The sequence below is a fragment of the Carcharhinus amblyrhynchos genome, chromosome 20 (assembly GCF_965287045.1).
Source record: "Carcharhinus amblyrhynchos chromosome 20, sCarAmb.v2.hapA, whole genome shotgun sequence".
Taxonomy (NCBI): domain Eukaryota; kingdom Metazoa; phylum Chordata; class Chondrichthyes; order Carcharhiniformes; family Carcharhinidae; genus Carcharhinus; species Carcharhinus amblyrhynchos.
The window spans coordinates 232,181-301,222 of NC_137343.1; the positions used below are offsets into that span (position 1 = coordinate 232,181).

Sequence of the window (69,042 nt, forward strand, 5' to 3'; positions counted from 1 at the left end):
GCAGTGAGTAGTTATTAAACATGGTGGGACTGGTGGTCTGAAGTGCATTTGTTTCAATGCAAAGAATATAACAGGTAAGACAGATGAATCTAGAGCTTGGATTAGTACTTGGAACTATAATGTTGTTGCTGTTACAGACACTTGGTTGAAAGAGGGACAGGTTTGGCAGCTAAACTTTCCAGGATTTAGATGCTTCAGACAGGAAGGGGGGATGTAAAAGGGATGGGGGAGTTGCATTACTTTGTTACAAGTCAGTTTGGATATTCAAAGATATTCTGTGAAGCTCGACATTGAATTTGGCCAAGATGAGCCAAACTGACTCATGAGTCACTCCAACTGACCCATGAGGAGCTTTCATCAAAAACAAAGTTTCATTAAGAATGTTGCTGACATTTACACTAAGACTGTTAGCAAGAACTTTTAACAATTACAAACAAGAATCACAACAATCATGATAATGTGTAACTCTTAAGGAAATATCTGTAATATCTGAATCAGAGGGGAACCAATATCCTGGGGGGTAAATTTGCTAAGGCTATGCAGGGAGGTTTAAACTGATTCAGAGGGGGGGTGGGATCCTGAGTAGAGGGGGTTGAAAGTGACGGGGGCATAGATGGGGACTGCAATGCACGGCATCGTGGGGCTGGGGCGGAGCAGGGTTTGAAATGCGTATACTTTAATGCGAGGAGTATTCGCAATAAAGTGGATGAACTTGCAGCGTGGATCAGTACCTGGGACTTTGATGTGGCCATTTCAGAGACATGGATAGAGCAGGGGCAGGAATGGTTGTTGCAGGTCCCGGGGTTCAAATGCTTTAGTCGGAGTAGAGAAGGAGGTAGAAGGGGGGGAGGGGTAGCATTATTGGTCAAGGACTGTATCACAGTGTCAGAGAGGAAGTTTGATGAGGACTTGTCTGTTGAGGTAGTATGGGCGGAGATTAGAAATAGGAGAGGAGAGGTCACCCTGTTGGGAGTCTTTTATAGACCTCCTAAAAGTTCTAGAGAGGTTGAGGAAAGGATTGCGGAGACGATCCTGGTTAGGAGTGAAAGTAATAGGGTAATTGTTATGGGGGACTTTAACTTTGCTAATATTGATTGGAATTGCTATAGCTCTAGCTCGTTAGAGGGGTCAGTTTTTGTACAAAGCATGCAGGAGGGTTTTTTGAGTCAGTATGTAGATAAGCCAACTAGAGGTGAGGCTATATTGGATTTGGTGCTGGGAAATGAACCAGACCAGGTGCTAGACTTGGAAGTTGGTGTGCATTTTGGTGATAGTGACCACAATTCGGTTACGTTCACCTTAGTGATGGAAAGGGATAGGCATGAACCTCGGGCCAGTAGTTTTAGCTGGGGGAAGGGTAATTATGAGGCTATTAGGAGAGAATTAGGAAGCATAGGTTGGACTAGGAGATTACAGGGACTGGGAACGTCTGAAATGTGGAGTTTTTTTCAAGGAGTAGCTACTGCGAGTCCGTGATAGGTATGTCCCTGTCAGGCAAGGAGGAATTGGTAGGGCTAGGGAACCGTGGTGCACTAAAAAAGTTGATTCGTTGGTTAAAAGGAAAAAGGAGGCTTATGTTCGGATGAGACGTGAGGGCTCGGGTAGTGCACTAGAAAACTTTAGATTGGCCAGGAGGGAGTTGAAGAGTGAGTTAAGAAGGGCTAAAAGAGGACATGAGAAGACTTTGGCTGATAGGATTAAGGAGAATCCTAAGGCGTTCTATAGGTATGTCAAGAACAGAAGGTTGGTTAGGGCAAGATTAGGGCCAGTTATAGACAGCAGAGGGAAGTTATGTGTGGAACCGGAAGAGATTGGAGAGGCATTGAACCAATATTTCTCTTCGGTGTTCACGCAGGGGGACAAGAATATAGCTGAGGAGGACACTGGGTTGCAGGGGAGTAGAATAGACAGTATTACAGTTGATAAGGAGGATGTGCTGGATATTCTTGAGGGATTGAAAATAGATAAGTCCCCTGGTCTGGATGGGATTTACCCTAGGATTCTCTGGGAGGCAAGAGAAGTGATTGCAGAGCCTCTGGCTCTGATCTTCAGGTCGTCGTTGGCCTCTGGTATAGTACCGGAAGATTGGAGGATAGCGAATGTTGTCCCATTGTTTAAGAAGGGGAACAGAGACTTCCCCGGGAATTATAGACCGGTGAGTCTCACTTCTGTTGTGGGCAAGGTTTTAGAAAAAATTATTAGGGATAGGATTTATAGTTATTTGGAGAGTAATGAATTGATTGGAGATAGTCAGCATGGTTTTGTAGCGGGTAGGTCGTGCCTTACGAACCTTATTGAGTTTTTTGAAAAAGTGACCAAAGAGGTGGATGGGGGTAAGGCAGTTGACGTGGTATATATGGATTTTAGTAAGGCGTTTGATAAGGTTCACCATGGTAGGCTTCTGCAGAAAATGCAGATGTATGGGATTGAGGGTAATCTAGGAAATTGGATCAGGAATTGGCTAGCAGATAGGAGACAGAGGGTGGTGGTTGATGGTAAATATTCGTCATGGAGTTCGGTTACGAGTGGTGTGCCTCAAGGATCTGTTTTGGGGCCACTGCTGTTTGTAATTTTTATTAATGATCTGGATGAGGGTATAGTTGGGTGGATTAGTAAATTTGCTGATGACACCAAAGTCGGAGGTGTGGTAGATTGTGAGGAAGGGTGTCATAGTTTGCAGGAAGACTTGGACAGGTTGCAGAGCTGGGCCGAGAGGTGGCGGATGGAGTTTAATGCGGAGAAGTGTGAGAACATAAGAAATAAGAAATAGGAGCAGGAGTAGGCCATCTAGCCCTTCGAGCCTGCCCCGCCATTCAATAAGATCATGGCTGATCTGTCACTGCTCAGTTCCACTTTCCCGCTTTCTCCCCATAACCCTTAATCCCCTCTCTTATCAAAAACCCATCAACCCACGTCTTAAAAATATTTAGCGAGGCAGCCTCCACCACTTCAACGGGCAGAGAATTCCAGAGATTCACCACCCTTTGAGTGAAGAAGTTCCTCCTCAACTCCGTTCTAAACCGCCCCCCTTTTATCTTGAGGCTGTGCCCCCTAGTCCTACTGTCTTTTTTGAGCGGGAAGAGTCTCTCCACCTCTATCCTATCCATCCCATTCATCATCTTATACGTCTCAATGAGAAATTCACTTTGGTAGGAATAACAGATGTGTTGAGTATAGGGCTAACGGGAGGACTTTGAATAGTGTGGATGAACAGAGGGATCTAGGTGTATGTGTACATAGATCCCTGAAAGTTGGGAATCAAGTAGATAGGGTTGTTAAGAAGGCATACGGTGTCTTGGCGTTTATTGGTAGGGGGATTGAATTTAGGAGTCGCAGCGTCATGTTGCGACTGTACACAACTCTGGTGCAGCCGCACTTGGAGTACTGTGTGTAGTTCTGGTCCCCACATTACAGGAAGGATGTGGAGGCTTTGGAGAGGGTGCAGAGGAGGTTTACCAGGATGTTGCCTGGTATGGAGGGGAGGTCCTATGAGGAGAGACTGAGGCATGTGGGGTTGTTTTCGCTGGAAAGAAGGCGGCTAAGAGGGGATCTTATTGAAACATATAAGATGATTAGAGGTTTAGATAGGGTGGACAGTGAAAGCCTTTTTCCTCGGATGGAGAAAGCTAGCACGAGGGGGCATGGCTTTAAATTAAGGGGGGGGTAGTTATAGGACGGATGTCAGGGGTAGGTTCTTTACCCAGAGGGTGGTGAGGGATTGGAATGCCCTGCCTGCTGCGGTTGTAAATGCACCTAGTTTGGGGGCGTTTAAGAGATCCGTGGATAGGTTTATGGACAAAAAGGGATTGGTTTAGGTTAGTGGGTCATTGTTTTTTAACTGGTCGGCGCAACATCGTGGGCCGAAGGGCCTGTTCTGCGCTGTAATGTTCTATGTTCTATGTATTCCAACCAAAGCCAACATCCAATACACAAACCCTCCAAATAAGCACGATCCAGCATAGGTTAATGACTCCTCGTTACCGGAATCCCACCTCCTGGGCTCGGTGCTGAAAATCCCTTGTGAAGAAACTCAGAAGCGGTTGTCATAGAATCTGTTTCCCAAAACAGCTTCTTTAAGGCAGAACTAAACAAAGAGAAAAAACAGGGAGAGAAAGTGAGATGCTTCTAAACTTGCTGCTCAACTGCTTCCCAAACACACACCCCTCAAAATGAAACTAAAAGCCCAAAGGAAAAACCTCTATCACTGACTGCCGCAGCTTAGCTCCATCTCCAATGACAACGCTGAAACTGGAAGTTGCATGATTTTTTTTTTAAAACTTTCTTAAAGAGACAGTCACACAACAACTGGTTAAGGAGAGTATCACAACTGTACTGAGGGAAGACACCTCACAGGGTTCAGGCAGCAAGACAATATGGGTGGAGCTCAGGAACAGGAAGGGTGCAGTCACAATCTTGGGGGGATTTACTATAGGTCACCTAACAGCCAGCAAGAGATAGAGAAGCAGATATGCAGACAGAGTAGCAGATATGCAGACAGAGTTTGGCAAAGTGTAAAAGTAACAAGGTTGTTGTAGTGGGTTATTTTAACTTCTCCTATATTGACTGGGGCTCACTGCTAAGGGCTTGGATGGGGCAGGTAGGGCTGGAGTGTCTAAGGAGGTTTCTTGAAACAGTATGTAAATAGCCCAATTCAGGAAGGAGCTATATTAGACCTGGTATTGAGCCCGGCCAGATGTTCGAGGTTTCAGTGGGAGGGCATTTCAAGAACAGTGATCTTAAAAGTTTTTAGGTGCTTGTGGATAAGGACAAGAGTGGTCCTTGGGCAAAGGTGTTAAATTGGGGTAAGACTTCAACAACATTAGGCAGGATCTGGAGAGTGTAGATTGGAGGAGGTTGTTTGAGGGTAAATCAACATCTGACATGTGGGAGTCTTTCAAATGTCAGTTGATTGGAATTTGGGACTGATATGTACCTGTTAGGATGAAGGATAAATGTGGCAAGTATCAGGAACTCTGGATAACGTGGGATATTATGAACCTTGTCAAAAAGATAAAAGAAGCGTTCGGAAGGTCTAAAAGATTGAGGACAGATGATGTCCTTGTAGATTACAAAGAAAGTAGGAAGGAACTTAAGGAAGAAGTTAGGAGGAGTAAAAATGGGTCAGGAAAAGTCCTGGGCAAACAGGAATAAGGAAAATCCTCAGGCATTTGATACTTATATAAGGAACAAGATGGTAGCCAGGGAAAGGGTTTGGTTCATTCAACGATAGTGGAGGGAATCTATGAATGGAACCAGAAGAAATGGGCGAGATACGAAATGAATATTTTGCCTCAGTATTCATCGAAGAGTGGGACTTGATGGATGAGGAGTTGAGGGTAGGGTGTGTAGATATTCTGGGCCATGTCGATATCAAAAAGGAGGAGTATTGGGCGTCTTAAAAAGCATTAAAGTAGGTGAGTCCCCAGGGTCTGATGGGCCTTTATCCCAGAATACGGAGGGTGGCACTGGCGGAAAATGTTGGGGCCTTGACAGAAATCTTGTATCCTCATTGGCTACATGTGAAGTTCCAGAGGTCTGAAGGATAGCCAATGTTGTTCCATTGTTGAAGAAGAGCAACAGGGATAATCCAGGAAATTATAGGCTGGTGAGCTTTATATTAGTGGTAGGGAAATTATTGGAAAAGATTCTTAGGGACAGAATATACTCACGTTTAGAAATAAATGGACTTATTAGTGATGGGCGGGAACGTTTTGTGAAGGGGAGATCATGCCTCACTAACTTAGAGTCATAGAGGTTTACAGCATGGAAACAGGCCCTTCGGCCCAACTTGTCCATGCTGCCCTTTTTTCAAAACTCCTAAGCTAATCCCAATTGCCTGCATTTGGCCTATAGCCCTCTATACCCATTGTACCCATGTAACTTTCTAAATGCTTTTTCAAAGACAAAATTGTACCCGCTTCTACTACTACCTCTGGCAACTTGTTCCAGACACTCACCACCCTCTGTGTGAAAAAATTGCCTCTTTGGACACTTTTGTATCTCTCCCCTCTCACCTTAAACCTATGCCCTCTAGTTTTAGACTCCCCTACCTTTGCAAAAATATATTGACTATCTAGCTGACCCGTGCCCCTCATTATTTTATAGACCTCGATAAGGTCACCCCGCAGCCTCCTATGCTCCAGAGAAAAAAGTCCCAGTCTATCCAGCCTCTCCTTATAACTCAAACCATCAAGTCCCGGTAGCATCCTAGTAAATCTTTTCCACACTCTTTCTAGTTTAATAATATCCTTTCTATAATAGGATGACCAGAACCCCACACAGTATTCCAAGTGTGGCCTTACCAATGTCTTGCACAATTTCAGCAAGACGTCCCAACTCTTGTATTCAATGTTCTGATCAATGGAACCAAGCATGCTGAATGCCGCCTTCACCACTCTGTCCACCTGTGACTCCACTTTCAAGGAGCTATGAACCTGTACCCCGAGATCTCTTTGTTTTGCAACTCTGCCCAGTGCCCTACCGTTAACTGAGTAAGTCCTGCCCTGGTTCAATCGACCAAAATGCATCACCTCACATTCACCTTAACTAAACTCCATCTGCCATTCATCAGCCCACTGGCCCAATTGATCAAGATCCCGTTGCAATTGGAGATAATTTTCTTCACTGTTCACTTTGCCACCAATCTTGGTGTCATCAGCAAACTTACTAACCATGCCTCCTATATTCTCATCCATATCATTAATATAAATGACAAATAACAGTGGACCCAGCACTGATCCCTCAGGCACACTGCTAGTCACAGGCCTCCAGTTTGAAAACCAACTCTCAGAACCCTCTGGCTTCTGTTAAGAATGATGTGGGTATTATTCTGTTAAGAAGCCAGTTTTTTTATCCATTTAGATACCTCACCCTGGATGCTGTGAGATTTAACCTTATGCAACAACCTACCATGCGGTACCTTGTCAAAGGCCTTGCTAAAGTCCATGTAGACAACATCAACTGCACTGCCCTCATCTACCTTCTTGGTTACCCCTTCAAAAAACTCAATCAAATTTGTGAGACATGATTTTCCACTCTCAAAGCCATGTTGACTGTCCCTAATCAGTCCTTGTGTCTCTAAATGCCTGTAGATCCTGTCTCTCAAAATAGTTTCTAACAATTTACCCACCACAGATGTGAGGCTCACTGGCCTGTAGTTCCCAGGCTTTTCCCTGCAGTTCTTTTTAAACAAAGGCACAACATTTGCCACTCTCCAATCTTCCCGCACCTCACCTGTGACTATCGATGATTCAAATATCTCGGCTAGGGGACCAACAATTTCCTCCCTAGCCTCCCACAATGCCCTGGCATACACTTCATCAGGTCCCAGGGATTTATTTATCTTGATGTGCTTTAAGACTTCCAGCGCCTCCTTCTCTGCAATATGTACACTCCTCAAGACATCACTGTTTATTTCGCAAAGTTCCCTAGCATCCACTGATGAGAAATATTCATTTAGGATCTCATCCATCTCTTATGGATCTGCACATAGGTGACCTTGATGATTCACAAGAGGCCCTACTCTCTCCCCTGTTACTCTTTTGCCCTTTATGTATTTGTAGAAGCTCTTTGGATTCTCCTTTGCCTTATCTGCCAAAACAATTTTGTGTCCCCTTTTTGCCCTCCTGATTTCTCTCTTAACTCTACTTCTACACTCCCTATACTCTTCAAGGGATTCATTTGATCCCAGCTGCCCATGCATGTCATGTGCCTCTTTCTACTTCTTGACCAGGGCCTCAATATCCCGAGTTATCCAGGGTTCCCGACTTCTGCCAGCCTTGCCCTTCACTCTAAGAGGAATGTGTTTACCCTGAACCCTGGTTAACACACTTTTGAAAGCCTCCCACTTACCAGATGTCCCTTTACCTTCCCACAGACTCCCCCAATTCACTTTTGAAAGTTCCTGCCCGATACCATCAAAATTGGCCTTGCCCCAATTTAGAATTTTAACTTTTGGGACAGACCTATCATTCTCCATAGCTATCTTAAAAATCAATAGAATTATGGTCACTGGTCCCAAAGTGATCTTTCACTAACATTTCTGTCACCTGCCCTTCCTCATTTCCCAAGAGATCAAGTTTTGCCCCCTCTCTAGGGCCATCCACATACTGAACAAGAAATTCCTCCTGAATACACTCAACAACTTTCCCTCCACCCAGCCCTCTAATATTATGGCTGTCCCAGTCAATGTTGGGGAAGTTAAAATCTCTGACTATTACCATCCTATTTTTCTTGGAGCTATCAGTAATCTCCTTACATATTTGCTCCTCAATTTCCTGCTGACTATTTGGGGCCTATAGTACAGCCCTATCAAAGTGATTTCCCCCTTCTTATTTCTCAGTTCTACCCAATATAGACTCAATGGCCGAAACCTCAAATATATCCCTTCTCTTGATCCAGTTTTTCGAGGAAGTGACAAAAATGATAGATGAGGGAAAGACAGTGCATGTTGTCTACATGGACTTCAGGAAAGCCTTTGACAAGCTCATGGTAGACTGGTACGAAAGGTGAAGTCACACGGGATCAGAGGAGAGCTTAAAAGAATGGGTACAGAACTGGCTTGGCCATAGAAGACAAAGGGTAGCAGTAGAGAGTGCTTTACTGAATGGAAGGCTATGGCTAGTGGTGTTCTACAGGGATCAGTGCTGGGACCTTTGCTGTTTGTCGTCTATATAAATGATTTGGAGGAAAATGTAGTTGGTCTGATTAGTATGTTCACAGATGAAACAAAAATTGGTGGTGTCGTGGTTCCCAGGTACACTGACTGCTGGCAGGATAGATCTGGAATTTTAAATATTTGCTTTAAATAAGAACAAAAAACAACATAATTTATATTAATTGCGTGTGTAACATAGCAGGTACATGGCATTCTGGAAGAATAGTGTATTAGGCAATGGTGGACAGGACTTAGCCGTTTGATCATGGATGATATTGATACAATAGATAGGGATGTCCTTGGTTCAAGAGATCAAGATTTGGGATTGGTTAGGGTGGAGATGAGGAGCAATGTGAGAAAGTGACCATCAGGAATGACCAACAGGACCCCTAACAGTAACCAGAATATATGATAAAGTAAACATAAGAACATAAGAAATAGGAGCAGGAGTAGGCCATCTAGCCCTTCGAGCCTGCCCCACCATTCAATAAGATCATGGCTGATCTGAAGTGGATCAGTTCCACTTTCCCGCTCTCTCCCCATAACCCTTAATTCCCTTGTCTGTCAAAAACCTATCTACCTGTGACTTAAATATATTTAGTGAGGTAGCCTCCACCACTTCAATGGGCAGAGAATTCCAGAGATTCACCACCCTTTGAGTGAAGAAGTTCCTCCTCAACTCAGTTCTAAACTGCCCGCCCCCCCTTATCTTGAGGCTGTGCCCTCTAGTCCTGCTATTCTTTCTAAGCGGGAAGAATCTCTCTACCTCTACCCTATCCATCCCCTTCATTATCTTATACGTCTCTGTAAGATCCCCCCTCATCCTTCTAAACTCCAACGAGTACAGACCCAGTCTATTTAGTCTCTCTTCATAGTCCAACCCCCTCATCTCTGGAATCAGCCTAGTGAACCTCCTCTGCACTCCCTCCAAGGCCAAAATATCCTTCTGCAAGTGCAGCGACCAAAACTGCACCAGAAGATATATTTCTGATAGAGGTAAGAAAATGAATCATGGATGATTTTGTTGTACATATTAACTGGAATAATCAAATGGTCTGCAATGATCTAGAATCATTGAATCACACAGTGCAGAAGAGGCCCTTCCACCCATCAACTCTGCACCAACACATGAAAAACACCTCAACTCCCACCTAATCCCATCTTCCAGCACGTGGCCAATAGCCCTGAATTTTAGAATGAGCCAAGAAAGGGCTCCTGGGTGACTTTGGGTTGGCATGAACAAAATGGGTGGAATACTGCGTCATTTCTAAGTTATAATCCCCACAGTAATGGGCTGAATCGTCAGGGTTTAAAACTGGAAATAAAATTGTTTCAATTCAGCAATTTGTTCCGGGCACATAATGCCAAGTTTCTGCAGATGTTCCAATTCATCCTCTACTTTGGTATGTAGGGCACAGGGAACTGGCCTTGAAGTATTTAGTTTGGGTCTCTGGATCCATGGTGATCTTGGCCCTAGTACCTCTAATCTCCCCACTCTCAGAACACTTTGGGATACTTCCCAATGACTTTGTATAAAATGCCAGCACCCATTTTTAAGATCTGTTGCTAATCCAGTTGAATTCTCTGAGGCCAGTCCCTTCCCAAAAGAACTTTGGAAACAAAAACAGGAAGGCAGATTACTACCTGAATGGCTGTAAATTGGGAGAGGGGAATGTGCAGCTGGATCTGGGTGCCCTTGTGCACCAGTCACTGAAGGCAAACAGCAGATGCAGCAGGTGGTAAAGAAGGCAAAAAGGGTATGTAGGCCTTCATTGTGAGAGGTTTCGAGTACAGGAGCAGGGATGTGTTGTTGCAATTATACACGGCCTTAGTGAGGACACACCTAAAGTATTGTGTGCAGTTTTAGTCTCCTTTTCTGAGGAAGGATGTTCTTGCTCTCGAGGGAGTGCAGCAAAGGTTTACCAGGTTGATTCCGGGGATGGCGGGACTGATGTATGAGGAGAGATTGATCAGGTTAGGATTGTTTTTGCTGGAGTTCAGATGAATGAGGGGGGAATCTCACAGAGACATATAAAATTCTAACAGGACTAGGCAGGGTAGATGCAGGGAGGATGTTCCCGATGGTGGGGGGGGAGTCCAGAATCAGGGGTCACAGTCTGAGGATTCAGGGTAGACCATTTAGGACGGAGGTGAAGAGTGGAGACCCTGTGGAATTCATTACCTCAGAAAGTAGTTGATGCCCAAACACTGAATGTATTCAAGAGGCAGCTGGATATAGCACTTGGGGTGAATGGGATCAAAGGTTATGGGGAAAAAGCAGGATTAGGCTACTGGGTTGGATGATCAGCCATAACTGTAATGAATGTTGGAGCAGGCTCGAAGGATCAAACGGCCTCCTCCTGCTCCTATCTTCTATGTTTCTAAGTTTAAAAGGCTGGGCCATGGTCCTTGCACCACTATCAGGGGGAATCAGACTGTCTGATGCCTGTGTGTAATTGGTGTACAGTTGTCCCAACAGTACATAAGGGCTCCCCAGTATAATGTGCCAACCTAGCCTTGATGTCCCATAGGCTTACAGGCAAGATGCCCAATCAGAGCTGCCAAAAGGTTTGCTCCCCAGTGTGGCTCCTGTCTAAGGAGTGGACATTCACCTGGAGTTTAATCCTGATTTGTGCCATTTTGGGTGTGGTGGTGCAATTTAGCTGCATCAATTCCCCACCCTTGGGCTGGTTCATTTATAAAGTCATGCCCTGATGTGGCTTCGCCCTTCAGCCTAGGCAGTTCGCACTTTGCCTGTTTTGATAGACTAGTAATGAACCAGACCAGGTGTTAGACTTGGAGGTAGGTGAGCACTTTGGTGATAGTGACCACAATTCGGTTATGTTTACCTTGGTGATGGAAAGGGATAGATATATGCCAAAGGGCAGAAGTTATAGCTGGGGGAAAGGTAATTATGAGGCTATTAGGTGAGATTTAGGATGCATAGGTTGGAGTAGGAAAGTGCAGGGGCTGGGAACAACTGAAATGTGGAGCTTATTCAAGGAGCAGCTACTGCGATAAATATGCACCTGTCAGGCAGGGAGGAAGTGGTCGAGTGAGGGAACCGTGGTGTACTAAAGAAGTTGAATCTCTGGTGATGAGGAAGAAGGAGGCTTATGTAAAAATGAAACATGAAGGATCAGTTAAGGCACTGGAGAATTACAAATTAGCCCGGAAGGAGCTAAAGAGAGTGTTAAGAAGAGCTATAGAAGAGGACATGAGAAGACTTTGGCAGATAGGATCAACTAGAACCCTAAAGCTTTCTATAGGTATGTCAAGGATAAAAGATTGGTTAGGGCAAGATTAGGGCCAGTCAGAGACAGTAGTGGGAAGCTGTGCGTGGAGCCTGAAGAGATAGGAGAGGCACTAAATGAGTATTTTTCGTCAGTATTCACGCAGGAAAAAGTCAATGTAGTTGAGGAGAATACTGAGATACAGGCTTTTAGACTAGACGGGATTGAGTTACTTAAGGAGGAGGTGTTAGCAATTCTTGAGAGTATGAAAATAGATAAGTCCCCTGGGCTGGATGGGATTTACCCTAGGATTCTCTGGGAGGCTAGGGAGGAGATTGCAGAGCCTTTGGCTTTGTTCTTCCTGTTGTCATTGGCTACAGGTATAGTGCTGGAAGACTGGAGGATAGCAAATGTTGTCCCCTTGTTCAAGAAGGGGAGTAGAGACCATCCTGGGAATTATAGACCGGTGAGCCTTACTTCTGTTGTTGGCAAAGTTTTGGAAAGGATTATAAGGGATAGGATTTGTAATCATCTAGAGAGAAATAAATTGATTAGGGATAGTCAACACGGTTTTGTGAAGGGTAGGTCGTGCCTCACAAACCTTATCGAGTTTTTTGAAAAGGTGACCAAAGAGGTGGATAAGGGTAAGGCAGTTGACGTGGTGTATATGGATTTTAGCAAAGCATTTGATAAGGTTCCCCATGGTATGCTACTGCAGAAAATGCAGATGCATGGGATTGAGGGTGATTTAGCAGGTTGGATCAGGAATTGGCTAGCTGATAGAAGACAGAGGGTGGTGGTTGATGGGAAATATTCAACCTGGAGTTCAGTTACAAGTGGTGTACCTCAAGGATCTGTTTTGGAGCCACTGCTGTTTGTCATTTTTATAAATGACCTAGATGAGGGTGTAGAAGGATGGGTTAGTAAATTTGCTGATGACACCAAAGTCGGAGGTGTGGTAGATTGTGAGGAAGGGTGTCATAGTTTGCAGGGAGACTTAGACAGGTTGCAGAACTGGGCCGAGAGGCGGTGGATGGAGTTTAATGCGGAGAAGTGTGAGGTAATTCACTTTGGTAGGAATAACAGACGTGTCGAGTATAGGGCCAACAGGAGGACTCTGAATAGTGTGGATGAACAGAGGGATCTAGGTGTATGTGTACATAGATCCCTGAAAGTTGGGAATCAAGTAGATAAGGTTGTTAAGAAGGCATATGGTGTCTTGGCGTTCATTGGTAGGGGGATTGAATTTAGGAGTCGCAGCGTCATGTTGCAACTGTACACAACTCTGGTGCGGCCACACTTGGAGTATTGTGTGCAGTTCTGGTCCCCACATTATAGGAAGGATGTGGAGGCTTTGGAGAGGGTGCAGAGGAGGTTTACCAGGATGTTGCCTGGTATGGAGGGGAGGTCCTATGAGGAGAGACTGAGGGATTTAGGGTTGTTTTCACTAGAAAGAAGGTGGCTAAGAGGGGATCTTATTGAAACATATAAGATGATTAGAGGTTTAGATAGGGTGGATAGTGATAGCCTTTTTCCTCGGATGGAGAAAGCTAGCACGAGGGGGCATGGCTTTAAATTAAGGGGAGGTAGTTATAGGACGGATGTCAGGGGTAGGTTCTTTATCCAGAGGGTGGTGAGGGATTGGAATGTCCTGCCTGCTGCAGTTGTAAATGCGCCTAGTTTGGGGGCGTTTAAGAGATCCGTGGATAGGTTTATGGATGAAAAGGGATTGGTTTAGGTTAGAGGGTCATTGTTTTTTAACTGGTCGGCGCAACATCGTGGGTCGAAGGGCCTGTTCTGCGCTGTAATGTTCTATGTTCTATAGATAAGCTGCAGAGCTGGGCCGAGAGGCGGCAAATGGAGTTTAATGCGGAAAAGTGTGAAGTGATTCACTTTGGTAAGAGTAACAGGAGTACAGAATATAGGGCTAATGGAAGGACTCTTGGTAGTGTCGACGAGCAGAGAGATCTCGGTGTACATGTGCATAGATCCCTGAAAGTTGGCACCCAGGTTGAGAAGGTTGTTAAGAAGGCGTACGGTCTGTTAGCTTTTATTGGCAGAGGGATTGCATTTCGGAGCCCTGAGGTCATGTTACAACTGTACAAAACTCTGATGCGGCCGCACTTGGAGTATTGCGTACAGTTCTGGTCGCCGCATTATAAGAAGGATGCAGAGGCATTGGGAAGGGTGCAGAGGAGGTTTACCAAAATGTTGCCTGGTATGGTGGGAAGGTCTTATGAGGAAAGGCTGAGGGACTTGAGGTTGTTTTCGTTAGAAAGAAGAAGGTTGAGAGGTGACCTAATTGAGGCATACAAGACAATCAGAGGGTTAGATAGAGTGGACAGTGAGAGCCTTTTTCCTCGGATGGTGATGGCTAACACGAAGGGACATAGCTTTAAATTAAGGGGTGGTAATTATAGGACGGATGTCAGAGGTAGGTTCTTTACTCAGAGGGTAGTTAGGACGTGGAATGCCCTGACTGCAGCAGTTGTGGACTCGCCAACTTTAGGGGTGTTCAAATGGTCAGTGGATAGGCATATGGATATTGGAGTAGTTTAGGTTAGAGGGTCATTAGATTGGTTCCACTGGTCGGCGCAACATTGAGGGCCGAAGGGCCTGTACTGCACTGTAATGTTCTATGTTCTAGTCTCAGGCAGACCCTATGACCTCAACTGCAACATGGATGTTTTCACTCCTCACTCTACTGTGCAGAGACTTCCCATCTGGTTCTGGGATCTTGTGGCCTTCAACTCCAATTGCCCTTTCTTGGAAGCAAATTGAGATATGAGTGTTATCCACTGGGAACTTGGTTCTGTGCTGAAGGGCGTTGCCCAAATTTAAGGATAGCACCATCTATGGACCCCTGAAACTTCTGGGCCCCTTTTCCTGCATTTTTATGGGAAAGGGCCAGTTCTATGGCTTTCTTTAGGTCCAGAGTTGGTTCAGTCAGTAACTTCCTTCGTGTAACCTCCTTTGTGTTGCAATATTTATAAATTCCACATACCTAACAAACACTTAACATTTCCAGAAGTGCTGACCCATTGTAAGAGGAATTTTCTGAGATGTCCCATTGGGGTGCCCTGTATTTAGTTGATCTCACTCAACCAATACATAGACTGTGAAAGTCAATGTATAGTTAAGGAATAAAAAGAAATTTATTTGCTAATGCATGCATCAGGAGAAAGACACAGTTGATGAGGGCTGACTGTCCTCTCTGAGCTAATATTGCATGGTAAAATTGTTATATTATTTTGAACATTTCAATATCCCAAATAGTCTCGTCAATCAGACTGGAACGTCCAATCACAATATTACATATTCACACCTTAGCCAATAGTGTTCCACCTAACAACAGGAATAGGAGATCATTAGCTCATTGGCTCTGTAGGTTCCTTCCCCGTAACCTAGGAGACCTAACCCACATCAATTCCAATAGCCAAGGCCACTGCTCGCAGCTGCGAATCTGACTTTTCCTTTGTCAGATTGCGAGACTGTTCCAGCCTCAATACTCATGTACTCCCTTACATACCTGGCTTATTAAACTTGCCTTTTGTATATCCAAAAACAGATAACAGAAGCTGCCTTTCTGCGCTCCATTGTATTAAAAGAATTTGGTCTGTCTATCACTGTGTTTCCCATCATGCTGCATTCAGGATGAAGTTGGCCAAGGTGCACGATACATATAGATTGAAAATACAATTTAACCTTATAATACTTGATTAATTTGCAGTTGTATAGTTTATAATACCTTGTATATATTTTTCCAGGCACATTGTGTATTCTCACTAAGGCACTTAATAATTAACTTAACGTAGGCTACTTATTATGGTAAAACTAAAATGAAGGACCTGATACTAGAATACTATACTACCTTCCATCAGTTCCTGCTTTGGGCCCTTGGCTATAGCCCAAGATAAGGCCACTAAATAGAAGTGTCCCAATGCTTATTCCTGTGTCCTGAAGGACGACTGGCTCTTCCGTATACTTGTTTGCTGAACTTCACTGCCATCACTAGTACCATCCCTTCTGTGGACTTGGACAACCTTGCACAGGCACACTTAACCACATTGACAAGCACCATCAATGCCAACATCACCAAAAAAAAATTGCAATCCCTGGAGGACTGATGCTCCCAAGAAGCCTTGGCAGCCTGAGAGCCAACCACCTAAGGTAAATGTTTAATTGTCTTTGAGTTTCTCCATCTCTTTCCTGATAATGATTAACCAGATTAGTTATGTTTTCTGAACTCTCTGGTATATCCATGCAACACCCTGATCCAGTCACTGCACAAGTTCTACCCCCTTCTGCAAAGACTTAATCCAATGCCAATCTGTGTTGAAGTGCCACAGTGTGTGCAGCTATCATCTCATCATTAACCTTAGCAAGGGCAGTTGCTGTATCATTAGCGACTTGTTCCAAAATGGAGCACAGAACCAAAATTTCACGCATCGCTTCAGCCATTCCATATTGGGGAAACAATATGCCAAAGAACTGTTCTGTTTCTGTAAAAGCTCGTCAGTGCCTTGGCAGGGGAGGGAGTTTAGGAGTGTGATATATGTATGGGATTACATATCAAGGTAACACAACCCCTTCCATTGACAGGGAGCTATGGATATGCCCTATCCTCACAAATTCAATATATACCATTGAGAGTTGGATAAGTGCTGCCCCCTCTGAAGCAATGTGAAATTTTGCAAGATTGGTCATTACTGGGTGGACTTAGGCATAGCCGGGTGGTTCAATCTACCATATGGTCACATTCATTCATGCCTAAGTTTTTCCCTTGGCCTTCCATGTTTCTAGCACAATATATCCCTTTTGGTTTTGGTGTTGGCTGTTTTAAAACTAAGTTAGAAGCTGTTCCTGAAGGTTATAGATAGGTGTATGTGTGTTTATATAACCTAACTTCCCTGCACAAGATTCACTGTTAAGAAATTATTTCCTTAGCCCTTGACTGATTTTCCCCCTCCTGTGTGCTAGAGATCTTCTGTGCATATATGGTGAGTTCGGTTGAGTTTCTGGTCAATGGTGACCCCAAGGATGTTGACAGTGAGGGATTCAGTTATGGTTACACCACTGAATATCAAGGTGGTTAGCGTGTCTCTTGTTGGTGATGGTCACTGCCTGGCATTTGTGCGGCATGAATGTTACTGTCACTTGTCAGCCCAAGCCTGGATATTGTCCAGATCTTGCTGCATTTGAACATGAACTGTTTCAGAATCTGAGTCATTGTGAATGGTGCTGAACATTGTGCAATCATCGGCGAACATCCCCACTCCTGACCTTATAACAAAGGAAAGGTCATTGATGAAACAGCTGAAGATTGTTGGGTCAGGACGCTAACCCTGAGGATTCCTGCAGAGATGTCCTGGAGCTGAGATGACTGACCCTCCATAATCATTTTCCTATGTATCAGGTATGACTCCAACCAGCGGAGTGTTTGTCCCCAGTACCCATTGGTTCCAGTTTGGCTCGGGCTCCTTGATATCACACTCAGTCGAATACAGCCCTGATGTCAGGGGCTGTCACTCACCTCTGGAATTCAGCTCTTTTGTCCGTGTTTGAGCCAAGGCTGTAATGAGGTTAGGAGCTGAGTGACCCTGGCGAAACCCAAACTGGGCGTCACTGAGCAGGTTATTGCTGGTTATTGCTTGAGAGAAATCTTTGTATCTTCACTGGCTACAAGAGAGGAAAAATGGATTACTGCAATACAGGATTGGGCTGCTTCATTTAATCGTGGGTGCCACCAGGTCCGGAGCAATATTCCACAAATTCTCTCCTTGCCAAGGTGTGTATCAAGCAATCAAGCAGTAAAGGTAACAATGCATCAGGCACACAAACTTGACTGGCTGGAGTAACCCAGAGGCCTGTTGACACAGAATGCGAACATCCATGCATCTTCCAAAGGTCTTGTTCGGAAGCAGGGGCATCCTCCTGTAAGAGCTGAATAGTGGCTATTTCTGGCATGCCCAGCGTGTTCAGAGGAGGTGAGTGGGGTTTACCGCCTGCTTTTTCATGGACGGCACAACCATAGCGCCAGAGGCAGCAGCAGCCCTGGCAGTATGATCAGCCAGGGCATTACCCTTAGTGAATGCAGACTTAACCGTCTCCATCAATGGTTGTCTTACATTATGAGAAAATGTTATGCCCATGAACCCCATTAAAACAGACCATGTGTGTAAGGAGTTTACACCCTCACTAACATCACAAAGAACCCCAAGTGGTCCTTTGTTTTTTTTTAAAGGAGGGAGTGTGCAGTGTGTATTACAGAATTTTGGGAGAAAGGAACTATGTTCTCTCAACTTACTAGGGAAATATAAATTAATTGGCAAGATGGAAAATTGATTAGAGAAAATCTAAGGTTATGCTAATAATCTGAGTAGTTTTTGTAAATCAGTGTGTTTGTGTAGTCTGACTGCTTGTCAAACGTAGGTGGTTGTTGTTGCATTAGATTGAGAACAGGAGTTTTTAAAGAAGGAGGGAATGTTTAAAAGAGGAACAAGTAAACCATTTGTGGAAATCATGTTATTCATAAATAAAATTAGTAAAGTAGACAGAATGATTCCTCTATAATTTGTTAAACTGGTAGAAAATCATTTGAATTATTTCAAATTTGTACTTTGGTTACATTGTGTTAATTGGGTCATAAAAGGCCATAGCATGTGTCTGCTAAAAGGAGAATCATGGAAAGCCGCTGCTGGTGGTGCTGGTGATGACGGGGATTAACTAGAGATGGACTATAAACCAGAGGAACGGCGGACGGAGCAGGTGGTGCCGGTGCTAATGGCACAGGTGGGCCAAAAGGAGCAGTTGGTAAAGGCTCCAATCATTGTCTTGGTCATCGGTGCTGAACAACATCGGCAAGCCAGATAACTCAGGAGGAACCTCGTGTTTCTTATGCTTTCTTTATTCGGCCTGTCTTTCTAATCCTTTTCTCTTATCTCCATCTTCCTTCTTTAACCTCTCTTGTTCTGCTCTATCTCTTTTCTGCTTCTCGTATTTTTCACATTCCCATTTCAAAATTTCCCAGGATTTGGGAAATTTACCCTCATTATCATATTCACTTATCCCCCTTCCACGTGCATTGTCCTCCCAACTGGCCAGTTTTGATTTCTCAGTTAGTTCATTAGCTTTCTTTCTCCAAAGGGACATTAATACTTTCCAATTATTTACCACATTTCGTTTCCAAATAGCCTCTTTGGCTTTAATACCCCTCCCCAGATCCCAGGTTCCCTCTAACGGCCAATTTTCATTTCCTAATTTTTTATTCAGGCAACCCGACAGTCAACTTAACTTTTTCTCCTCAGCCAGGTGCTGAAGACAGAGAGTGTATAAGGGGCTTCCATCCCCTGACTTATCAAGGGTCTGACCCATATTTTAGTTTAAATATAAGGTTACTTCAGAGAACTCGAACCTCAATTGTTACAGACCTAGGGACTCGAACCCTAAGGTTAACAGGGGAATTGAACCCCAGTTATCTTAACAAATAAACCTGGGGACTCAAACCACCAGCCACTCGGGGGACGCGAACCACCTGGTTTAGGACTAGTCAGTGTTCAAGGACGTAAGTCGTCTCCGAGTTCTGTCAATACAGGGCCTCGGGGGAACAAGGGGTCGAATGAGTATTAGTTCAGTGAGAGAGACCAAGGTTAATCTCACGTTACTGACACCCAGACGATCGCTTATTCAGTCCACCTCAGAGGACATCTGTATATGTTGGAGCCCTGCTCGCAGCACCAGTTGTTAAGTTTGTTTCTCGTGAGACTCTCCCATCCTTGATACAAAGGCAAACACCAACCATTGCCCAATTCAAAGCTTTTTATTTGTCCGACATATGTAGGCCGGCTAACCTTTACTACTTAACCGCCACTCAGAGCTGGAAGTCAGTTAGCTAAAAGCGCCCAGAGCAACAAGGCTGACGCCTTTTATACAGTTTACAATCCATCAGGTAGATGTGATTTCAAATAAGACTTAAGCACACATCACCCAATTCAGTCAAAAATGAGTAATTACAGGAATTGCTGCATAAGAAAGAACATCCTATTAAAGTACACATTTACTTCTTACAACCCCCACCAATCAGAACATACGGATAAGATCTTCAGAATATCCCATTTGTTAGTGCAAAAGAGAACACTATCACGTACTCAACTGGACTCACACTCCAGCCAGACTCAGCAAGCTGGAGCCTGTGGTTAACCTATTTTGTCAGTTTGCTCCTATGAGCTGTTTCCCTGCCATTCTTGCAAGCCCAATAGTTCACCTCGCCCTCTACAATGGACATTCACTCTTTAATATCTCAGGAGTCCTGCTGCCACTCTGCTCGGTGATCAATCTGGGCTGGAGGGAGACAGCGATCAGGGTGGGCTGGGGGAATTGGTCTCCTTGGGAGTCATAAGGGGCGTCTGCCGGGGTGAGGGGGGTGGGAGGATTGCAACTGTTGGGCGGGGTGGCCTGGGCATCTGGGTGCTCCAGTGTCGGGACAGGGCTGGCCTGGGGGCCCCAATCAGGTCATGGGGGGTGCTGGAGAGGCAGCACTGCGGGGGTCCCAGGCTGGCCAGCAATCAGGCTGGCCAACAAACAGGGAGACTGACCAGTGCACATGCGCAGAGCTCCAAAACTGTCAAACTCTGGTGTGAATAGGCCCCGCCCTCCCAGGGTTTTTAATGAGATTCACGATTGTGACATCTACAGCGCACAGAGTGCAGAGAACATAGAACATTACAGTGCTGTACAGGCCCTTCGGCCCTCGATGTTGCACCGACCTGTGAAAACCAATCTAAAGCCCATCTAACCTACACTATTCCAATATCATCCATATGTTTATCCAATGACCATTTAAATGCCCTTAATGTTGACAAGTCCACTACTGTTGCAGGCAGGGCATACTACGCCCAAAATTCAAGTCTGAATCTGCACTGAGACAACAGTCATGATCTAGAAACATTTCCCACCAATTCAGCACTTTTGAGAGAATCTCCCCCTTCAGTTACTGTTCAAATCCCTTGTGCTGCTCGTTTTGTCAGTGCCTTAATGTAGATGATTTTAAAAATCTCACTAATCTTATTACCCCACTTTAGATTGGAACACATTAGATACATTTGTTCAGGGTTATGCATTATATTGCTTATTTTGGTTTCTTGTTTAGAACTGATAAAAGTTCTTGATACTTGTCTTCCTATAAATATTAACAATATTCTTAAATAAACTTCGTTTGATAAAAGCTCCCGAGTGGATCATTTGAAACATACCTGAAGTGGAATATCTCATGCTGACCAATTAGAGATGACAGAAGTCACGTGGATGGATTTCTGTCCAATCAGAATCTGGGACAAATGAGTGAACACAGCCTTCAGGAGGCATTTGTTTTATCCAATTAGTCTGAGGATGGTGGTGATGCACAGTTTGATTTTTTAATTACTCATTGGTGGGACATGGGTGTCGCCAGCTGGCCAACATATATTAGTAGTAAAAAGTCTGACAACACCAGGTTTTAGTCCAACCTATTTATTTGATAATATACTCACAAACTTTCGGGGTTAGCCCCTTCGTCAGGTGAATGGAGAGTTCTGGCCTCAGACAGAGCATATAAAGCACAGACAGTTTAGAGATTACTGATTAGAATGCGAATCCTTACACCTAACCTGCTGTTCAAGACCTGAAGTGGCTGATAATGTGAGTGGAAGGAGCACTGATCACAGTTTAAAGAGATGTGTATTGTCTCCAGACAGTATAGTGAGTGAGGTTTTGCAAACCCAGGCAAGTCATGGGGGTTACAGATAGTGCGACATGAACCCAAGATCCCTGTTGAGACCGTCCTCATGTGTGCGGAACAGTCTCTGTTCAGCGACTCTGCGCTGTCGTGTGTCGTGAAGGCCGCCTTGGAGAATCTTACCCGAAGGTCAGAGGCTGAATGCCCGTGACCACTGAAGTGTTCGCCAACAGGAAGGGAACAGTCTTGCCTGGTGACTGTCGAGCGATGTTCATTCATCCGTTGTCGTAGCGTCTGCATGGTCTCCCCAATGTACCATGCTTCGGGACATCCTTTCTTGCAACATATCAGGTAGACAATGTTGGCCGAGTTGCAAGAGTATTGTCTACCTGATACGTTGCAAGAAAGGATGTCCCGAAGCATGGTACATTGGGGAGACCATGCAGACGCTACGACAACGGATGAATGAACATCGCTCAACAGTCACCAGGCAAGACTGTTCCCTTCCTGTTGGCGAACACTTCAGTGGTCACGGGCATTCAGCCTCTGACCTTCGGGTAAGCATTCTCCAAGGCGGCCTTCACGACACACGACAGCGCAGAGTCGCTGAACAGAGACTGATAGCCAAGTTCCGCACACATGAGGACGGTCTCGACAGGGATCTTGGGTTCATGTCGCACTATCTGTAACCCCCATGACTTGCCTGGGTTTGCAAAACCTCACTCACTATACTGTCTGGAGACAATACACATCTCTTTAAACTATGATCAGTGCTCCTTCCACTCACATTATCAGCCACTTCAGGTCTTGAACAGCAGGTTAGGTGTAAGGATTCGCATTCTAATCAGTAATCTCTAAACTGTCTGTGCTTTATATGCTCTGTCTGAGGCCAGAACTCTCCATTCACCTGACGAAGGGGCTAACCCCGAAAGCTTGTGAGTATATTATCAAATAAATAGGTTGGACTAAAACCTGGTGTTGTCAGACTTTTTACTGTGTTTACGCCAGTCCAACGCCGGCATACCCACATCATGACAACATATATTACCCATCCCCAGTTGCCCAAGGGCGATTCAGAGTCAACCACAATACTGTAGCTCTGGAGAAACATGTGGGCCAGGACAGATAAGAATGGCAGATTTCCTTCCCTGAATGACATTAGTGAAGCAAATGTGTTTTCAACAATTGACAATGGTTTCATGGCCATCAGTAGATTCTCAATTCCAGATTTTTTTATTGCATTCTAATTCCACTATCTTCTGTGGCAGGATTCAAATCTGGGTCCCCAGGAGATCAGCTGAGTTTCTGGATTAATAATCTAACTATAATATTATCAGGCCATCACCACCCCATGTGAGGAGAGAGACGGGAAACCCTGAAAGGAAAACCTCGGATTGGTTTTCCTTTCAGGGTTTATTGCTTCAACGATTTGGAGTAAAAGGAGATTTGAGCAAATTTTTTAACTGCTATCTGAACTGAGTCTGTGTCACACCGTAAATTGCTGTATTTGTGCAGGAGTTCAGGAGCTGCAACATGAAGCCCAACTCCATAACATACCAATCTAACCATATAGATCTAAATCCGAAATAATACATCCGGCTCCAGAGAGAGTAAACCATTAACACTGACCATAAAAGGATGAAATTGGCTGAGATAACAAACTGTAAAATGATGGATTTCCTTCGACTCACCATCTCTGGGTCTCTGGAACTCTCCCCATTGTTGTGAGCCCGGAGTCTCCTGCGGGCTCTGCTACTCACTAAAATGTGTCTGACAGTCAGACCATTAAGCAGCAGAATCAAGGCGAATGGGACACATGGGTTTAGGATGTTGTGGACGAACTCGAATATTGTCCAGAGCAAAGATGCCAAAACTTCTTGTGGATAATCACAAAACCAGGGGTTATTCTTCAGCCAATACAGATTCATGAACATAAAATACCAGAAAATATTCTTTAAACAGCTCAGCACTGCCACTGTTCCCAGAACCACAGTCGCTGTTTTATCACTGCAATATTTACTTTTCAGCTTGGGGCAGCAAATGGCCACAAATCGATCAAAGGTGAAAGTGACGGTGAACCAGACAGCACAGTCAGTGGCTGCATAAAGCAGGACGGCGTGGATATTACACAAGTGGATTGACAGCACAAAATCAAACTGGTCATCAAATACAATGGGAATGTGTCTCAATATCAGGTCGATGATAACAACCAACAGATCCCCCACTGACATGGCCACCAGGTAACAAGTGACACATTTGGACAGACCACAGTTTCTATTCTTCAGAGTCACAAATGTGATCATGTTCACTGTAAGGAAACGAAATAAAGAATAAAAATAAACATCAATCTGGAGAAGAGGTTACCTCTTTGACATGGTAATCAAACACACACACGCACATGCGCAGATACATACAGACATGCACACATACACAGACACACACATGCACACACAAACACACACACAGACACATACATCGACACCCACACACATACACATGCATGCACGAACACACACAAACACAAACACGCATGCACACACACAGGTTTGGGTGACACGGTGGCACAGTGGTTAGCACTGCTGCCTCACAGTGCCAGGAAACCAGGTTTGATTCTTGGCTTGGGTCACTATCTGTGTGGAGTTTGCACGTCTGCGTGGGTTTCCTCTGGGTGCTCCAGTTTCATTGAATCATGGAAGTTTACAGCATGGAAACAAGCCCTTCAGCTCAACTTTCCATGCTGCCCTTTTTTTAAAACTCCTAAATTAATCCCAATCAGCTGCATTTGGCCCATATCCCTCTATACCCATCTTACCCATGTAACTATTGAAATGCTTCTTACAAAATAAAATTGGACCCGCTTATACTACTGCCTCTGGCAGCTTGTTCCAGACATTCACTACACTCTGTGAGAAAAAATTGCCCCTCTGGACACTTTCGTATCTTTCCCCTCTCACCTTAAACCTATGCCATCGAGTTTTAGACTGCCCTATCTTTGGGAAAAGATATTGACTATCTACCTTGTCCATGCCTCTCATTATTTTAGAGACCTCTATAAGGTCACCCCTCAGCCTCCTATGCTCCAGAGAAAAAAGTCCCAGTCTATCCAGCCTCTCCTTATAACTCATAGAACATAAAACATTACAGCGCAGTACAGGCCCTTCAGCCCTCGATGTTGCACCGACCAGTGGAACCAATCTAATGACCCTCTAACCTAAACTATTCCAATGTTAACCATATGCCTATCCACTGACCATTTGAATGCCCTTAAAGTTGATGAGTCCACAACTGCTGCAGGCAGGGCATTCCACGCCCTTACTACCCTCTGAGTAAAGAACCTACCTCTGACATCTGTCCTATAATTACCACCCCTCAATTTAAAGCTATGTCCCCTCATGTTAGCCATCACCATCCGAGGAAAAAGGCTCTCACTGTCCACCCTATCTAACCCTCTGATCATCTTGTATGCCTCAATTAGGTCACCTCATAACCTTCTTCTCTCTAATAAAAATAACCTCAAGTCCCTCAGCCTTTCCTCATAAGACCTTCCCACCATACCAGGCATCATCCTGGTAAACCTCCTCTGCACCCTTTCCAATGCCTCCGCATCCTTCTTATAATGCGGCGACCAGAACTGTACGCAATACTCCAAGTGCGGCCACACCAGAGTTTTGTACAGTTGTAACATGACTTCACGGCTCCGAAATTCAATCCCTCTACCAATAAAAGCTAACACACCGTACGCCTTCGTAACAACCTTATCAACCTGGGTGCCAACTTTCAGGGATCTATGCACATGTACACCGGGATCTCTCTGCTCGTCGACACTACCAAGAGTCCTTCCATTAACCCTATATTCTGTACTCCTGTCACTCTTACCAAAGTGAATCACCTCACACTTTTCCACTTTAAACTCCATTTGCCACCTCTCGGCCCAGCTCTGCAGCTTATCTATGTCCCTCTGCAAACTGTAACATCCATCCTCACTGTCTACAACTCCTCCGACTTTGGTGTCGTTAGCAAATTTACTAATCCATTCTTCCACACCCTCATCTAGGTCACTTATAAAAATGACAAACAGCAGTGGCCCCAAAACAGATCCTTGAGGTACACCACTTGTAACTGAACTCCAGGTTGAATATTTCCCATCAACCACCACCCTCTGTCTTCTATCAGCTAGCCAATTCCTGATCCAAACTGCTAAATCACCCTCAATCCCATGCATCTGTATTTTCTGCAGTAGCCTGCCATGGGGAACCTTATCAAACACTTTGCTAAAATCCATATACACCACGTCAACTGCCTTACCCTTATCCACCTCTTTGGTCACCTTTTCAAAGAACTTGATAAGGTTTGTGAAGCATGACCTATCCTTCACAAAACCGTGCTGACTATCCCTAATCAATTTACTTCTCTCTAGATGATTATAAAACCTCTGATAATTCTTTCCAAAACTTTACCCACAACAGAAGTAAGGCTCACCGGTCTATAATTCCCAGGACGGTCTCTACTTCCCTTCTTGAATAAGGGGACAACATTTGCTATCCTCCAGTCTTCGAGCACTAAACCTGCAGCCAATGATGACATGAAGATCAAAGCCAAAGGGTCTGCAATCTCCTCCCTAGCCTCCCAGAGAATCCTAGGATAAATCCCATCCGGCCCAGGGGACTTATCTATTTTCATACTCTCAAGAATTGCCAACACCTCCTCCTTATGTACCTCAATCCCTTCTAGTCTAAAAGCCTGTATCTCAGTATCAATCCATCAAGTCCCGGTAGCATCCTAGTAAATTTCTTTCCATTCACAGTCTGAGCAACGTGCTGGTTAGGGTACATTGATCGTGCTAAATTCCCCCTCAGTATACCCGAACAGCCGCTGGAGTGTGGCAACTACGGGATTTTCACAGTAACTTCATTGCAGTGTTAATGAAAGCCGACTTGTGACATTAATAAATAAACTTTAAACTTAAAAAGTCTTTAAATTTTGAGACATAAAAACATAAACCAATAAGCAAACTGACACACAAGGACAAAAAAGAAATGCACTCATCTATATTCAAATACACACACACACGCACGCACACACGCACGCACGCACGCACACGCACGCACACGCACGCTTATATACACTCACACAAACACACACACACTCACACAAACACAAACACACACACTCACACTCACACACACACACACTCACACAAACACAAACACAAACACAAACACACACACTCACTCATAATATCATAAGAAATAGGAGCAGGAGTAGGCCGTCCAGCCCTTCGAGCCTGCCCCGCCATTCAATAAGATCATGGCTGATCTGAAGTGGATCAGTTCCACTTTCCCACTTTCTCCCCATAACCCTTAATTTCCTTGTCCGTCAAAAACCTATCTACCCGTGACTTAAATATATTCAGCGAGGTAGCCTCCACCACTTCAACGGGCAGAGAATTCCAGAGATTCACCACTCTTTGAGTGAAGAAGTTCCTCCTCAACTCCAATCTAAACTGCCCCCCCCTTACCTTGAGGCTGTGTCCTCTAGTCCTGCTATCCTTTCTAAGCAGGAAGAATCTCTCTACTTCTACCCTATCCACCCCCTTCATTATCTTATACGTCTCTATAAGATCCCCCCTCATCCTTCTAAATTCCAATGAGTACAGACCCAGTCTATTTAGTATCTCTTCATAGTCCAACCCCCTCATCTCCGGTATCAGCCTAGCGAACCTCCTCTGCACTCCCTCCAAGGCCAAAATATCCTTGCGCAAGTGCGGCGACCAAAACTGCACACAATACTCCAGCTGCGGCCTCACCAGTGCCCTGTACAGTTGCAGCAAGACCTCCCTACTTTTATATTCAATCCCCCTCGCTATAATGGCCAACATTCCATTCGCCTTCTTGATCACCTGCTGCACCTGCAGACTGGGTTTTTGCGACTCATGCACAAGGACCCCCAGGTCCCTCTGCACTGTAGCATGCTGCAGCTTTTCGCCCTTTAAGTAATAATCCCTCCTACTATTATTTCTGCCAAAGTGGATAACCTCACATTTGCTAACATTATACTCCATCTGCCAGGTCCTCTCCCACTCGCTCAGCCTATCCAGGTCCCTCTGCAGACTTTCCACACCTTCCACGCAATGTACAGGGCACTCTCAAAGTGACCAGCAGTGTGGCTGCACCATGTATGGATACAGATTTCCATAGCATGGGTACAAGAGGAGCTGTACTAGAGAACATTGCTGTCAGCGAGAGATATGGAGTGGGACTGGGGAAGAGGAGATAGTGTGGGGAGTGTATTTTCAGGCTCTGTATAAATGTGAACAGAGACATTTTGGGAATGGATGGAGATTAGGAGAATCAGTTGAATAAGGGAAGAAGAGACTGACCCGGTACCACAATAGAAGAAAAATGAGAAAATAAAATATCAAAAACACTGACATAGTGAAAAGTATTTTGTCAAGTTAATAATAACTCAATATAGAAACTCAACAGAAACAACAGCAGTAGCAACTGGGCAGAGGGAATTAATAATTGGACAGAGAGACTTACCAGGGAGACCAATAATAGCCAGGATTGGATAGTAATATCCTTGAATAATCCAGAGTACAGCTTCAATTGTCTTTGCTAAACTTATCGAGAAAAACCACGATGGAGTGAGATTGCAAAAACCCTCAGCAAAACTCCTGTTCATGATTGGAACATTCCAGGCCGCTATTCCCAGGTTCTGGTGTGCCTCAGGGATCTGTTTTGGGGCCACTGTTGTTTGTAATTTTTATTAATGATCTGGATGAGGGTATAGTTGGGTGGATTAGTAAATTTGCTGATGACACCAAAGTTGGAGGTGTGGTAGATTGTGAGGAAGGGTGTCATAGTCTGCAGGGAGACTTAGATAGGTTGCAGAGCTGGGCCGAGAGGTGGCGGATGGAATTTAATGCGGAGAAGTGTGAGGTAATTCACTTTGGTAGGAGCAACAGATGTGTCGAGTATAGGGCTAACGGGAGGACTTTGAACAGTGTGGATGAACAGAGGGATCTAGGTGTGTGTGTACATAGATCCCTGAAAGTTGGGAATCAAGTAGATAAGGTTGTTAAGAAGGCGTACGGTGTCTTGGCGTTTATTGGTAGGGGGATTGAATTTAGGAGTCGCAGTGTAATGTTGCAACTGTACACTACTCTAGTGCGGCCGCACTTGGAGTACTGTGTGCAGTTCTGGTCCCCGCATTACAAGAAGGATGTGGAGGCGTTGGAGAGGGTGCAGAGGAGGTTTACTAGGATGTTGCCTGGTATGGTGGGGAGGTCCTATGAGGAGAGACTGAGGGATTTAGGGTTGTTTTCGTTGGAAAGAAGGCGGCTAAGAGGGGATCTTATTGAAACATATAAGATGATTAGAGGTTTAGATAGGGTGGATAGTGATAGCCTTTTTCCTCGGATGGAGAAAGCTAGCACGAGGGGGCATGGCTTTAAATTAAGGGGGGGTAGCTACAGGACGGATGTCAGGGGTAGGTTCTTTACCCAGCGGGTGGTGAGGGATTGGAATGCCCTGCCTGCTGCACTTGTAAATGCGTCTAGTTTGGGGGCGTTTAAGAGATCTCTGGATAGGTTTATGGACGAAAAGGGATTGGTATAGGCTAGTGGGTCATTGTTTTTGTAACTGGTCGGCGCAACATCGTGGGCCGAAGGGCCTGTTCTGCGCTGTAATGTTCTATGTTCTATGTTCTATGATCCATGATTGGAACATTCCAGGCTATTATTCCCAGATTTGGATCTCTTCTCCCTCTCTCTGGACAGCCGCTGGTCTCTGTTAGTGATGGAGTTAACATTGCCTTGACTCTAAGGGATAACACATTGAATGGAATCCGTTATTAATAGAAGAGGGAAAACCTCCAGGGAGACTGCCGGATCCATGGAGACTGACATTAATCACAGGCACTGAACAAACAGCTCCAGTTAACCCCATTCAATCCAATACTTCTTACATCTCAATAAACTCAAATTTTTTTCTGTCTGGATAGGATTTATTGATGGTCATTGAAGGATGGAAAGATGGAAGTTCATTGAATTCTACTGTGTAGAAGGGGGCCATTGAGCTCATCGAGTCTGCACCGATCACAATCCCACCTGGGCCCTATCCCCATAAGAACATAAGAACATAAGAACATAAGAAATAGGAGCAGGAGTAGGCCATCTAGCCCTTCAAGCCTGCCCCGCCATTCAATAAGATCATGGCTGATCTGTTGTGGCTCAGTTCCACTTTCCCGCCCTCTCCCCATAACCCTTAATCCCCTCTCTTATCAAGAACCCATCAACCCGCTTCTTAAAAATATTTAGCGAGGCAGCCTCCACCACTTCAACGGGCAGAGAATTCCAGAGATTCACCACCCTTTGAGTGAAGAAGTTCCTCCTCAACTCCGTTCTAAACCGCCTCCCCTTTATCTTGAGGCTGTGCCCCCTAGTCCTACTGTCTTTTTTGAGCGGCAAGAGTCTCTCCACCTCTATCCTATCCATCCCATTCATCATCTTATACGTCTCAATGAGATCTCCCCTCATTCTTCTAAACTCTAACGAGTACAAGCCTAGTTTATTCAGCCTCTCCTCATAGCTCAATCCCCTCAACTCCGGTATCAGCCTAGTAAACCTCCTCTGCACTCCCTCCAGGGCCAAAATATCCTTGCGCAGGTGCGGCGCCCAAAACTGCACACAGTACTCCAGCTGCGGCCTCACCAATGCCCTATACAGCTGCAGCAAGACCTCCCTACTTTTATATTCAATCCCCCTCGCTATGAAGGCCAGCATCCCATTCGCCTTCCTGACCACCTGCTGCACCTGCAAGCTGGGTTTTTGCGACTCATGCACAAGGACCCCGAGGTCCCTCTGCACCACCCCACATATTTACCCTAGTTAGTCCCCCGATACAAAGGGGTAATTTAGCATGGCCAATCCAGCTAACCCACACATCTTTTCGGACTGTGGGAGGAAACCGGAGCACCCAGAGGAAACCCATGAAAACACGGGGGTGGGGGGGGGGGGGGGGGGGGAGGAGGTGCAAAGTTCACACAGTGACCCAAGCTAGGAATTGAACCTAGGCCCCTGCATCTGTGAGACAGCAGTGTTAACCACTGTGCCACCGCTTAAATAATGGAGGATCTGAACATAGTCTTTCAATCCTACTTGGATTTGGCACGGTGGCACAATGGTTAGCACTGCTGTCTCACAGCTCCAAGGAGCCGGGTTCAGTTCCGGCCATGGGTCTGTGTGGAGTCTGCACATTCTCCCCGTGTCTGTGTGGGTTTCCTTTGGGTGCTCCAGTTTCCTCACAAAGATGTGTGGGTTAGGTGGATTGGCCATGTTAAATTGCCCCTTAGCATGTCAGGATTAGGAGGGTAAATAGGTGTGGTTCAAGAGATAGGGCCGGGTGGGACAGTTGTCAGTGCAGCTTGATGGGCCAAATGGTCCTTCTGTACTGTAGGGATTCTATGATTTTATGGTCCCCCTGTGATCATTGTTGTGGATCTTTGTGAATATATTTTAAAATGCTTTTTCATCCATTCACAACAGCTGGTCTTTTAATGTCCAAAAGTCACAATGTAACATCAAAGGGTTTGCGCCAGTTTAGAAGTATGCTGTAATTGTCTGAGTTTTTGTGGTGTTTGCAGAACTTGTACTTAAACATAGTTTTAATTCTGCCTCGAATTTGCTCTTTTATGCTTCTGCTCCTCATCTTGCTGAGTGCTTTGAATAACTGCAGTGCAGTTCTGCAGAGTTCAGGGAGCTGGCTGAGTGATCACTGCTTATTGCTGAGATTGGGGACAAGCACTCAGGTGGGTCCAACTTTACTCATGAGTGCAGAAATCCCAAACGGAATGTGTACTTTGAGGGCTACAGTGGCAGATCATCTCTCAGTGGTGCAATGTTAGTCTGAGGAATCAGATGATCTCCTATGGGGCTGCTTAGAGTCAGTAGACTGGTCAATATTTTAAAACTGTGACCAACCTGAACGAGTACACCACTACAGTAACTGACTTCATTAGTAAGTGTGTAGAAGACTGTGTGTCCAAGAAGCAAATCTGCATTTCCCCAACCGGAAACCATGGATGGACAGGGATATCCACTACTTGCTGAAGTCCAGGTCTGAGGTGTTTCAGTCAGGCGATACAAGAAATCCAGATACGATCTAAGGAGATCCATCAAAGATGCCAAAAGACAGTACTGGACCAAGCTAGAGTCCCAGGCTAACCACACTGATGCCCACCAAGTATTGAAATCCAACAGTACAGAATGAGGCCATTTGGCCCATCAAGTCTGCACCAACCACAATCCCACCCAGGCCCTACCCCCATAACCCTATATATTTTACCCTCTAATCCCTCTAACCTACACATCTCAGGACACTAAGGGACAATTTTAGCATGGCCAATCAACCTAACCCACACATCTTTGGTCTATGGGAGGAAATCGAAGCACCCAGAGGAAACCCACGCAGACACGAGAAGAATGTGCAAACTCCACACAGACCAAGCCGGGAATCGAACCCAGGTCCCTGGAGCTGTGAAGCAGCAGTGCTAACCACTTGACTATTGGAAGGTCTGCAAGACATAACAGGCTACAAGATGAAGACATGTAAAATCGCCAGTTCCAATGCACACCTCTGTGATGAGCTCAATGCATTCTATGCCCGTTTTGAGCAAGAGGTCAGTGAGAGCATGCTCTCCCCAGAAGCCTCGGACGAACATGTATCCGAGATCACCATTGCAGTTTTCCCTCAATCTGGATGGCCACAAAACATTAGATAGGGGTCATGGGTAGAGAGGTGGTGTTGAGATGGCAGCGTGGGCTCATTGGGCCGAAGTTTCCCAGGCTGTACTTGACCTGGTGCTGGCTAATGAACCTAGACAGGTGACGGATCTCTCGGTGGGAGAGCATCTTGGGGATGGAGATCATGATTCTATCTCCTTCACGATAGCATTGGAAAGAGATAGGATCAGGCAGGCTAGGAAGGTGTTTATCTGGAGTAAGGGGAAATATGAAGACATCAGGCAGATAATTGGACGAATAAACTGGAAGGAGGCGTTCTTGGGGAAAAGTACTGAAGGAAGGTGGCGGATTTTCAAGGAATGTTTGACTGGAGCTCTGCACGACAACGTTCCGATGAGACAAGGTAGGTCACGGGAACCGTGGTGCACGAAGGTTGTGGTGAACCTGGTCAGGAAGAAAAGAAAGGCATACGAAAGGTTCAGAGAGCTAAGAGATGTTACGGATCTAGAAGAGTATAAGGCTTGTAGAAAGGTGCTTAAAAAGGAAATTAGGAGAGCCAGAAGGGATCACGAGAAGGCCTTGGCGGGTAAGATTAAGGAGAATTACAAGGAGAAGTGAAGGGATAGGACCTATAAACGGTGAAGGGGGAAAAGTCTGTGTGGAACCGGAAGAAATGGCAGAGGTGCTTAATGAGTACTTTGCCTCAGTATTCATGGTGGAAAGTGATCTGGGAGGTTGTACTACAGGTTTGCGGCAGACTGAAAAGATTGAGTATGTGGATATTAAGAAAGAGGATGTTTTAGAACTTTTAAATTCAATCAAGATAGATAAGTCGCCAGGACCGGATGGGATGTACCCCAGATTACTGTGGGAGGTGAGGGAAGAGATTGCAGAGCCCCTGGCAATGATCTTTGCATCGTCGATGGAGACGGGAGAGGTTCCGGAGGATTGCAGGATTGCGGGGGTGGTCCCTATTTTCACGAAAGGGAACAGGGACAGCCTGGGAAATTACCAACCGGTGAACATAGAACACTACAGCACAAACAGGCCCTTCGGCCCACGAGTTGCGCCGATCACATCAACACCTACCAATCTATAGATCTATCTATAACCCCCAATCCCATTAAATTCCATATACTCATCCAGAAGTCTTTTAAAAGACCCCATCGAGTTCGCCTCCACCACCACTGACGGCAGCCGATTCCATTCACTCACCACCCTCTGAGTGAAAAACTTACCCCTAACATCACTTCTGCACTTGCCTCCCCGCACCTTCAATCTGTGTCCTCTCGTAGCGACCATTTCAACCGGGGAAATAGCCTCCGAGAATCCACCCTATCTATTCCTCTCAACATTTTATAAACTTCTATCAGGTCGCCTCTCAACCTTCGTCTCTCCAGGGAAAAGAGACCCAGCTCCCTCAACCTAACTTCATAAGGCATGCCTCCCAGTCCAGGCAACATCCTTGTAAATCTCCTCTGTACCCTTTCAATAGCTTCTACGTCCTTCCTATAGTGAGGCAACCAGAACTGCACGCAGTACTCCAAATGAGGCCTGACAAGGGTCTTATAAAGTTGCAGCATTACCTCCCGATTCCTAAACTCAATCCCTCGATTAATGAAGGCCAGTACACCATACGCCTTCTTGACCACATCCTCCACCTGTGAGGCCGATTTAAGAGTCCTGTGGACCCGGACCCCAAGATCCTTCTGCTCTTCAACACTACTAAGACTCCTGCCCTTGATAGTGTACTCGTTCATCCCGTTGGTTCTGCCAAAATGGACGTCTACACATTTATCCACATTGAAGTCCATCTGCCACTTCTCCGCCCAGTCCTGCATCCTATTTATGTCCTGCTGCAACTTTTGACATCCTTCCAGACCATCCACAACACCACCGACCTTCGTGTCATCAGCGAACTTACTTACCCATCCCTCCACTTCCTCATCCAGGTCATTTATGAAAATGACGAACAGCAAGGGACCCTGAACAGATCCCTGGGGCACTCCACTGGTGACTGACCTCCATTCAGAAAAAGACCCATCCACAACCACTCTCTGCCTTCTGCAGGCAAGCCAGTTCTGGATCCACAAGGCCAAAGGCCCTTGGATCCCATGCCCTCTCACCTTATCAAGAAGTCTTGCATGGGGGACCTTATAAAACGCCTTGCTGAAGTCCATGTACACCATGTCCACTGCACTTCCTTCGTCAATGTGTTCAGTCACATTTTCGAAGAACTCAACTAGGCTCGTAAGGCACGACCTGCCCTTGACAAATCCATGCTGACTATTCCTGATCATGTCAAACCTCTCCAAATGCTCGTAAATCTTGTCCCTCAGAAGCCTCTCCATCAGCTTACCAACCACTGAGGTCAGACTCACCGGTCGGTAATTTCCCGGGCTATCTCTGTTCCCTTTCTTGAAAATAGGAACTACATCCGCAATCCTCCAATCTTCCAGAACCTCTCCCGTCTCCATTGACGATGCAAAGATCATCGCCAAGGGCTCTGCAATCACTTCCCTCGCCTCCCACAGTATCCTGGGGTATATCCCATCTGATCCCGGCGACTTATCTATCTTGATAGAATTCAAAAGTTCTAACACATCCTCCTCCTTAATATCCACATACTCAATCTTTTCCATCTGCTGCAAATCCGTAGCAAAATCTCCCAGATCAGTTTCCACTGTGAATACTGAGGCAAAGTACTCATTAAGCACCTCTGCCATTTCTTCTGGTTCCACACAGACCTTTCCCCCTACATCTTTTATTGGTCCTATCCCTTCTCTTCTCATCTTTTTACTTTTCACATATTTATAGAAGGCCTTGGGATTCTCCTTAATCTTACCCGCCAAGGTCTTCGCATGACCCCTTCTGGCTCTCCTAATTTCCCTTTTAAGCTCCTTTCTACAGTCCTTATACTCCTCAAGATCCTTAACCTCTCCTAGTTCCCTGAACCTTTTGTACACCTTTCTTTTCCTCCTGACTAGGTTCACCACAGCCTTTCTGCACCATGGTTCCCGCAACCTACCAAAACCCCCTTGTCTCATCGAAACATTGTCATGCAGAGCTCCAGTCAAACATTCCTTGAATATCCGCCACCTTCCTTCGGTACTTTTCCCTAAGAACGCCTCCTTCCAGTTTATTTGTCCAAGTAACTTCCTGACTTCTTCGTATTTCCCCTTACTCCAGACAAACACCTTCCTAGCCTGCCTGATCCTATCTCGTTCCAATGCAATTGTGAAGGAGACAGAATTATGATCACCATTCCCAAGATGCTCTCCTACCGAGAGATCCATCACCTGTCCTGGTTCATTCGCCAGTACCAGGTCAAGTACAGCCTCTCCCCTCGTAGGCTTATCCACATACTGTGTCAGGAAACCTTCCTGAACACACCTAACAAACTCCTCCCCATCCAAACCCCTTACCCTAGGGATATTCCAGTCGATGTTTGGGAAATTGAAGTCTCCCATCACGACAACTCTGTTATTACTACATCTCTCCAGAATCTGTTTCCCTATCTGCACCTCAACTTCCCTGTCACTGTTGGGCGGCCTATAGAATACACCCAGCAAAGTTATCGACTCTTTGCTGTTCCTAACTTCCACCCGCAGAGACTCTGTAGATAGTCCCTCCACGGCATCCTCCTTCTCTGCAGCCATGACACTGTCCCTGATCAACAGTGTCACTCCACCACCTCTTCTGCCATCCTCCCTGTCCTTCCTGAAGCATCTGAAACCTGGCACCTGAAGTACCCAGTCCTGTCTGACGTCAGTGATTGGTAAGTTGATGGAGAGGATTCTGAGGGACAGGATTTATGAACATTTAGAGAAGTTTAGTATGATCAGAAATAGCACGGCTTAGTCAAGGGCAGGTCGTGCCTTACAAGACTGGTTGAGTTCTTTGAAAATGTGACTGAACACATTGACGAAGGAACAGTGGTGGATGTGGTTTACATAGACTTCAGCAAGGCATTTGATAATGTCCCCCATGCAAGACTTCTTGAGAAGGTGAGAGGGCATGGGATCCAAGGGGCTTTGGCCTTGTGGATCCAGAACTGGCTTGCCTGCAGGAGGCAGAGAGTGGTTGTGGATGGGTCTTTTTCGGCATGGAAGTCAGTCACCAGTGGAGGGCCCCAGGGATCTGTTCAGGGTCCCTTGCTGTTTGTCATTTTCATAAATGACCTGGATGAGGAAGTGGAGGGATGGGTTAGTAAGTTTGCCGACAATACGAAGGTTGGTGGTGTTGTGGATGATCTGGAGGGATGTCAGAAGTTGCAGAGAGACATAGATAGGATGCAAGACTGGGCAGAGAAGTGGCAGATGGACTTCAACCCGGATAAATGTGTAGTGGTCCATTTTGGCAGGACCAATGGGGTGAAGGAGTACAATATCAAGGGTAGGAGTCTTAGCAGTGTTGAGGAGCAGAAAGATCTTGGGGTCCGGGTCCATAGGATACTCAAATCGGCCTCGCAGGTGGAGGATGTGGTCAAGAAGGCGTATGGTGTACTGGCCTTCATTAATCGAGGGATTGAGTTTAGCAGTCGGGAGGTAATGCTGCAACTTTATAAGGCCCTTGTCAGACCCCACTTGGAGTACTGTGCGCAATTCTGGTCGCCTCCCTACAGGAAGGACGTGGAGGCTATTGAGACGGTGCAGATGGGATTTACAAGGATGTACAAAGAACAAAATCAGCCCGGGAAACAGGCCCTTCGGCCCAACGAGCCCACGCTGCCATCTCAACACCACCTCTCTACCCATGACCCCTATCTAATGTTTTGTGGCCATCCTGATTGAGGGAAAACTGATTTAGGGACAATTTATTTCTGAAATGGTCGCTACGAGAGGACACAGGTTTAAGGTGCTGGGGGGCAAGTACAGAGGAGATGTTAGGGGTAAGTTTTTCACTCAGAGGGTGGTGAATGAGTGGTATCAGCTGCCGTCGGTGGTGGTAGAGGCGAACTCACTGGGGTCTTTTAAAAGACTTCTGGATGAGTATATGGGATTTAATGGGATTGGGAGTTACAGATAGTTCTATGGAATGGTAGGTATGGATATGATCGGCGCAACTTGTGGGCTGAAGGGCCTGTTTGTGCTGTAGTGTTCTATGTTCTATATCAGAGCAGCCTTCCTGAAAGTGACTGGCCTGAATAGAGTACTCAGATGAGTACTCAATCCTGCATGGACCAGCTAGCGGGGTTATTCACAGACATCTTCAAGCTCTCTTTATAATAACCTGAGGTCCCTATCCGCTTCAAGAAGATGACCATCATCCCAGTACCTAAGAAAAGCCAAGCAGCGTGGCCTTAATGACTATCGGCCAGAGGCTCTGCCATCCATCATTATGAAGTGCTTTGAAAGGTTAGTCATGGCACGAATCAATTCCAGCCTCCTGGTCTACCTGGATCCACTACAGTTCACCTACTGCTGCAACAGATTTACAGCAGATCCCATCCCCCTGGCCCTGCACTCAACTCTGGAACACCTAGATAACAAGGACACCTATGTCAGACTATTATTTATTGACTACAGCTCAGTCTTTAACACCATTATTTCCATGAAACTCATCTCCAAACTCCGTGGCCTGGACCTCGGCACCTACCTCTACGACTGGATCCTGAACTTCCTAACTCACAGACCACAACCAGTAAGGATAGGCAACGGCACTTCCTCCACGATCATCCTCAACACCGGTGCCCCACAAGGCTGTGTTCTCAGCCCCCTACTATACTCCTTATACATTTATACAAATTCCCCTCCAACTTGACATTCAAGTTTGCTGATCACACCACCCTTGCTGCCCAGATTACATCATTCAGTTTTTTGCAGCACTAACACACGTAGCCACAGCCTCCCAAGTTGCTTTTCCATCCCTTCCCCTGGGGTGGTGTCCTGCTGGGGGAAAGAGGCTATCCAACCTTGCCTCCACCACCACCAGTAACCTGGCCAGTTCAGCATCAGTGTCTTCCTGGAAGCCATTTCTTCCTGCCCTGTCTGTCCATCCTTGGGGTTTTTATGGAGCTGCCCCTTGTTAGGGCAGATCAGCTGCAGGCAGTTTGGACAAATCACGCGGCCATTAGAGCATTCTAGTGAGTTTAATGCAGTTTGCCTTGTTACCATGGAGGGGAAGACAAGTCAGCACTTGCAGATGCGCTGATAGGGAGGCGGGGGGGGAGTTGAGGGAGGGGATTTGTGCCTCTGTGATGATCAAGGCCTGGGGAGAGGCTCCTGTCAGTCAACCATTGGGGGATCTGGGCCTGGGGGAAGGGTCTGTATCTGGGCCCAAAGGGAGGGGGTCTGTATCTGGGCCCAAGGGGAGGGGAGTCTGTATCTGGGCCCAAGGGGAGGGGGGTCTGTATCTGGGCCCAAGGGGAGGGGGGTCTGTATCTAGGCCCAAGGGGAGGGGGGTCTGTATCTAGGCCCAAGGGGAGGGGGGTCTGTATCTAGGCCCAAGGGGAGGGGATTTGTATCTAGGCCCAGGAGGAAGAGGAGTAGTTCTGCTCTACTTTTTGCTTTTTTTGCGCATGTGCAGTCTGTGGCTCTGATGGCTGCCTAGTGAGTTATTAGCCAGAAACAGTCTAGCCCAAAGTTTCAGAGACAGAGTGCATTAGATTGGCCGTGAAAACACGTCCAAACATGGATCAGCAACTCCGTTTTCATGCTAGCTGAACATTTAGAATTATTCTCGTAAAATTCTGCCATTGATGCATTATCTGAAAGAAATGGTGAATTCTATTTTGAAACCATGATTGAACATAAGCTGAAATAAAAGTGATTTCAAGCATTATAAGAGCGATTTTGGAGTGTGTGTGGTTATTGTAATAAAATTGATGCAATTCATATTGTCAATCCTCTCAAGTGCCTTAATAAGCCTGTATCTTCTCTGTGTGCTGGACTAGTTTTCCTTCTATATCTGATTGAACCTCACTCCATCTACTCCATGGCCCAATGTCCACCAAATTAGCTTAAAACCTCTATAAAATATATCCAGAAAGTTGTTTTAACAGGATCTCCCTTACTGAAGCCCATATTGGGCCTGTCTGATTGCCTTGAGTTTATCCAAATGTGCCGCTATAACTCCTTTAGTCAGAGCTTCTAACATTTTCCCCATAGAAACAGAGAAAGTAGGAGCAGGAGGAGGCCATTCAGCCATCTGAGGCTGCTCTACCATTCATTATGATCATGACTGATCATCTAAGATAATAGCCTGATCCTGCTTTCACCCCATTTCCCTTGATGCCTTTGTCCAAAGAGCTATACCTGACTCTATATTTAAAAGATACAACATTCTGGCTACAACTACTTTCTGTGGTAGCGAATTCCACAGGCTGACCACTCCCTGGGTGAAGATATTTCTTCTCATCTCAATCCTAATTGGTTTCCCTATACATTTTGCCTATGGGCCCTGGTTCTGTATAGCCCCACCATTGGGAGCATCTGCCTGCATCGATCCATTTAGTTGTCTTACAATTTTATAGGTATCTGTGATTTTCTCTCCCATTCTCCTTTTCTCCAGCTGATACAATCCTAACCAACTCAATCTCTCCTCATCCATCAGTCCCGCCATCCCTGGAATTAGCCTGGTAAACCTTCACTGCACTCCCTCAAGAGCAAGGACATCCTTCCTCAGATACGAAGACTAAAACTGCACACAATACTCTGGGTGTGGCCTCACCAAGGCCCTGAATAATTGCAACAACACATCCCTGCTCCTGTATTTGAAACCTCTCGCAATGAAGGCCAATATGCCATTTGCCTTCTTTACCACCTGCTGCACCTGCACGTTTACCTTCAGTGACTGATGTACAAGGCCACCCAGGTCCCTCTGCACACTCCCCTCCCCCAATTTACAGCCATTCAGGTAATAATCTGTCTTCCTATTATTGCTACCAAGGTCGATAACCTCACATTCATCCGCATTATACTGCATCCGTCAATCACTTGCCCGCCCACTCAAATTGTCCAAATCACACTGAAGCATCTCTGCATCCTCCTCACAGCTCACCCTCCCACCCAACTTAGTGTCATCTGCAAATCTGGAGATATTACATTTAGTTCCCTCATCTAAATCATTGATATATATGTATAGTGAATAGCTGGGGTCCTTGTGGTACCCCACTAGTTAACGCCTGCCATTTGGAAAACGGCCCATTTATTCCTATTTGTTTCCTGTCTGTAACCAGTTTTCTGTCCATCTCAACACACTTCCCCCAATCCCATGCACTTCAATTTTACACACTAGTCTCTTTTGTGGGACTTTGTTGAAATCCTTCTGAAAGTCCAAATAAACCATTGGCTCCCCCTCATCAACTCCACGAGTTACATCCTGCAAGAATTCCACTAGATTTGTTAAGACTGATTTCCTTTTCATAAATCCATGCTGCCCCTGTCCGCCCCTACCACTGTTTTCCAAATGTTTCACTATAAGGTCTTTGACAATGAATTCAGGCATTTTCCCACTACTGATGTCAGGCTGACTGATTTATAATTCCTTGTTTTCTCTCTACAGCCATTTTTAAATAGTGGGTTTACAACTCCTTGTTTTATATTATCATTTCGTCAAATTCACTTTCTGTAAGACAAAAGATTACTTTGTTAACTCTATTTTAAAAATTTTTTTTTTAAAAAGTGTACTGTGTTTTTATATTTTGAGTTGCTTTATATTGTCCTTCATCCTATATTTTACTTCATCCCTCATTAATCTTTGTGTTTTCCTTTGTGGTTCATTATGTTCTTGTAAGCCCCTAAGCTGCTGTCAGTCTGTTTTTTTTATAAACCTTTTCTTTCAGTTTGACATTAATTGCAAATGATTTAGAGAACTATGGATGGGATCTCTTACTCACTGGAATCCATCCATTCAGTGTCTCATGAAATATTCATTCAAATGTTTGCTAAATTATCTAATTGACCTTTCACTTAACCTCAGTGTGCATCTCATAATTGGCCATTTAACATTTTAAAAAGATCATCTCAGATGCTCTCCCCTCTCCCTCAAACTGATCGCTGCGACCTAGGGGTATCTTTCCTGTGGGATTGTTAGTTTCTCTTTATCTGTTACTTTAGTATATTCCCCTGGGGTTTTCAGAGTAGGACTTAATTAGGTGGTTGATAGAAAAAAATCATGTGACTTGGCAGAACTAGGCATATACCAAGAAATCAAGTCAGTTGCTGCTTGGGATATTTAGAAACAAACACCTTTCTCTGTGTCTCTTTCTCTCTGGATTTGGAGACTGGGATCTGCCAGGAAATAAGTCTCTTTCTCTGGAGGCTGAAGATTGGTGTCTTTCTGTATCTATCCATAGGGTTAAAAGACTGGAAACAAAGCACCTATGTGAGCATATCTGTTTTTGTGCTGATTCTGAGGGAGGGTGTATATTTGTAGGGATATTACTTAAATTGGAACTATAGAGATGGCTAGCTGTTTAGAATTACACCTTATCATATTTAAATATTTCAATTGGTAAAAGTTATGCTAATACTTTTTGTTAGATTTTAACAGTGTTATTAAGTAAACTTTGTTTAATTGAAGTTTCCCGGTGGGACAATAGATTCTCACCAGAAGCAAAACACCTTGTGCCAAAATCACATTAATAACAAAATCAAAACAAATTGGAGTCTAGTCCAACTTCATATTATATCTTGGAGTTTCTAATCTGATTTGAAGACTAATGCAGATAACTAAATATGTTTGAAACTGTGAAAATTATCTCTTGGCACAAAACATGTTTGCAAATTTCTCTTCAGAATCCTCCCAGGTGACTGTCAAATCACAGCTTCCAAATCATACTCCCAAAATATACATTACATTTTTATCTGGCAACAATGCATTGATTTAGTAACTCATTCCAGGGAGCGAGCTATCTTGGATCTGGTGTTATGTAATGAGGCGGGTAGAATTAGGGACCTTGTGGTGAAGGATCCTCTTGGGAAGAGTGATCATTGTATGGTGGAGTTTCTGATGCAGATGGAGGAGGAGAAAGTGGGTTCCCGGACATGTGTCCTTTGTTTGAACAGAGGAGAGTACGGTAGGATGAGAGAGGAATTGGCGAATGTTGATTGGGGGAGCGCATTGGAAGGTAGGTCTGCTGAGGAACAGTGGAGGATCTTTAAGGAGATCTTTCTTGGTGCTCAGCAGAAATTTATTCCGATGGTTAAAAAGGATCGTAGGAGGAGAGATAATCAGCCATGGATAACGAAGGAGGTAAAGGAAAGTGTTAAATTAAAAGTGGATGCATTTAGAGTAGCTAAGAGTAGTGGGCGAGAAGAGGATTGGGAGAGGTTTAAATATCAACAAAGATTGACAAAGAAGTTGATAAAGAAGGGTAGGATAAACTATGAAGCTGGGCTAGCGCTTAATATAAAAAAGGATAGTGAGAGTTTTTATATAAAAAGGAAGAGGCTGACTAGGGTGAATGTTGGACCCTTAGAGGATGAGAGGGGGGACTTAGTGGTAGGGGATGGGGAAGTGGCTGAGGCCTTGAATAACTTTTTTGTTTCAGTCTTCACGGAGGAGGACGTGAATAACTTGCCGGGTGTTAGCGATGGAAAGATTGTAGGAGTAGAGGGCCTGAATGACATTATTGTTACTAGAGAGGCAGTGCTCGAAAGACTGGAGGGACTGATTGTGGACAAGTCCCCAGGACCGGATGGAATGCATCCAAGGGTTCTGAAAGAAATGGCGGAGGTGATAGTGGATGCTGGATTCCGGGGAAGTGCTGGAAGATTGGAAACAGGCTAATGTTACGCCATTGTTTAAGAAGGGTGGCAGGCAAAAGGCAGGGAATTATAGGCCGGTTAGTTCAATGTCTGTGGTAGGTAAAATGTTAGAATCCGTGATCAAGGAGAAAATAGCAAGGCATCTTGAGGAGAATTGTTTGATAGAGCAGATGCAGCACGGTTTCGTTAAGAGGAAGTCGTGTCTGATGAATTTATTGGAGTTCTATGAGGATGTGTCTAGGGCGGTGGATAGAGGAGAGCCGGTGGATGTGGTGTTTCTTGATTTTCAGAAGGCGTTTGACAAGGTGCCGCACAAGAGGTTATTGCAGAAGGTCAGGGGGCATGGAGTTGGGGGTAGGGTGCTAGCGTGGATAGGGGATTGGCTGTCAAATAGGAGGCAGAGAGTGGGGGTCAATGCGTGCTATTCGGATTGACGGTTGGTGACTAGTGGAGTGCCCCAGGGGTCGGTGCTGGGGCCTCAGCTATTTACCATTTATACAGATGATCTGGAGGAGGGAACCGAGTGTATGGTGTCGAAATTTGCTGATGACACCAAGATTGGTGGAACGGCAAACTGTGCGGAGGGTGTGGAAAGTCTGCAGAAGGATCTAGATAGGCTGGGCGAATGGGCCAGGAACTGGCAAATGGAATTTAATGTTGGCAAGTGTGACGTTGTCCACTTTGGTAGGAATAATGGTGGGAAGGACTATTACTTACATGGCGAAAAACTGCAGCATGCGACGGTGCAGAGGGACCTGGGGGTCCTTGTGCATGAGTCACAAAAACCCAGCCTGCAGGTGCAGCAGGTGGACAGGAAGGCGAACGGGATGCTGGCCTTCATAGCGAGGGGGGTTGAATATAAAAGTAGGGAGGTCCTGCTGCAGCTGTATAGGGCATTGGTGAGGCTGCAGCTGGAGTACTGTGTGCAGTTTTGGGCGCCGCACTTACGCAAGGATATTTTGGCCTTGGAGGGAGTGCAGAGGAGGTTTACTAGGCTGATACCGGAGTTGAGGGGGTTGAGCTATGAGGAGAGGCTGAATAAACTAGGCTTGTACTCGTTAGAGTTTAGAAGAATGAGGGAAGATCTCATTGAGACGTATAAGATGATGAATGGGATGGATAGGACAGAGGTGGAGAGGCTCTTCCTGCTCAGAAAGGATAGTAGGACTAGCGGGCACAGCCTCAAGATAAAGGGGGGCGGTTTAGAACGGAGTTGAGGAGGAACTTCTTCACTCAAAGGGTGGTGAATCTCTGGAATTCTCTGCCCATTGAAGTGGTGGAGGCTGCCTCGCTAAATATATTTAAGACGCGGGTTGATAGGTTTTTGATAGGCAAGGGGATTAAGGGTTATGGGGAGAGGGCGGGAAGGTGGAACTGAGACACGACAGATCAGCCATGATCTTATTGAATGGCGGGGCAGGCTCGAAGGGCTAGATGGCCTACACCTGCTCCTATTTCTTACGTTCTTATTCTGAAATCCACTCCACATTTTCCAAAATATTTTTTGACCAGAGCATCCCATTTACTTTTGCAGTAAATTCATGACAGGATTTCTTACCAAGCTCTTTCGGTTTTATTGCCTTGGTTGACTTTCACATTCTGATATCCAGCCAATAGTTTCTTTACAATTTGTTCACAATTTGTTGACAGGCGGTATTCCAAGTTTTAAGATTACATCACAGAAACTTTCTCCAGAACTCTCACCAATCAATTCCTTCTCAGCTTTGCCTGGTGTCCATGAACAGAATCCGGTAATAGTTCCAGATTTCCTGACTCACAACCACCTTTTTATTCTTTCGGAGTTTGCTTCCTTGCCCATTATTCCATTGTACTTAGTTTCCCCTAACAGAGTGGAGAAAACTGTGCACTGCTCTGTCTAAAAGTGTCTCTGCCTTTTAGCTAAAACTTCAAAATGAACAATTGCTTTACTTTACATTACAGGGGTCTCTAGTTGCTCAACAACTATTTTTATCCTTCATACTGCAGCTCTCTAAACACTACTGAATCCCAGCTGGGGTTGAAACTAACCTTCCAGTATGAAATCGAATTAAACATAGAACATGGAACATAGAACACTACAGCACAAACAGGCCCTTCGGCCCACAAGTTGCACCGATCATATCCATACCTACCAAGCCATAGAACTATCTGTAACTCCCAATTCCATTAAATCCCATGTACTCATCCAGAAGTCTTTTAAAAGACCCCAGCGAGTTTGCCTCTACCACCACCGATGGCAGCCGATTCCCCTAACATCTCCTCTGTACTTGCTTCTCAGCACCTTAAACCTGTGTCCTCTCGTAGCAACCATTTCAGCCCTGGGAAATAGCCTCCGAGAATCCACCCTATCTATTCCTCTCAACGTTTTAAAAACCTCTATCAGGTCACCTCTCAACCTTCATCTCTCCAGGGAGAAGAGACCTAGCTCCCTCAACCTATCTTCATAAGGCATGCCTCCCAATCCAGGCAACATCCTTGTAAATCTCCTCTGCACCCTCTCAATAGCCTCCACATCCTTCCTGTAGGGAGGCGACCAGAACTGCGCACAGTACTCCAAGTGGGGTCTGACCAGGGTCTTATAACGTTGCAGCATTACCTCCCGATTCCGAAACTCAATCCCTCGATTAATGAAGGCCAGTACACCATACGCCTTCTTGACCACATCCTCCACCTGCCAGGCTGATTTGAGCATCCTATGGACCTGGACCCCAAGATCCTTCTGCTCCCCAACACTGCTAAGACTCCTACCCTTGATATTGTACTCCTGCATCCCATTGGTCCTGCCAAAATGGGCCACTACACATTTATCCACGTTGAAGTCCATCTGCCACTTCTCCGCCCAGTCTTGCATCCTATCTATGTCACGCTGCAACTTCTGACATCCCTCCAGACTATCCACAACACCACCAACCTTCGTATTGTCGGCCAACTTACTAACCCACCCCTCCACTTCCTCATCCAGGTCATTTATGAAAATGACAAATAGCAAGGGTCCTAGAACAGATCCCTGGGGCACTCCACTGGTGACCGACCACAACCACTCTCTGCCTTCTGCAGGCAAGATGTGGGTATGCCGGCGTTGGACTGGCGTAAACACAGTAAAAAGTCTTTTTACGTTGGACTAAAACCTGGTGTTGTCAGACTTTTTACTGTGTTCTGCAGGCAAGCCAGTTCTGGATCCACAAGGCCAAAGCCCCTTGGATACCGTGCCCTCTCACTTTCTCAAGAAGTCTTGCATGGGGGACCTTATCAAACGTTTCTTTCAGGCACAGAAACATTGCATCAAACATAGAAGCATAGAAAAAACACAGCACAAACATGCCCTTTGGCCCACAAGTTGCATCGAACATGTCCCTATCTACTAGGCATACCTATAACTCTCTATCTTACGAAGTTCCATGTACTTATCCAAAAGTCTCTTAGGTTAGAGGGATTAGTGGGTATGATATGTAGGGATATGGGGTAGGGCCTGAGTGGGATTGTGTTTGGTGCAGACTTGATGAGCCGAACGGCCTCTTTCTGCACTGTAGGGTTCTATCTGTGATCTATGAATCCACCTTCACCACCACCGCCGGCAACCGATTCCACGCACCCACCACCCTTTGAGTGAAAAACTTACGCCTGACATCTCCTCTGTACTTAATTCCCAGCACCTTAAACCTGTGTCCTCTTGTAGCAACCATTTCAGCTCTGGGAAAAAGCCTCTGAGAATCCACCCGATCAATACCTCTCAACATCTTATACATATCTATCAGGAGACCTCTCACCCTTCATCTCTCCAAGGAGAAAAGACCGAGCTCTTTCAACCTATCCTCATAAGGCATAAGAACATAAGAAATAGGAGCAGGAGTAGGCCGTCCAGCCCTTCGAGCCTGCCCCGCCATTCAATAAGATCATGGCTGATCTGAAGTGGATCAGTTCCACTTTCCCGCTTTCCCCCCATAACCCTTAATCCCCTTGTCTGTCAAAAACCTATCTACCCGTGACTTAAATATATTTAGCGAGGTAGCCTCCACCACTTCAACAGGCAGAGAATTCCAGAGATTCACCACCCTTTGAGTGAAGAAGTTCCTCCTCAACTCCGATCTAAACTGCACCCCCCTTATGTTGAGGCTGTGCCCGCTAGTCCTGCTATCCCTCCTAAGCAGGAAGAATCTCTCTACCTCTACCCTATCCATCCCTTTCATTATCTTATACGTCTCTATAAGATCCCCCCTCGTCCTTCTAAACTCCAACGAGTACAGACCCAGTGTATTTAGTCCCTCTTCATAGTCCAACCCCCTCATCTCCAGTATCATGCCACCCAATCCAGGCAACATCCTTGTAAATCTCCTCTGCACCCTTTCTATGGCTTCCACATCCTTTCTGTAATGAGGTGACCAGAACTGAGTACAGTACTCCAAGTGGGGTCTGACCAGGGTCTTATACAGCTGCAGCATTATCTCTCGACTCCTAAACTTAATTCCTCGATTGATGAAGGCCAGTACACCATACACCTTCTTAACCACATCCTCTACCTGCGAAGCTGCTTTGAGTGTCCTATGAACCTGGACCCCAAGATCCTTCTGATCTTCCACACTGCCAGAGTGTTACCCTTAATATTATAATCTGCAATCATATTTGACCTGCCAAAATGAATCACCACACACTTATCTGGGTTGAACTCCATCTGCCGCTTCTCCACCCAGTCTTGTGTCCTATCAGTGCCTCACTGCAACTTCTGACATCCCTCCAGACTATCCACAACACCTACAACTTTTGTGTCATCAGCAAACTTACCAACCCATCCATCCACTCCCTCATCCAGGTCATTTATAAAAATCACAAAGAGCAAGGGTCCCAGAACAGATCCCTGGGGCGCTCCACTGGTGACCGAGCTCCATGCAGAAAAAGACCCATCTACAACCACTCTTTGCTTTCTGTGGGCACGCCAGTTCTGAATCCCCAATGCCCTTGGATCCCATGCCCCCTTACTTTCTCATAAGCCTTGCACGGGCACCTTATCAAACACCTTGCTGAAGTCCACATAAACCACATCTACCGCTCTTCCTTCATCAATGTGTTTAGACACATCCTCAAGAAATTCAATCAGGCTCGTAAGGCATGATCTGCCTTTGACAAAGCTGTGCTGACTATTCTTGATCATACTATACCTCTCCAAATGTTCATAAATCCTGCCTCTCAGGATCTTCTCCATCAACTTACCAACCACTGAGGTTAGACTTGCTGGTCTATAATTTCCTGGGTTATCTCTTCTCCCTTTCTTGAATAAAGGAACAACATCCGCAATCCTCCAATCCTCCGGAACCACTCCCATCTCTACTGATGATGTAAAGATCATCGCCAGAGGCTCTGCAATCTCCTCCCTCACGTCCCACAGTAACCTGGGGTACATCCCATCTGGTCCCGGCGACTTACCTATCTTGATGCTTTTCGAAAGCTCCAACACATCCTCTTTCTTAATATCTACATGCTCAAGCTTTTCAGTCCACTGCAAGTCTGCACTACAACCGCCAAGATTCTTTTCCACTGTGAATACTGAAATAAAGTATTCTATCTCCTTTATACTGGCTATTTCTACCGGTTCTATACAAACCTTCCCACCATCACACTTGATAGGTCCTATTCGTTCGCGTCTTATCCTCCTGCTCGTCACATACTTGTAGAATGCCTTGGGGTTTTCCTTAATCCTACCTGCCAGAGCCTTCTCATGACTCCTTCTGGCTCTCCTAATTTCCTTAAGATCCTTCCTACTAACCATATGCTCATCTAGATCTCTAACATTACCTAGCTCCCTGAACCTTTCGTAAGCTTTTCTTTTCTTCTTCACTAAATTCATTACAGCTTTCGTGCACCATGGTTCCTTTAGCCTACCATAACTTCCCTGTCTCATCGGAACATTGCTGTACAGAACTCCAGACAAATATTCCTTGAAAATTTGCCACATTTCTTCTGTACATTTCCCTGAGAAAACCTCTTTCCAATTTGTGCCTCTAATTTCCTGCCTAATAGCTTCATAATTCCCCTTACTCCAATTAAACACTTTCCTAGTTTGTCTGATCCTATCTCTCTCCAAAGCCAGTGTAAAGGAGATAGAATTATGATCACTATCCCCAAAATGCTATCCCACTGAGAGATCAGACACCTGTCCAGGTTCATTTCCCAATACCAAATCAAGTACAGTCTCTCCTCTTGTAGCTTATTCACATATTGTGTCAGGAAACCTTCCTGAACACACCTAACAAACTCCTCCCCTTGCCTTAGGGAGATTCTAATCAATATGTGGGAAATTAAAGTCTCCCATCATGACAACTCTGTTATTATTACATTTTTCCAGGATCTGCTTCCCAATCTGCTCCTCAATGTCCCTGTTACTATTGGGCGGCCTATAGAAAACACCCAGGAAAGTTAGTGACCCATTCCTGTTCCAAACCTCCACCCACAGAGACTCCGTAGACAACCCCTCCATGGCGTCCACCTTTTCTATAGCTGTGACATTATCCCTGATCAACAGTGCCATTCCCCCACCTCTTTTGCCTCCCTCCCTGTCCCTTCTGAAATATTTGAAAGCCAGCACTTGAAGTATCTAGTCCTGTCCTTGAGTCATCCAAGTCTCTGTAATGGCCACCACATCATATTTCTAAGTAGTGATCCACGCTCTAAGCTCATCCACTTTGTTCACAACACTCCTTGTGTTAAAATAGACACATCTCAAACCTTCAGTCTGAGCGTTCCCCTTCTCTATCACCTGCCTATCCTCCCTCTCACACTGTTGACAATCTCTCTCTATTTGTGAGCTAACCTCCTCTCTCCCAGTCACTTCAATTTGATTCCCACCCCCCAACCTTTCTAGTTTAAATTCTCCCCAGATTCCACCTAAAACTTGACCTTATTTCCAATGTTTACCTGTGCAAATAAAAATTGCTTAAAACTATATTTGGTTTCCCAACAATTTGTATGGGTAAACATTAGAAATAAAGTTTCGTTTTAGGTTAGTATAATTTAATTTTCTATGTCTGGAAAGGGACGTTTAGTTATATTTCACATTCCCCGAACCTATTCAATTCAATTTTGTCAGTGTATAATGCACAAATACAAATACAATGCAAAGTGAGCTTGCAGCTCCCAAGATACAAAGAAAAAAGATGCAGTCATCATTATAGAATAGTCCAATAGTCATTAGTGTGTACATGTACATTGCACAATGCATCACCTGGGAATATATTAAAGGGGGGAGTTCAGCTGGGTAACAGCTCGGGGAAGAAGCTGTCCCTCAGCCTAGTCATACAGACTCGAATGTATCTGTAGTGCCTCCCAGATGGTCTGTGGCTGGGATGGGTGGGATCTCTAATGATGCTCCACAAATATCAAACATGCCTCCCACTCTATCATCCACCCACACTTTGGCAAATCAGACCACAAGGCTGTGCTCCTGCTCCCGGCTTACAAACAAAAACTGACGCAGGAGAATCCTGCGTTGTGCAATGTTGGTCTGAGCAATCGGATGATCTCCTACATGGCTGCTTGGAGTCATAAGAACATAAGAAATAGGAGCAGGAGTAGGCCATCCAGCCCTTCGAGCCTGCCCCGCTATTCAATAAGATCATGGCTGATCTGAAGTGGATCAGTTCCACTTTCCCGCTTTCTCCCCATAACCCTTAATTCCCTTGTCTATCAAAAACCTATCTACCCGCGTCTTAAATATATTTAGCGAGGTAGCCTCCGCCACTTCAACGGGCACAGAATTCTAGAGATTCACCACCCTTTGAATGAAGAAGTTCCTCCTCAACTACGTTCTAAACTGCCCCCCCTTATCTTGAGGCTGTGCCCTCTAATCCTGCTATCCTTTCTGAACGGGAAGAATCTCTCTATCTCTACCCAATCTATCCCTTTCATTATCTTATACGTCAGTGGATTAGTCAGTATTTAAACACTCTGTGACCAGCCTGAACGATGGCAGATGGAGTATGACGTTGGCAAATGTGAGGTTATCCACTTTGGAAGAAATAATAGTAAAATGGAATATTATTTAAATGGTGAAAAATTACAACATGCTACGGTGCAGAGGGACCTGGGGGTCCTTGTGCATGAATCGCAAAAACCCAGTCTGCAGGTGCAGCAGGTGATCAAGAAATCGAATGGAATGTTGGCCTTTATAGCGAGGGGGATAGAATATAAAAGTAGGGAGGTCTTGCTGCAACTGTACAGGGTACTGGTGAGGCCACAGCTGGAGTACTGTGCGCAGTTCTGGTCCCCTTATTTGCGAAAGGATATATTGGCCTTGGAGGGAGTGCAGAGAACGTTCGCCAGGCTGATACCGGAGGTGAGAGGATTAGATTATGAGGAGGGATTGAGTAAATTGGACCTGTACTCGTTAGAGTTTAGAAGGCTGAGGGGTGATCTTATAGAGACATATAAGATAAAGAAGGGGCTAGATAGGGTAGAGGTAGAGAGATTCTTTCCACTTAGAAAGAAAACCAGAACTAGAGGGCACAGCCTCAAACTAAAGGGGGGTCAGTTTAGAACGGAGTTGAAGAGGAACTTCTTCTCTCAGAGGGTAGTGAATCTCTGGAATTCTCTACCCATTGAAGGAGTGGAGGCTACCTTGTTAAATGTGTTTAAGTCACAGGTAGATTTCTGATCAATAAGGGAATTAAGAGTTATGGGGAGCAGGCGGGTAAGTAGAAGTGAACCACTTTCAGATCAGCCATGATCTTATTGAATGGCGGGGCAGGCTCAAAGGGCTAGATGGCCTACTCCTGCTCCTATTTCTTAAGTTCTTTTGTTCTTAATGAGTACGCCACTACAGTAATTGACTTCATTAGTAATTGTGTAGAAGACTGTGTACCAAAAAAGCAAATCCATGTGTTCCCTAACTGGGATGAACAGGGATAGCCACTACTTGCTGAAGTCCAAGTCTGAGGTGTCACCTATACAAGAAAGCCAGATACGATTTATGGAGATCCATCAAAGATGCCAAAAGACAGTACCGGACCAAGCTAGAGTCCCAGGCTAGCCACACTGACCCCCACCCGACTATGGCAAGGTCTGCAAGACATAACAGGCTACAAGTCGAAAGCAAGAAAATCACCAGCTCCAACGCACCGCTCCCTGATGAGCTCAATGCATTCTACACCCGTTTTAAGTAAAAGGTCAGCGAGGGCATGCCCTCCACTCTGGAAGCCCTGAATGAACCTGTATCTGGGGTCACCACTGCAGATGTCAGAGCAGCTTTCTTGAAGCTCAACCCACGGAAAGCGACTGGCTCCGGATGGGGTACCCGGACGAGCACTCAGATCCTGCATGGACCAGCTAGCGGGGTTATTCACAGACATCTTCAAGCTCTCTTTACAACAACCTGAGGCCCCTATCTGCTTCAAGAAGATGACCATCATCCCAGTACCTAAGAAAAGCCAAGCAGCGTGGCCTTAATGACTATCGGCCAGAGGCTCTGCCATCCATCATTATGAAGTGCTTTGAAAGGTTAGTCATGGCACGAATCAATTCCAGCCTCCTGGTCTACCTGGATCCACTACAGTTCACCTACTGCTGCAACAGATTTACAGCAGATCCCATCCCCCTGGCCCTGCACTCAACTCTGGAACACCTAGATAACAAGGACACCTATGTCAGACTACTATTTATTGACTACAGCTCAGCCTTCAACACTATTATCCCAATGGAACTCATCTCCAAACTCCATGGCCTGGGTCTTGTCTCCTCCCTCTGCAACTGGACCCTGAACTTCCTAACTCACAGACCACAATCGGTAAGGATAGGCAACGGCATCTCCTCCACGATCATCCTCAACACCGGTGCCCTACAAGGCTGTGTTCTGAGCCCCCTGCTATACTCTTTATACACCTATAACCGTGTGGCCAAATTCCCCTCCAATTCGATTTTCAAGTTTGCTGACGACACCACCGTAGTGGGTTGGATCTCAAACAATGATGAGACAGAGAACAGGAATGAGAATCTGGTGAACTGGTGCAGCAACAATAATTTCTCCCTCAATGTCAACAAAACAAAGGAGATTGTCATTGATTTCAGGAAGTGTAAAGGAGAACATAACCCTGTCTACATCAATGGGACAAGTAGAAAGGGTTGAGAGCTTCAAGTTTTTAGGTGTCCAGATCACCAATAACCTGTCTTGGACCCCCATGCCAACACTACAGTTATGAAAGCCCACCAATGCCACTACTTTCTCAGAAAATTAAGGAAATTTGGCATGTCAACTATGACTCTCACCAACTTTTACAGATGCACCACAGAAAGCATTCTTTCTGGCTGTATCACAGCTTGGTCTGGGCTCCTGCTCTGCCCAAGACCACAAGGAACTACAAAGGGTCGTGAATATAGCCCAATCCATCACACAAACCAGCCTCCCGTCCACTGACTCTGTCTACACTACTCACTGCCTCGGCAAAGCAGCCAGCATAATTAAGGACCTCCTACAGCCCAAAGACTCTCTCTTCCATCTTCTTCCTTCAGGAAAAAGATACAAAAATCTGGTCAACTGACTCAAGAACAGCTTCTTCCCTGCTGCTGTCAGACTTTTGAATGGACTTACCTTGCATTAAGTCAATCTTTCTCTCCAACTTACTGTCACACGATATTCTGCACTCTCTCCTTTCCTTCTCAATGAACGGTATGCTTTGTCTGTACAGCATGCAAGGAACAATGCTTTTCACTGTACATTAATAAATGTGACAAAAATAAATCAAATCAAAGATCTCTGCAGATGATGTTTGTGATAAATGTCCTGGATGGCTGATAGCTGGATGCTGATGATGTATTGGGCACATCTTTGGACACTAAGGGGCAATTTCCCACGGCCAATCAACCTAACCTACACATCTTTGTCTGCGGGAAGAGACTTGAGCAGCCAGAGGAAACCCACTCAATCACGGAAAAAACATGCAAACTCTGCCAAAGACACGTATTGTAGTGTATTATATTGAGATGTGGAATCGTATTGGGTTAAGAACAAAGAATAGAGAAAATTACAGCACAGGAACAGACCCTTTGACCCGCCAAGCCTGCACCAATCATGCTGCCTGATTTAACTAAAACTCCCTATGCTTCTGGGGACCGTATCCCCCTCTTCCCATCCTTTTCATGTACTTTTCAAGACGCCTCTTAAAAGTCAGTACCATATCCACTTTCACTACCTTCCCCGGCGTTGAATTCCAGGCACACACCACTCTCTGTATAAAAAATCTGCCAGAATACATTTCTTTTAAAATTTGCCCCTCGCTCCTTAAACCTATGCTCCCTAGGAATTGACTCTTCCACCCTGGGAAAAAGCTGACTATCCACTCCGTCCATGCCTCTCACAATCTTATAGGCTTCTATCAGGTCTCCCCTCAACCTCCGTCACACCAGTGAGAACAAACCAAGTTTCTCCAACCTCTCCTCTTATCTAATGCCGTCCATGCCAGGCAACATCCTGGTAAATCTTTTCCGTACCCTCTCCAAAGCTTCCACATCCTTCTGGTAATGTGGCAACCAGAATTAAACACTATATTCCAAGTGCAGCCGAACTAAGATTCTATAAAGCTGCAACATGATTTGCCAGTTTTAAAACTCAAAGCCCTGGCCAATGAAGGCAAGCATGCCGTATGCCTTCTTGACTACCTTCTCCACCTGCATTGCCACTTTCAGTGACCTGTGTACCTGTACACCCAGATCCCTCTGCCTATCAATACTCTTAAGGGTTCTGCCATTTACTGTATATTTCCTATCTGTATTAGACCTTTCAAAATGCATTACCTCACATTTGTCCAGATTAATCTCCATCTGCCATCTCTCCGCCCAAGCCTCCAACTGATCTATATCCTGCTGTATCCTCTGATGGTCCTCATCGCTATCCACAAATCCACCAACCTTTGTGTCATCCGCAAAATTACTAATCAATCCAGTTACATTTTCCTCCAAATCATTTATATATATTACAAACAGTAAAGGTCCCAGCACTGATCCCTGAGGAACACCACTTGTCACAGCCCTCCATTCAGAAACACACCCTTCCACTATAACACTCTGTCTTCTTTGACCGAGTAAGAAGTCATACAACACCAGGTTTAAGTCCAACAGGTTTATTTGGTAGCAAACGCCACTACCTTTTGGAGCGCTGCTCCTTTGTCCGGTGAGTGGGGAGTTCTGTTCACAAACAGGGTATATAAAGGCACACACTCAGTTTACAGAATACTGATTAGAATGTGAGTCTTTACAGCTAATCAAGTCAGAAATGTGCAGATAATGTGAGGGGAGGTAGCTTTAAGCACAGGTTAAAGAGCTGTGTATTGTCTCCAGACAGGACAGTTAGTGAGATTTTGCAAGTCCAGGCAAGTCATGGGGGTTTACAGATAGTGTGACATGAACCCAAGATACCAGTTGAGACCGTCCTCATGTGTGCAGAGCTTGGCTATCAGTTTCTTCTCAGTGACTCTGCGCTGTTGTGTGTCGTGAAGGCCGCCTTGGAGAACGTTTACCCAAAGATCTGAGGTCGAATGCCCGTGACTGCTGAAGTGTTCGCCAACAGGAAGAGAACAGTCTTGCCTGGCTTCTTCACCGGGTTCTCCAAGGTGGCCTTCACAACACACGACAGTGCTGAGTCACTAAGCAGAAACTGATTAGCTGTAAAGACTCGCATTCTAATCAGTATTCTAGAACCTGAGCGTGTGTCTTTATATGCTTTATGCTGTTGGACTTTAACCTGGTGTTGTGAGTCTTCTTACTGTGTTTACCCGAGTCCAACACGGCACCTCCACATCATGACTTTTTTGACCGAGCCAGTTTTGTATCCACCTTGCCCCCTCACCTCTGATCCCACGTGACTTCACCTTCTGCACCAGTCTGCCATGAGGGATCTTGTCAAACGCCTTACTGAAGTCCATGTAAACAACATCCACTGCCCTACCCTCATCAATCATCTTCGTCACTTCCTCGAAAAACTTGATCAAGTTAGTGAGACACGACCTCCCCTTCACAAAACCATGTTGCCTCTCACTAATACGTCCACTTACTTGCAAGTGGGAATAAATCCTGTCTTGAAGAATCCTCTCCAATAATTTCCCTACCACTGATGTAAGGCTCACCAGCCTGTAATTACCTGGATTATTCTTGCTACCCTTCTTAAACAAGGGAACAACATTGGCTATTCTCCAATCGTCTGGGACTTTCCCGGTAGCCAATGAGGATACAAAGATTTCTCTCAAGGCCCCAGCAATTTCCTCCCTTGCCTCTCTCAGTATTCTGGAGTATATCCCATCAGGCCCTGGGGGGCCCTTGTTTACCTTATTGTTTCTCAAGAACCCCAATACCTCCTTTTTGATCTCAACATGACTCAAACTATCTACACATCCTTTCCCAGACTCATCATCCACCAAGTCCTTCTCTTTGGCGAATACTGACACAAAGTACTCATTTAATACCTCGCCCATTTCCTCTGGCTCCACACAAAGAATCCCTCCCTTGTCCTTGAGTGGGCCAATCCTCTCCCTGGCCACCCTCTTGCTCGTTATATACATGTAAAAAGTCTTGGAATTTTCCTTAATCCTGCTGGCCATTGCTTTTTCATGACCTCTTTTAGCTTTTCTTACCCCTTGTTTAAGTTTCTTTCTACTTTCCTTGTATTCCACCCTTGCTTCGTGTGTTCCCAGCCTCCTAGCTTTGACAAATGCTTCCTTTTTTTCTTTGACTAGGCTCACAATATCTCTCATTATCCAAGGTTCCCAAAACTTGCGATACTTATCCTTCATTACTTATCCTTTGTTTGTTTTGTTTCGGTCTTCACGGAGGAGGACGTGAATAATTTGCCGGGTGTTAGAGATGGAAAGGTGGTAGGACTGGAGGGTCTCAATGACATTACTGTTACTAGAGAGGCGGTGCTCGACAGACAGGGTGGGGGGGGGGGGGGGGGGGGGGCGATCGTGGACAAGTCCCCAGGACCGGATGGAATGCATCCGAGGGTTCTGAAAGAAATGGCGGAGGTGATAGTGGATGCCTTGGTGGTTATTTTCCAGGCGTCGCTGGATTCCGGGGAAGTGCCGGAAGATTGGAAAGCGGCTAATGTTACGCCGTTGTTTAAGAAGGGTGCCAGGCAAAAGGCAGGGAATTATAGGCCGGTTAGTTTAACATCTGTTGTAGGTAAAATGTTAGAATCCGTCATCAAGGAGGAAATAGCGAGGCATCTTGAGGGGAATTGCTTGATAGAGCAGACGCAGCACGGTTTCGTTAAAGGGAAGTCGTGTCTGACAAATTTACTGGAGTTCTACGAGGATGTGCCTAGGGCGGTGGATAAAGGAGAGCCGGTGGATGTGGTCTTTCTTGATTTTCAGAAGGCGTTTGACAAGGTACCTCACAAGAGGTTATTGCAGAAGGTCAGGGGACATGGAGTTGGGGGTAGGGTGTTAGCGTGGATAGAGGACTGGTTGTCAAATAGGAGGCAGAGAGTGGGGGTCAATGGGTGCTATTCGGATTGGCGGTTGGTGACTAGTGGAGTGCCCCAGGGATCGGTGCTGGGGCCTCAGCTATTTACCATTTATATAGATGATCTGGAGGAGGGAACCGAGTGTATGGTGTCGAAATTTGCTGATGACACCAAGATTGGTGGAACGGCAAATTGTGCAGAGGGTGTGGAGAGTCTGCAGAAGGATCTAGATAGGCTGGGTGAATGGGCCAGGAACTGGCAAATGGAATTTAATGTTGGCAAGTGCGAGGTGGTCCACTTTGGTAGGAATAATGGTAGGAAGGATTATTACTTACGTGGCGAAAAACTGCAGCAGGCGACGGTGCAGAGGGACCTTGGGGTCCTTGAGCATGAGTCGCAAAAACCCAGCTTGCAGGTGCAGCAGGTGGTCAGGAAGGCAAATGGGATGTTGGCCTTCATAGCGAGGGGGATTGAATATAAAAGTAGGGAGGTCTTGCTGCGGCTGTATAGGGCATTGGTCTTCTCATGAACTTAAAGCTTACTGAATTGTGGTCACTTTTACGAAACTGCTCCCCTACTGAAACATTGACCATCTGGCCAGATTCATTCCCCAGTACCAGGTCTGCTATGGCCCCTTCCCTAGTTGGACGATCTACATACTGTTTCAGGAAACCCTCCTGGATATTCCTTACAAATTCTGCCCCATCCATGCCCCTAGCACTAACATAAGAACATAAGAAATAGGAGCAGGAGTAGGCCATCTAGCCCTTCGAGCCTGCTCCGCCATTCAATAAGATCATGGCTGATCTGAAGTGGATCAGTTCCACTTTCCTGCTTTCTCCCCATAACCCTTAATTCCCTTGTCTGTCGAACACATATCTACCCGTGACTTAAATATATTTAGCGAGGTAGCCTCCATCACTTCAACGGGCAGAGAATTCCAGAGATTCACCACTCTTTGAGTGAAGAAGTTCCTCCTCAACTCCGATCTAATATCCAGATCCCTCTGCAGACTTTCCACACCCTCTACGCAATTTGCTTTTCCACTCATCTTCGTGTCATCAACAAATTTCATCACCCTACACTCAGCCTCCTCCTCCAGATCATCTATATAGATGGTAAATAGCTGAGGCCCCAGCACCGATCCCTGCGGCACTCCACTAGTCACCAACCGCCAATCAGGATAGCACCCATTGATACCAACTCTCTGCCTCCTATTAGACAACCAATCCTCTATCCACGCTAACACCTTACCCCCAACTCCGTGCACCCTAACCTTCTGAAGCAACCTTTTGTGAGGCACCTTATCAAACGCCTTTTGAAAATCTAGAAACACCACATCCACCGGTTCTCCTCTGTCTACCGCACTAGTCACATTCTCATAGAAATCCAATAAATTCGTTAAACACGACTTCCCCTTAACGAATCCGTGCTGCGTCTGCTCTATCAAAGCATTCCTTTCTAGGTGCCTCGCTATTTCTTCTTTGATGACGGATTCAAGCATTTTTCCAACTACAGACATTAAACTAACCAGCCTATAATTCCCCGCCTTTTGTCTGCTACTGCTCAGTTTCGATTCTGTCAGGAACCTCCTAGTTGGTTCCGCACCTCATCATAGCCTTCAGTTTCAGGTGGCAAGACAAGATTTGATGAGAGTTGGGGGTGTTTTCCTTAGTAATATAGCCATAACATTCACCATTTTCCAATCTTCCGGCACTTCCCCGGAATCCAGCGAATTTCAGTAGATGATCACTAAGGCATCCACTATCACCTCTGCCATTTCCTTCAGAACCCTGGGATGCATTCCATCCGGTCCTGGGGACTTGTCCACCATCAGTCCCATTAATCTATCAAGCACTACCTCTCCAGTGACAGTAATCGCATTCAGGCCCTCAACTCCTACCATCCCTCTATCTTTAATATCCGGCAAACTATTCGCGTCCTCCTCCGTGAAGACCGAGGTAAAAAACTTATTTAAGGCCTCAGCCATTTCCTCATCTCCCACCACTCAATCCCCCCTCTCATCCTCTAAGGGTCCAACATTCACTCTAGCCAGCCTCCTCTTCTTTATATACTTGTAAAAACTCTTACTGTCCTTTTTTATATTTAGTGCTAGTTTAGCTTCATAGTCTGTCCTTCCTTTCTTTATCAACTTCTTAGTCATTCTTTGTTGATTTTTAAACCTTTCCCAATCTTCTAATCACCCACTACTTTTAGCCACTCTGAACGCATCAGCTTTTAATTTAATACTCTCCTTTATTTCCTTCGATAACCACGGCTGGTTATCCCTTCTCTTACATTCCTTCTTTACCATCGGAATATATTTCTGCTGAGCACCGAAAAAGATCTCCTTAAAAATCTTCCACCGTTCCTCAGCCGTCCTACCAACCAATCTGTGCCCCTAATCTGCATTTGCCAATTCCTCTCTCATCCTATCGTACTCCCCTCTGTTAGCACTGAGTCCCTGTAAATATCAGGAAAATTAAAATCTCCCAATACAACAACCCTGTTACTTTTACACCTTGCTAAAATCTGTCCACACATATGTGTGGAATCTTCCTGAGATGTGGAACCATATTGTGTTGTATTAGACCGAGATGTGGAATCATACTGAGACATAGAATTATATTGTGTTGTGTTACATTGAGATAGAAATATAGGAACATAGAAAAACTACAGCACAATACATGCCCTTCGGCCCACAAAGTTGTGCTGAACATGTCCCTACCTTAGAGATTACTAGACTTACCTATAACCCTCTATCTTATTAAGTTCCATGTACTTATCTAAAAGTTTGTTAAAAGACTCTATCGAATTTGTCTCCACCATTGTTGCTGGCATCCGATTCCACGAACCCACCACTCTCTGAGTGAAAAACTTACCCCTGACATCTCCTCTGTACCTACTCCCCAGCACCTTAAACCTGTGTCCTCTTGTGGCAACCATTTCAGCCCTGGGAAATAGCCTCTGAGAATCTACTCGATCAATACCTCTCAACATCTTATACACCTCTTTCAGGTCACCCCTCATCCTTCGTCTCTCCAAGGAGAAAAGACAGAGCTCCCTCAACCTATCTTCATAAGGCATGCCACCCAATCCAGGCAACATCTTTGTAAATCTCCTCTGCACCCTTTCAATAGCTTCCACATCCCTCCTGTAATGAGGCGACCAGAACTGAGCACAGTACTCCAAGTGAGGTCTGACCAGGGTCCTGCAACATTAACTCTCGACTCCTAAACTCGGTTCTTCAATAGGTGAAGGCCAGTACACCATACACCTTCTTAACCACAGCTTCAACTTGCGCAGCTGCTTTAAGCGTCCTATGAACTCAGACCCCAAGATCCTTCTGATCTTCCACACTGCCAAGAGTCTTACCCTTAATATTATATTCTGCCATCCTATGTGACCTGCCAAAATGAACCACTTCACACTTATCTGGGTTGAACTCCATCTGCCACTTCTCCGCCCAGTCTTCCATCCTATCAATGTCTTGCTGCAACTCCTGACATCCCTCCACACTATCCACAACATTTCCAACCTTCATGTCATCAGCAAACTTACCAACCCATCCCTCCACTTTCTCATCCAGATCATTTATAAAAATCACAAAGAGCAAGGGTCCCAGAACAGATGCCTGGGGCACTCCACTGGTGACCGACTTCCATGCAAAATATGACCCATCTATAACCACTCTTTGCCTTCTGTGGGCAAGCCAGTTCTGGCTCCACAAAGCAATGTCCCCTTGGATCCCACGCTGCCTCACTTTCTCAATAAGCCTTGCATGGGGCACCTTATCAAATGCCTTGCTGAAGTTCATATATACTACATCTACTGCTCTTCCTTCATCAATGTGTTTAATTACATCTTCAAAAAATTCAATGAGGTTCATAAGGCATGATCTGCCTTTGAAAAAGCCGCGCTATTTTTAATCATATCTCTCCAAATGTTCATAAATCCTGCCTGTCAGGATCTTCTCCATCAACTTACCAACCACTGAAGTTAGACTCGCTGGTCTATAATTTCCTGGGCTATCTCTACTCCCTTTCTTGAATAAAGGAACAACATCCGCAATCCTCCAGAACCTCACCCATCTCCACTGATGATGCAAAGGTCATTGCCAGAGGCTCAGCAATCTCCTCCCTCACCTCCCACACTAACCTGGGGTACATCCCATCTGGTCCCGGCGACTTATCTAACTTGATGCTTTTCGAAAGCTCCAACACATCCTCTTTCTCAATATCTACATGTTCAAGCATTTCAGTCCGCTGCAAGTCTGCAGTACAACCACCAAGATCCTTTTCCACTGTGAATACTGAAATAAAGTATTCATTGAGTGCGTCTGCTTTTTCTACCAGTTCCATACAAACTTTCCCACCATCACACTTGATAGGTCCTATTCTTTCACATCTTATCCTCTTGCTCTTAGTAGAATGCTTGGGGTTTTCCTGCCTACCAAGGCCTTCTCATAACCTCTTCTGGCTGTCCTAATTTCCTTCTTAAGATCCTTCCTACTAACTGTATGCTCTTCTAGATCTCTAACATTACATAGCTCTCTGAACCTTTTGTAAGCTTTTCTTTTCTTCTTGACTAGATTTATTATAGCCTTTGTACACCACGGTTCCTGTAACCTACCATAACTTCCCTGTCTCACTGGAACATTGCTGCACAGAACTCCAGACAAATATTCTCTGAAAATTTGCCACATTTCTTCCATACATTTCCCTGAGAAAACCTCTTTCCAATTTAAGCCTCCAATTTCCTGCCTGATGGCCTCATAATTCCCTTTGGTCCAATTAAACACTTTTCTAGCTCGTCTGATCCTATCTCTCTCCAATGCTATTGTAAAGGGGATAGAATCATGATTACTATCTCCAAAATGCTCTTCCACTGAGAGATCTGACTCCTGACCAGGTTCATTTCCCAATACCAAATCAAGTACAGCCTCTCCTCTTGTAGGCTTATCCATATACTGTGTCAAGAAACCCTCCTGAACACACCTAACAAACTCCTCCCCATCCAAACCCCTTACCCTAGGAACGTTCTAATCAATATTTGGGAAATTAAAATCTCCCATCACGACAACTGTTATTATTACATCTTTCCAGGATCTGTTTCCCAATCTGCTCCTCAACATCCCTGTTACTATTGGGCAGCCTATAGAAAACACCCAGTAAAGTTAATGACCCCTTCCTGTTCCAAACCTCCACCCACGGAGACTTTGTAGACAATCCCTCCATGGTGTTCACCTTCTCTACAGCCATGACACTATTCCTGATCAACAGTGCCATTCCCCCACCTCTTTTGCCTCCTTCCCTGTTCCTTCTGAAACATCTGAAACCCGGCACTTGAAGTAACCAGTCCTGTCCCTGAGTCATCCAAGTCTCTGTAATGGCCACAACATCACATTCCCAAGTAGTGATCCACGCTCTAAGCTCATCGACTTTGTTCACAACACTCCTTGCGTTAAAATAGACACATCTCAAACCTTCAGCCCGAGCGCTCCCCTTCTCTGTCACCTGCCTCTCCTTCCTCTCACACTGTCAACAATCTCTATCTGTGAGCCAACCTCCTCTCTCCCAGTCACTTCAATTTGATTCCCACCCCCCAACCTTTCTAGTTTAAACTCTCCCCAGTAGCCTTAGCAAACCTCCCTGCCAGGATATTGGTCCCCCTGGGATTCAAGTGCAACCCGTCCTTTTTATACAGGTCACACCTGCCCCAAAAGAGGTCCAGAAACCTGAATCTCTGCCCCCTGCTCCAATCCCTCAGCCACACATTTATCCTCCACCTCATTCCACTCCTACTCTCCCTGTCTCGTGGCACAGGTAGCAATCCCGAGGTTACTACCTATGTGGTCCTTCTTCTCAACTCCCTTCCTAACTCCCTATATTCTCCTTTCAGGACCTCTTCCCTTTTCCTATCTATGTCATTGGTACCAATATGTACCATGACCTCTGGCTCTTCTCCCTCCCACTTCAGGATATCTCGGATGTGATCAGAAACATCCCAGATCCCGGCATCAGGGAGGCAAACTACCATCCGAGTTTCTTGACTGCGTCCGCAGAATCACCTGTCCGACCCCCTCCCCTATAGAGTCCCCTATCACTACTGCTGACCTCCTCCTTTTCCTACCCTTATGAGCAACAGGGCCAGACTGTGCTGGAGGCATGGCCACTGTTGCTTCCCCCAGGTAGGCTGTCCCCCCCAACTGTACTCAAACAGGAGTACTTATTGTTAAGGGGCACAGCCACTGGGGTACTCTCTAGTGCCTGACCTTTCTCCTTCCCCTTCCTAACTGTGACCCACTTGTCTGCCTCCTGTGGTCCCGGTGTGACCACCTGCCTGTAACTCCTCTCTATCACCTCCTCGTTCTCCCTGACCAGACGAAGATCATCGAGCTGCAGTTCCAGTTCCCTAACGCGGTCCCTTAGGAGCTGCAACTCGACGCACCCGGCGCAGATATGGACGTCCGGGAGGCCAGGAGACTCCAGGGCCTCCCACATCCGACACGGAGAACAACAAACTGGCCTCACACTCATAATTTCCCCTTTCTTCAAATAACACAGGAAAAACCAAGAACTAACCCTACCCTGCCTCGCCCCTTTCCGCCTAGGCCTGTTGAGCCAAAGCCCTTCAGCCTTCACTCTGCTACCTGCTCACTCCACTGCCTGCTAACGACACTGCCCGCTGGATAGTGCGGCCTGCTTTTTAAACCTCACGCGCACTACTGGCTGATTTAAGTCTAAAAAAATCTCCGCGAGAAACATAAAAAATAACAATCAATCTTTTACCCTCAGCACTCCTGCCATGAATCACTCCCTGTCTGCCTTGCTGTGGTCGAACAATGAGCCTGATATTCCCTCACCCCTTAGGTTTGAAGAATAAGCAAAAAGAAAGAAAAAAAGAAGAAAGCTTACCTACTCTCACTCCAAGTTTTTTTTAGGTTAGAGAACGGGAGAGGGTGGGAGACTCTAGAAGTGTAGATTCTTGGGTTTCCTCCCCGCTCAAATTTATTGGGGGGAAGAAACCTTCCCCGGTGTCACTGGGGCCTACTTCTGGTTTTACACTCCCAGTTTAGAAACAAAAAACTTCTGAAAAAAGTCAGGTAAAAATCCCTTTTACCTACAAGCTCTCTTTACTGAATCACCACTCCAACTGCTCCTCTGGAGACAATGATGTGGAATCTTATTGAGATGTGGAACCATATTGTGTTGTGTTAAATTTAGATGTGGTATCATATTGAGATGCGGAATCATATTGATCTTTAGAGAATGAGAAGGGGGATGTAATAACTGGAAATGAGAAAATGGCTGAGGCATTGAATAGGTATTTTGTGTCAATCTTCACAGTGGAAGACACAAATAACATGCCAAAAATTGATGACAAGAAGGCTATGGCAGGTGAGAAACTATCATCACTAGAGGTAGCATTGGGCATGCTAATGGGAATAAAAGTAGATAAGTCTCCTGACCCTGATAGAATGCATCTCAGGGTACTAAAAGAGGTGGCAGGAGAAATAGCTAGTGGCAATTTATCAAATTCATTGGACTCTGGGGTGGTCCCGCAGATTGGAAAACAGCAAATGTGACGCCACTGTTTAAAAAAGGAGCTAGACAAAAGGTGGGTAACTTATAGCTTAACTTCTGTAGTAGGGAAAATGCTTGAATCTATCAAGGAAGAAATAGTAAGATATCTGGATATAAATTGTCCCATTGGCAAGATGCAGCATGGATTCATGAAGGGCAAGTCATGTTTGACTAATTTGGTGGAATTCTTTGAGAACATTACACGTGCAGAGGAACCTGTGGATGTGGTGTATCTGGATTACCAGGAGGCATTTGACAAGTTGTTGCACCAAAGACTGCTGTATAAAATAAAGGTGCACGGTGTTACAGGTAATGTATTAGCATGGATAGAGGATTGGTTAAATAACAGAAAACAAAGAGTGGGGGTAAATGGGTGTTTTTCTGGTTGGCGATCAGTGACTAGTGGTATGCCTCAGGGGTCAGTGTTGGGACCCCAATTGTTTACGATTTACATAGATGATTTGGAGTTGAGGACCAAGTGTAGTAAGTCAAAATTCACAGATGACACTAAGATGGGTGGCAGAGTAAAGTGTGCAGAGGACGCTGAAAGTATGCAAAAGAGTATAGATAATTTAGATATCAGGGTCTGGCAGATCGAGTACAAGTTGGTAAATGTGAGGTCATCCATTTTGATAGGAATAATATCAAAATGGACTATTATTTAAATGGTAAAAAATTGCAGCATGCTGCTGTGCACAGGGACCTGGGTGTCCTTGTGTAGGAATCTCAAGGAGTTGGTTTGCAGGTACAGCAGGTAATTAAGAAGGCAAATGGAATTTTATCCTTCATTGCTGGAAACATAAAACAGTCATGATGTGGGTATGCCGGCGTTGGACTGGTGTAAACACAGTAAAAAGTCTGACAACACCAGGTTTTAGTCCAACCTATTTATTTGATAATATACTCACAAGCTTTCGAGGGACACCCTCTTCGTCAGGTGAAAGGAGAGTTCTGCCCTTCATGAATCCATGCTGCATCTTGCCAATGGGACTCTCCATTCACCTGACGAAGAGGGTGTCCCTCGAAAGCTTGTGAGTATATTATCAAATAAATAGGTTGGACTAAAACCTGGTGTTGTCAGACTTTTTACTAACATAAAACAGTACAGCACAGTACAGGCCCTTCACCCCAGGATGGTGTTTAAAAACAGGGAGGTTATGTTGCAGCTGTATAAGGTGCTGGTGAGACCACACCTGGAGTACTGTGTACAGTTTTGATTGCCTTAATTGAGAAAGGATATACTGGCACTGGAGGGGTGCAGAGGAGATTCACTAGGTTGATTCTCTGTGTCAGAATCTTCTCCTTTCCCAACCACAGACGTGAGACTCACTGGTCTGTTTTCCCTGCCTTGTCTCTACAACTTTTATTAAATAGTGGGACCACATTAGCTGTTCTCCAGTCCTCTGGCACCTTCCCAGTGAGAAGTCTCACAACACCAGGTTAAAGTCCAACAAGTTTATTTGATAGTAAACCCACTAGCTTTTGGGGTTTGCCCCTTTGTCAGGTGAGTAGAGAGTTCTGGTCACAAATGGAGCATATAAAGGCACACACAGTTTACTGAATACTGATTAGAAAATGAGTCTTTATTCCTAATCAATTCTTGAAGGTGCAGACAATGTGAGTGGAGATAGCATTAAGCATAGGTTAAAGAGATGTGTATTGTCTCCAGACAGGACTGTAAGTGAGATGTTGCAAGCCCATACAAGTCATGGGGATTATCGCTGCCCTTGACTGGACATGTACGCCCAAGCCATCAGTAGGTGTGTTAACACCAGATTCATCAACTGCACTCACAAGACAGCCCCAAACATTACCCAAGCACAACGCAACGCCATCCACGCTCTCAAGACCAACCGCAACATTATCATCAAACCAGCAGTCAAAGGAGGGGCCATCGTCATACTGAACAGAACGGATTACTGCAAAGAAGTGTACCAACAGCTGAACAACATGGAACACTACAGACAGTCTCGCTGCAACTGTACAGGGCACTGGTGAGGCTGCAACTGGAGTACTGTGTGCAGTTTTGGTCCCCTTATTTGCGAAGGGATATATTGGCCTTGGAGGGAGTACAGAGAAGGTTCACCAGGCTGATACCGGAGATGAGGAGGTTAGCTTATGAGGAGAGATTGAATAGACTGGGTCTGTACTCGTTAGAGTTTAGAAGGCTGAGGGGGGGATCTTATAGAGACATATAAGATAATGAAGGGGCTAGATAGGGTAGAGGTAGAGAGATCTTATAGAGACATATAAGATAATGAAGGGGCTAGATTGGGTAGAGGTAGAGAGATTCTTCCCACTTAGAAAGGAAAACAGAACTGGAGGGCACAGTCTCAAAATAAGGAGGGGGGAGGGCACTTTAAAACAAAGTTGAGGAGGAACTTCTTCACTCAAAGGATGGTGAATCTCTGGAAATCTCTACCCATTGAAGTGGTGGAGGCTACCTTGTTGAATATATTTAAGTCACGGGTAGATAGATTTCTGATAGACAGGGGAATTAAAGGTTATGGGGAGAAAGCATCAGCCATGATCTTATTGAATGGCGGGGCAGTTTCAAAGGGCTAGTTGACCTACTCCTGCTCCTATTTCTTATGTTCTTATGTCCTTAACCGTAGATCTGACCAAAGAACACACCCGTCAACTCAACACTCTGATCAAGATCTTTGATTCGGACCTTCAGAGCACCCTCCGTGCTCTCATCCCGTGTACTCCCCGCGTTGGAGATCTCTACTGCCTCCCGAAGATACACAAGGCAATCACACACGGCTGTCCCATCGTATCGGGCAATGGGAACCTGTGCAAGAACCTATCTGGCCACGTCGAGGGCCTGAAACCCACTGTACAAAGAACCCCCAGCTTTTGTCGCGACACTACGGACTTCCTACAGAAACTCAGCACACATGGAGCAGTTGAACCAGGGGCACTCCTTGTCACAATGAATGTCTCAGTGCTCTGCACCAGCATCCCCCACGATGATGGCATTGCTGCAACTACTTTTCTAACTTGTCTGATCCTACCTCTCTCCAATGCTATTGTAAAGGAGATAGAGTTCTGATTACTATCTCCAAAATGCTCTCCCACTGAGATATCTGACACCCAACCACATTCATTTCCCAATACCAAATCAAGTACAGCCTCTCCTCTTGTAGGCTTATCCACATACTGTGTCAAGAAACCCTCCTGAACCCACCTAACAAACTCCTCCCCATCTAAACCTCTTACCCTAGGAAGATTCCAATTAATATTTGGGAAATTAAAATCTCCCATCACGACAACTCTGTTATTATTACATCTTTCCAGGATCTGCTTCCCAATCTGCTCCTCAACATCCCTGTTGCCTGGATTGGGGAGCATGCCTTATGAGGATAGGTTGGGGGAGCTTGGCTTTTTCTCCTTAGAGAGATGAAGGATGAGGGGTGACCTGATAGAGGTGTATAAGATGTTGAGAGGTACTGATCAAGTGGATAGTCAGAGGCTTTTTCCCAGGGCTGAAATGGCTGCCACAAGAGGACAAAGGTTTAAGGTGCTAAGGAGTAAGTACAGAGGAGATGTCAGGCGTAAGTTTTTCACTCAGAGTGGTGGGTGCGTGGAATCCTGCCTGCAACAGTGGTGGAGGTGGATTTGATGGGGTCTTTTAAGAGACTTTTAGATAAGTACATGGAACTTAGTAAGATACAGGGTTATAGGTAAGCCTAGTAATTTCTAAGGTAGGGACATGTTTGGCACAACTTCATAGGCCGAAGGATCTGTATTGTGTTGTGGTTTTTCTACGTTTCTGTATTTCTAAGCCTTTCCCCACGCACCCGGAGGAAACCCATGCACAGGGAGAATGTGTAAACTGCACACAGATGGTGACCCAAGCTGGGAATTGAACCGGGGTCCCTGGCATTGCGAGGCAGCAGTACTAACCACTGTGCTGCCCACAATGTCCCCTAATACTTGGCTTTTCCCCTAAACTAGGAAAG

General features: G+C 45.4%; 1 protein-coding gene across 1 annotated transcript; it reads right to left on the reverse strand.

The window, feature by feature from the left end:
• Positions 1–3,942: 3,942 nt before the first annotated feature.
• On the reverse strand, positions 3,943–23,937 carry LOC145356042 (uncharacterized). Its single transcript, XM_080208633.1, has 3 exons — positions 23,293–23,937; positions 17,423–17,568; positions 3,943–4,084 (listed from the first exon to the last, which is right to left on the reverse strand). The coding sequence occupies exons 1-2, from the start codon at positions 23,902–23,904 to the stop codon at positions 17,524–17,526; spliced, it is 657 nt and encodes a 218-aa protein (XP_080064759.1). The 5' UTR covers positions 23,905–23,937; the 3' UTR covers positions 3,943–4,084; positions 17,423–17,523.
• Positions 23,938–69,042: the final 45,105 nt, after the last annotated feature.

What these genes read in the sequence shown, in the direction of transcription:
- LOC145356042 (XM_080208633.1), bottom strand. Translation starts at nt 23,904, where the DNA reads ATGATCACATTTGTGACTCTGAAGAATAGAAACTGTGGTCTGTCCAAA. An exon ending in GTTCCAGAGACCCAGAGATG is followed by an intron (nt 17,569 to 23,292) that starts GTGAGTCGAAGG and finishes CCTCTCTTGTAG; the next exon opens with CCAGTGAAGATACAAAGATT.